The sequence below is a fragment of the Urocampus carinirostris genome, chromosome 19 (assembly GCF_059441175.1).
Source record: "Urocampus carinirostris isolate Australia breed hairy pipefish chromosome 19, RoL_Ucar_1.0, whole genome shotgun sequence".
NCBI classification, from domain to species: domain Eukaryota; kingdom Metazoa; phylum Chordata; class Actinopteri; order Syngnathiformes; family Syngnathidae; genus Urocampus; species Urocampus carinirostris.
The window spans coordinates 27,814,442-27,875,389 of NC_142367.1; the positions used below are offsets into that span (position 1 = coordinate 27,814,442).

The 60,948-nt window shown below is 43.1% G+C and overlaps 2 protein-coding genes across 3 annotated transcripts; both read right to left on the reverse strand.

The window, feature by feature from the left end:
- Positions 1-9,211: 9,211 nt before the first annotated feature.
- On the reverse strand, positions 9,212-19,042 carry LOC148347899 (uncharacterized). Its single transcript, XM_088323518.1, has 6 exons — positions 18,834-19,042; positions 15,053-16,006; positions 13,822-14,029; positions 11,621-11,664; positions 11,481-11,560; positions 9,212-9,377 (listed from the first exon to the last, which is right to left on the reverse strand). Exons 1-6 carry the CDS (start codon positions 18,873-18,875, stop codon positions 9,317-9,319), a joined length of 1,389 nt encoding a protein of 462 aa, XP_088179644.1. The 5' UTR covers positions 18,876-19,042; the 3' UTR covers positions 9,212-9,316.
- A 2,888-nt stretch (positions 19,043-21,930) lies between these two features.
- Positions 21,931-59,981, reverse strand: LOC148347900 (uncharacterized). Of its 2 annotated transcripts, none has more exons than XM_088324077.1 (16): positions 59,863-59,981; positions 58,435-58,734; positions 56,145-56,206; positions 55,899-56,028; positions 47,974-48,291; positions 45,516-45,809; positions 44,018-44,323; positions 41,371-41,481; positions 37,005-37,166; positions 32,757-32,987; positions 31,415-31,465; positions 29,785-30,039; positions 28,053-28,397; positions 27,015-27,278; positions 25,863-26,141; positions 21,931-22,151 (listed from the first exon to the last, which is right to left on the reverse strand). In XM_088324077.1, the coding sequence occupies exons 4-16, from the start codon at positions 55,948-55,950 to the stop codon at positions 22,123-22,125; spliced, it is 2,697 nt and encodes an 898-aa protein (XP_088180203.1). In that variant the 5' UTR covers positions 55,951-56,028; positions 56,145-56,206; positions 58,435-58,734; positions 59,863-59,981; the 3' UTR covers positions 21,931-22,122. The 2 variants fall into 2 exon arrangements, with proteins under 2 accessions (XP_088180203.1, XP_088180202.1); XM_088324076.1 differs by having other exon boundaries at positions 32,757-33,062; positions 55,899-56,082; positions 56,145-56,270.
- Positions 59,982-60,948: the final 967 nt, after the last annotated feature.

Sequence of the window (60,948 nt, forward strand, 5' to 3'; positions counted from 1 at the left end):
TGCAGCTGGTTAAAAACATAACAAGTCCTTGCCTAATTTTTTTTCGACCGTTAGCCAATTTATAGCTCTCCCACACGTCAGTGGTCTGCTTCTTAGACCGCAAAAATAGTCATCCAGATCAGTAGGTGGCAGTAGATTTTTATATACCAATTGACCGCTCATGAGGTAGCACACTCCATTTAAAAACTTAATTTGTTAAACAAAGCGGTTGAAGATAGCGCTGTAAAAAATTAAAACAAAGCACATCATTCTTTTTTTATTTTAAGTAGTATTTTCTTCTTTTTATATACTAATGTTGTGGAATGTGGATAACAACTCATGATCAGTATGTAGGCATCTGGTGGAGGTCGTGGGATGACGTTGTTGCAAGAGGTCACAAGCTGATTGAGGGAGCCGGGGCGGACGACCTTCACGAGATATCTTAACTTTGAGATCACTGAAAAGCCAATGTTGAACATCTAGAACTTTGAATGTGTCCCGAATGCAATAAAGCGCGTTCCCTTTTTGCCACATCTCCTCTCTGCGTATTTTTTGGATCGACGCCCAACGACGATCGCTCCAAAACTAATGATCTGCATATGAGGTAGTACAGTGAAATATTTGACATCGCTTCATTTTCAAACATTGTGTGAGAGTAGCAAACATATTGCAATGACTTGAATGTACTCTTGTTTTAATTGTTAGCACATCTTAGCTTAGAATGGATCTGTATAGTTAAGCAAGCTGACGGGACTTCTTGATACTTTTTAGGTTTATGACGACTTTATAAGGGTCACGGTTGAGACTTCTCAAGGTTTCTTCATTCCTCATGTTGAGGTTTTGAGAGTTTCCTCGCCTGCGTGTCGGTTTCAGTACAGGGGATGGTGTCATTGAGGCCCGTGCGGTCCTTTGAGACATTTCCGGATGAAGGGCGTCACAAAAAAATGGGAATTGACTCGAAAAACGTGACAAAAGAAATATTGGGAGGGTGCATCTTGTAGTCCAATGCGAATTATAGTGTGGAAATTACGGTACATTGTTTGTAGCCTTAACGGATCGTTACCAACAGCTTTGTCCGAAATTGCAATATTTTTGTCATCACGGAGCCTTGGCTTCCCCGACGCCACAGTCCAACCAGCAGGACGCACGCTTCACCGGCACGACCGAGACGGAGACTCCGGTAAAAACGGGTGGGGGACTATGCGCTGCAATAACAGCCGAATCATTGATACACACTGCTCACTCGATATAGAGTTTCTGGCAGTATCGTGTAGATCCTTCTATCTACCGAGAGATCTAACTGTGGTCATTGTGGTTGCCGTTTACGTTCCACCGGATGCTAACGTTAGCATAGCGCTAAATCCCCAGCCCGCTGCTATCAATAAACAGCAGCTCGCACACCCCGACGGAGCTTTTATCATCGCCGGCGACTTTAATCGGGCATGCTTAAGGACTGTACTTCCCAAATTCATTCAATACGTGGACTGAGCAACCGGGGGAAAAAACACTGGACCGTGCGTACAGTAAGATCAAACATCTAGTTGGATCCAGACATCTCTGTCTGTCCCTCACCCCCTCATACACCCCCCTCCGGAGGAAAACAAAGCATGCAACAAGGACAGTACAAACGTTTTCTTTGTTCTCTTTATCCTCACTGTAAAACGTGGACCTGGAGTGCCACGTCCAATTTCGTTGTCACAATATATTCAACCCATGTTGTAACAATGACAATAAAGTTAGATTCTATTCTATTCTAATCACGACCACCGATTTCAGCAATTTCCAGACGTCAACTTTTCCACTTCCACCCGTGCCGGCGAGAAACTCAAATTTTCATTACCTGTGCAAGTGTCTTCCGTTGCGTGGAGCTGGAACCCGAAGACGGTTTCTCGCTGCGCCTGGGAAGCGACGTCAAATGCGACCGTTTCAAGAAAGGCAAGAGCGATTTTGCGGGCGCTTGAGACGGAAGCGTTTTTGAAGGGCAGACGTCCGATGTCGCGACAGCCGTCACCCGGGCTTCTGGTTCGGAACAGAGGTTTGGCTGTTCCTCAGGTCCCGGCAATTTGCCGTCTGTCCTGGCACAGAAATCCACCGTTTTGCAGCGGGGCAGGGGTGTGGAAGCGATAAAAGGTCTTTGCTCCACGGTGGGGTCAAAGATAAACGTTTCAGCCGGGTCGTAGGTCCTCGATAGCCAAGGAGGACTCGCCTCGAAGGTGTTGTGCCGACTCCCGGACAAACCGGTCTCCGATAGAGTGACGGCGATGTTTGGCGCCGGTTCGGCGTCAAAAGTGTTGCAGTGACGGGAGACCAGGCTCGATTCTGCCGACCGGACGTCTGTGGTGCGATTGGCTTTAGACTCTGGATCTTGTTCCGGAAGTCCACTCAACAAGGAGACACTTTTATCATCGGAGATGGGCTTCTCTTCTGGTTTTGGAGGGACGCTCTCTAGAGATTCAGGTAAAACGGGCTCCGAATTCGGGTTCTCGGACTCCGCAATGCGTTCGGGACGACACTGAACGGTGCCTTTTGTGTCCCAGGTGTCAAGTGCCAGCAGATCAGAATTCGTTATGTCCATCGTGAAGTTCATTAGGTTCTGCGATGAACAATCTAAAGAGTCATCGGTAAAGTCCGGTATGGTCTCCGTCTGCAATGAGAAAGGAGAAAAATATGCATTCAAGTTGGAACATTGGTCAATGTTCCCTGTCATTTTCCCCGAGTCTGAGCGTTCACACAAAGTCGGTGAGCAACGCTTGAAACAATAGTGAGCAACAGCAATCCCAAGTGTGGCAAATAAATCATGATCAAACATGTCCAAAGCTTGACATCGTGTTACATTTTGCTGAGTTTTCGGCAATGCAAAATTATTTTTCACTTTTGAATGAATTGACTACAAACGTCATTTGTTTTTACAATTATTTCTCAAGATTTCCATTTCTTTTATTCCTGGTATCTTTTGTCGCATAATATTAACATTTTGGGGTTCTTATTGAGTCGGTTGCACGATACACAACAGTATTTAATTACTTTTATTAGTGGAAGTACAATGTTGGCAACAAGATTAACTTGATATCATTGGAAATTATTTGAATGCAACACAAACTTTTTCCTCTATTTCCCTGTTTTTTCTTTTTTTTAAATTCCTTTTTAAAATAAATCTCATTGTGTTTATTTTTTCCGAGCTGTTACTTTTTTCTTGCTTTTTTGTTCTCTATTACCTTTTTTCCCTTTATTTGCTTCTGGCTTTTTTTCCTGCTCTTTTTTTCCTCCTCATTTTGTTTCTTTTTTTCTCAGCTTTTCACTACTTTTTCATTTTGGTATTTTTTTCCATTTTGTTCTATTTCCCCCCTTCCTTTAAGTCATTTTGTGCAGAATTTTACATCCTATTTGCTCGTGTAGGGAATAAAGAAGCAAAAACAACCCGAAGAGCCGTTTGGGACCCGAAAGAGCCGGTCCTTTTTAGTGAGCCAAGCCGAAGAAGCCGGCTCTCAAAAAACTCTACTGACGTTACTCAACTTCAACCTTGACTTCAAAATACTGTATTTGAAATGAAATGATCTGCATTTCTATTGCGCTTTTCAAGTCAATGACTTCCTAAAGCGCTTTACAATGTGTTCCACATTTCCCAATAGCGGCCTTGCAGCCATGTAAGGCGCTAACCTGCTTATTGGAGGTATTAGGGGTTCAGTGTCTTACCCAAGGACACCTCGACATGTAACACGGACGAGCCGGGATTCGAACTGGGATCCCTTGATCCCAAGACGAGCGCTCTACCTCCTGAGCTACTGCCGCCCAGCGTCAGGGGAACCCGTGTATTTTGACCTTCGTGCACTGTCACTTTGACTGAATTGGCTTCTTAATGAGCAATTTGGAACCCTGATTTTTGTGAGCTGGCTAGATTTTCTTGTGCGCGGAAAAGCTCTGGGTAGTGCGCAATTGCGCACACACGCAGAGGAACATTGGCTGGGGTTTGCATTTACCTCAATCGCACGGAAGGATGGACTGATGGGCAGATCGAGAAGTGTGATCTCCGGGAAAAGTTTCTCGTCCATCCTCCTCCTCACTTGTGGCGGAACAATGCTGCAGGAAACGTTTCATACAAAATGACGAGTTGGAATTCAAAATCTGTTCAAATGATATGAGCTACTTTCAAGTTAACCAGCGTTTTGTTTCAGGGCACACTACATTGTCCTTAGACTTTGTATAGAGCAGTGTTTTTTGACACGAGGCAGACTTATTTTCATGAAAAAAAAAATTGGAGGCACACCGTCCGTTTCAGTTGTTTTCAAGTTTAACTATATTTTATGCGTTTTTCTCACGATGAGGTTTTTAAGGTTTTCCTTTCCCTTTAAGGATTTTATATTTGATTTATTTGACTATAAGGGATTTTTTTACAATCAAATACAAATTACATTTAAATACAAATACAGGGGGATTACCAGATGTGTGGTCCCTTCTCAAGGTTTCTTCATTTTCCTCATGTTGAGGTTTTTGAGTTTTTCCTTGCCCTCATGTTGGTTCCAGATCCGGGAATGGTGTCATCATAGTCTGAAATAATAGTCTGTGCAATAACCTGTGCAGCCCTTTGAGACTCTTTGTGATTAAGGGCGTCACAAATAAAAATGACTTGACAAAAGATATTAATTGGCTGAGCTGTGGGGCGAGGTCATTGTAGCCTAGACAAGAATGATGTTTACAGAAAAACAGCAAGAACGGGGACAAGGGCTGACGCCTGTGACGCGGGAAAGGAGACATTGTTTGGCTGATAAGCTTTCTTGTTGTGAGTTTTTTAGACGTGGCGGCGCCTTTTGGCGAGGAGGTGGTGAAGCTGGCACCTGACCCGCCCCATGGGGGAGGAGCCAATGCCCCAGCGTGTGGAAAAGACGGAAGACAGAAGAAGAGAGACGAGAGATCGTGAGAGGGAGGCTCACCGAAGACTAATTCGACAATAATTCGGCTAATTTGATGGAATTCATTTAAATACTTTAAAAAAATAAATCTGCCTCCATGTGAAAATGTCGGCTATTCCTGTTCATTTTTCCATAAAGAAACGGGCATGCATTGTTAGGAGAATGAAGTTTGTGTTTGGTTAATGGAGTCAGATAACGAATTTGAACAGTTTGGTAAACACTAAATTTTTAATAGTTTAATTCCTAACAATAGTCATTACTGAGAAAATTAGTTCACAAAGGTAGGTTGCTCCAAACATGCACAAAATTCTAGCAGCCAGGCCTGTTCATTTGGGGTACCCTGAGGCGTGTTCAGGAGAGTGATCAGACATGTAGTCTCTTGATAATCGCTTGCCGCGCACTGCTGAACGTTTTGTAATCGCTCGCTGTGATTGCCTTACTGATCCAAAATGGCCGACGACAGTACAATGGATTTCGTTCTACAGCTTGCTTTGAGCGAGTTGGCTGATATGAGCGACAGTTCGCATATTGACACAGTTAAGGTTATCCTAAACGCAGTGGAAGGGTCATACCTGTCTTGCATTGTTCACAAACATTACCAGGCAATGTAAGACGATATATTACATCGCCAACAGCACTCGTCAGGGTGAGATCCTCCATCTTCTGCACTGTCGACGCCATGTTGGAAATCAAAGTAAGCGGTCTTTCTCCCGTGATTACCCGGGCACGCGAGCGCTCAATAATCACTGGCCGTTCAGAAGCTAGCGATAGCTCGCGATAGCAATCGCTCACTCTCCTGAACACGCCTCTGGTAGTAGATACTGATCACTCTGCCCCCTAGTGGACAATCTGTGAATTGCATCCTGTTACAAATGTGAATTCCATGTCGTTGGAGCATTTTTTTCAACTTTTGAATTATCCTGTAGGCCCGATTAAACCTCCTTGTGGGCCGTATGTTCGACACCCCTATTTTAGACGAAACAAAGTGTGTCCGGTTCCGAAACCCAGAACTTGACATTTAACGGCAAACATTTCCTTTTGAAGTGTTCGTTCGATTTACGACCTAAATCAAGATCCAATAAAATCATCAACAATGACACCAATTATTTTATAGGATGGCAAATAAATAAAAAATACAAATGACTTTATGGAGGACAAACGCTTACCAAAAACACCGCTTGATTTCAAAATACTGAAACACTCTTTCAAACAATTATAAAAGTGTACGTCTTCTTTGTGTATTTTTAAACACGGAAGCTGCCTACAGCGTCGCTATTTGCCTCAGCGGAGAAATGAGTGTACTGCAAATATCATATACAACGCTTGGGCCAATACAATGACTGAACCATCAAATGCAAACGTGTTGACATTAAAGGGACAGTTCCTCCGAATGGTACAAAATAATTAATTCTCTGGCACCATGCTACTACGGGGTACTCATTTGACAATGGTTTCGTTCGCATTTTACAATACAGTGCCATCTAGTGGTCAAATAGGACAATGTACCTTTAACAAGTGGGTGGCTTAGCTCAATTCAGTCCTGAGCTACGGCAGCCCAAGAGTGCCACAATTCAATTCAAATTCAAACGAAATTTCCATTCAAAAAAGGTGTCATTTTTAAATAGCCTTTATAATATTTTAAATGATTTTTAGTTTTTACTTTTAGGAGCCGTTTACTTTTTTATAATCATGTCATTTGAAAAAAAAAACATTGAAATAAAAACGGACTTTGCACAGTTGCATCAAATCAATTTAGATCATCCTAAAAAGTATACTGCGCTCAAATTTAAAAAACATGTAGAATTTATTGATGATATCTTCGTTTTAACAACTGAATTATGGCTTCCATATTGCGCTCTGACTGAATATCTAAATTTTAAAACAAAGATGTTTTGATTTAAAATTAAGAATCATAGTACCGTATTTTCCAGACAATTGTGTGTACCTTGTTAGGAAATAAACTATTAAAATGTATCGTTTACCAAATTGTTCAAATTAGTTATCGGACTCCATTAACCAAACATAGCCTTCATTCACCTAACAATGCATGCTCGTTTCTTTTTGTGAAAAATCGGACAAGCGACCAGCATTTGTTGAGGACCTGGGAAAAAAATGATGGCGCCCAACTGGCCCCGCCCATGTGGCGCCAGCTGGTGTAACAGAGTTGAAATTTGATTGTTTTGAATGTTTTTTTGAATTCTCACAAAATCTGTGTTTTTGTTGTATTACTGTTAATATTCCGGTACCTCATTCAGTTGTTAAGTCATGGGCGTCTGCGACTGTTTTTTTTCGTTTGGCACTTTATGGGCTTCAGCGCTTGCCGTAGCTTAAGTGATTTTTGTAAGCGCTGAAGGTAAGCTGTGCCCAATATCAGTTGGATAAAAAAAATGCATATTTTGCTGGACATTTGAGCTGCTTTCGAAATTATTTTTGTATATGAAGATATATAAGTTGTTCTAAATGATGTGTATTAAAAAAGCACTAAATAAGAAGTTAATACAGCTTGAAATGAAAATGCAACATGTTTTGTTGCAAACACGCCACGAGGTGCGGCCTGTTGAGTGATGACCCGTTCTTTTGTATCTTCAATGTTTTAGATAATTGCAGTCGAGAACAGAGACCCCTGACTTTTGTATTGTTTTATTTACTGAATGCAGGTACGTGGGAAAGTTATGTTCATTGTTATTATCGAAGTTTCATTATTAATGTGCTCGCATGTTGTCTGCTTGCCGTTGCTGAAGTGATTTTTGTAAGCGTTGAAGATAATTGCAGTCGAGAACAGAGACCCCTGACTTTTGTATTGTTTTATTTACTGAATGCAGGTACGTGGGAAAGTTATGTTCATTGTTATTATCGAAGTTTCATTATTAATGTGCTCGCATGTTGTCTGCTTGCCGTTGCTGAAGTGATTTTTGTAAGCGTTGAAGATAATTGCAGTCGAGAACAGAGACCCCTGACTTTTGTATTGTTTTATTTACTGAATGCAGGTACGTGGGAAAGTTATGTTCATTGTTATTATCGAAGTTTCATTATTAATGTGCTCGCATGTTGTCTGCTTGCCGTTGCTGAAGTGATTTTTGTAAGCGTTGAAGATAATTGCAGTCGAGAACAGAGACCCCTGACTTTTGTATTGTTTTATTTACTGAATGCAGGCAATAAACCAGAGATTGTGAAACCTTGGGTCGTGCATGAACGATGGTCGCTACACTAGCATGTTGACAGATTGGCTCCCTGTCAGTATTTAAACTCTGTCCCGTCAGTCCCCTTTTGTCGGTCTGTCTGCGAATCTCTGTTTTACACGGCAAGCCCTATTATCGCCTGTTTCATTGCTTTTGTTTTACTCATCCCATCTTTGATGGAAGAATATTTTTGGAGGGAAAACATTCAAGGAGAAGTGTAAGTAATACTCGTTAATCAACCCATTTTGAAAGGTTTTATGATCGTTTCGCCCGTTAGGCTATTTGTAGTGGGAACCGATATCAATCCATCAATTATCTACACCGCTTATCCTCAGTAGGGTCACGGGGGTACGGGAGCCCATCCAAGCTATCTTCAGGCAGTGGGCAGGGACAAGCGACCGGCATTTCCACACAGGGGCAGATTTATTTTCTTCAATAATTTGACTTGAGTGAACTCCATCGAATTAGCCAAATTAGTGTCCCTCTCGTTCTCCCTCGATCTTCCCACGTCTTTTCACAAACTGGCGTGCTGGCTCCTCCCATGGGCGTGCCTACTCCTCCTATGGGTGCGCCAGGTGCCAGCTTCACCACCTCCTCGTCGAAGGGCGTCGTGATGTTTGTCCTTTTGCGTCTGGCCTTCTCCCGTCAGCACTCACAGGAATTCTGTTATCAAAGTAAGTCTGATGCATTCCAGACAGCCTACCCTTCTAATGTACCTTGAAGAAAAACAGTCGGTGAATCTCTACTGCATCAAACTGAGTACATGCACTTACTTTAAAGGATATTATAAAATATATTACATAGTCAAATGTACAAAATCCTTCAACCCGAAACCTCCAAATCTACCTGATATTCAAATGTGTGCCTTAAAAGGACAGTGTGTAATATTTAGTGCCTCCTAATTGTACAAAACATCAATCATAGGTCTAAAAACAGTTCTTTTTTATATAGTGGAATCCCTAAAAGTCGCTGCCATGTTTGTCTGGCATCTTGCTGCCTCGCTGTGCTCATTTGGGAGCGTTTTTCATTCGCGTTAGACAAAACAGTGCCATCAAGTGGTCAAATGTTACTCACCGTGCTTGTTTTGGTGGCATGGGATTTGGTTCCTGCGAGTTGACTCTTGATGACAGAAAAGACAAAAATCTGTTGCTTTCGTAAAGTTTATTAGAAAATGTCCACAAAATCATCGATTCATACTTCACACAATCCATCATATTCTATGCGGATATTCACCCCAAATAAATCTACATCTCAGTTTTTGTTGGGTCTCCTCAATTTGGTCTTCAGCTCAGACATAAATGGATTTGAAAATCTAAAAAAAAAAAAAAGAAAACAAAATGGAACAATTAAACGTTTTCCTTTGAAAGTTACACTCGATTAAAAAACATTTTTAAAGAGCCATGAGGCTCTTGAACTCCACCCGAGGGAGTTAAAAGCCCACATGAAAGCCCCCGCCCACATTTGCATATGACCCTATTTTTATGACAGTGTGTATTTTCTGTAGCACTATTGAAATACTCTATATCAACACGTTATATTGGGTATTTTTGTATTCTATCTTTAATTTTATTATTTTATTTTTCAACACAAGGATACTGCTGGAAGTTTGAATAAAGTATCTATCTATCATTTAAATGTGTACCTTATAATCCAACACACCTTATACAGTGCCGTGAAAATGTATTTGCCCACTTCCTGATTTCTGTGTTTTTTTTTTAGCATATTTATCACTAATTTATAAAACCAACACAAGGAAAGACAAAATGAGAAATGTTGATTCCATTTATCAAGCACAAAATAAATCAAAAGGTATCCGGCCCTATGTGGAAAAAGTTGTCGAAGTCTAAATTTAAACGCGAGTTGGGAGACCTCTGGCTGTGATTACAGAAATTAAATGCTGACGTTTATTGGGAATAAGTCTTTCACGATGCTGTGGAGGAATTTTGGCCCATTCTTCCTTGCAGAATTGTTTCAAATCTGCCATATTGGAGGGTTTTTTTTCTCGCATGAACTGCCAGTTAAGGGTGCTTGAGTTTGAGGGCACCAACGGATGGCCAGAGGATCTCCTTCTGGTGAACACCAGAATTCCTTATTTTGACAACCGCAGCAAGTTGCCCCGGTCCTGAGGCAGCAAAGCAACCCAAGACCATTCAATGTTCATGCCTTGGGAGACGAAAGACTGGCGTTCGGAGCATGCCAGGTCGAACCGACCCCGGCGACAACGGTTCCTGGAAATGTGGAGCCGACCCCAAACGGTTCTTGGAGGTTACATAAAGATAACAAAACATCCTGTCTAGCGGCGTGCATGTACACGTGCAAGGGGGACAGACAAAAGTAATACTGATGTTGTATTACCACGAGCGGCTTCCTTTTCCAGCAGCTGCCCTATTGTTTTGTTGTCTACTCCTATCTTCGGTGTTTTTTCTTCCCGTTTTGACAACTACACTATTGATTACTTCTATCCTATGGGACATGGGTTTTAGCGCACAAAAAATGCGTGTATTCAAGGAATTTCAACTCCTTGCCCTGAAGAATTCTCGTGCCGGCGTGATGAAGGGGCCTATCGTGGAAGAAGAGCTAGCGAAGCGGCTAGCGGCGTTATAAGTCTTCGGTACCATCCGTAATCATGGTAAATGCGAACTCACGACCAAATAAGATCATCCAGTGCTGGTGGAAAACATCGAAGCGCACAGGGAGCGCAGTTGCCGTGTTTTGCGGAAACGTGGCTCACGTTTAGCATTCCGGACGCTAACGTGTAGCCACCCGGAGCTATCCGGCTTCAACGCCGCTAAACAGAGACACGAAAGCCGGGAGGAATCGGAGAGGAGGCGGACTTGCTAACGCGAGGTGGTGTATCCCTGGATTTTCACAAAGAAAAGATTTCCATCTGCCGCAGCGATGTCCAACTTTTGGACTAGCGTGACGTCATCCGCTCCGCTACAAGCACCCCTAGGGCATCATGTTCATCTGTTAATAAACAACGGGGTAGACTGTTGGAAAGAAAGAAAGTATCTATTAGGATATAAAAAGCCAATTGTCTCTGAAGACGAACGAAACTTCGAGATTTCTGTTGACGAAGTTCAATAAACGAACTCTCTCTCCTATGCCAAGACTCCTTGCATCCGGTGTTACATATTGTGTTTCCACAATAATAGGGCCGGATAAGTTTTGATTTTTGGGTGCCTTACTCAATGGAATCTACATTTGAACTTTGTATTTCCTTGGGTTGTTTCTGTATGACATTAAAATTGGTTTGATGATCTGAGAGTTAAATATGCAAACAAACACAAATCAGGATGGAGGTCGAAGACTATTTCACGGCACTGCCAGTCAGAGACTACGGTAGTTTATCATTTTCATTCTTAAAAATATCATTCACTGCGCCTCATAGTCCAGGAAATACGGTATACTCTACCGTGCTTGTTTGGGCGGCATGGGTTTCTGGGACGTCTCTTCTTCCTTGGTGGGCTCGGTTGCCCCTTTGACTTCGGCTTCCTTTAAAAGACGTTTCGAATCAAACGTTATCGTTCATAACAACCGGTTACTCCCACCTACCGTATTCGCTTGCTTTTTTACAACCGGGAACCCGGAACCGAACCCTGAAAGGAAAGGAATACATCATTTGAACAGGACTTTATCGTACGTTATGTCAACTGAAACCGATCTACACTACCGTTAAAGTTTGAGGCCACCCAGACACTTTTGTTTTTTCCATGGAAAAAAATAAAACCTTGCACTTTTACCTATAAACCGAGTTGTCCGACGTATATTGCCAAAACGAACCTCTTCCATTTTTAGGCCAGTCTCAGATACGGTTCATTCTTTGGCACTCTATATTGAAGAAGTTGTATACCATTTTATACACCGTTTCATCTTACGTAAAGTCAAATATACTTGTTCTAAAATCTGACTTCAGTGTTTGAGGGCAAACTCTGAGAGAAGGGTGTTGTAAACCCCGCTTTGCATTGGAATGTGCCTTTTCTTCCATTTTGTGCAGATAACAAGGACTTATCACCTCGCCTGGAGTGGGGGAGTATGTGCCTGGTACCATTCTATCGGGAGGGTGATAACCTATCCCCCCACCTCCCATTCTTCTAATCATGGTTGGGAAATTTGCATCGACGACCGCGGACCAATCAGCCAGAGGCTTGGTCACGGGGCGTGAACATTTCATCGGCATGGATTACAACATGGGAAGGTCCTGGAATGTCGTCGACTCCTGCACACGATTGTAATATTGGCACGGCAGAAAGACCCGATTTGTTCAACTCTTTGATTCGGCTAAATAAATTGATATGTGGACTATACTCGTCGTTTTGCTGATTGCATTTCTCCTGCTTCTGGACATGCTCCAACTAAGGCAAGTGTTTTCGGAGTCAGATTTCAGTATAATAAAAGTTAAAACCTTACAAAGACCAGCATCTCGGAGTCACCTCTTTACTGAAGAGGTTGAAGCTGATGTTTTGCAACTACTGTATTTTCCCGACTATAAGCGTAAGAAGTAGCACCAGCCAAAATATGCATCATTAAGAAGGAAAGTACACACGATTCACGCCGAAGTATAAGCCGGAACCCTGGCCAAACTCCAGAAAATATAGTATTATTAAAGCCAAGGTGCTTGTTGAGGACCTGGAAAGGAGACTGGAGATTTAAAACTGTTCTCTTCAGGGAGTAGTACACACCATTGTAGGAGAACTTTAGATTCTTTGCAGTTTTTTTCCAGCGTTACAACGCTGTTACCGAAGATCAAAACCGGTGTCTTACTTTGAATAAGAGATCGTTCACATTTCCAACTAACGTTGAATAGGACAATACTGTACAAACTTATGCCAGCTGCAGTTAATTACATGGGAAGAAGAACAGCGATGGAAAAGCCAGGCTGCCACGGAGCAATGTCATTTTTAAGCAGACGTGTTGCAAAACATGGCAACAATTTTAAGCATTTCCAGAAATTTCAAGCACCCTAAAACTGTTCTCTTAAGGGAGTAGTACACACCATTGTAGGAGATCTTTAGTTTCTTTGCAATTTCTAGCACGGACTAACCTTCACTTTATGAAACAGGAATAGACTGTCGAGTTTCACGCCAAAGTCCTTTTCTAGCCAATCCGAACCTTTAATCAAATCCACAATCCGGGTTCTTAAACCCTTTTCACGGCCCGATTCAGGTCCTTTTTTTCCAGTAACAGGGTCATTGAACTGTTTTTTCCAGCGTTACAACGCCGTTACCGAAAATCAAAACCGGTGCCTTACTTTGAATAAGAGATCTTTCACATTACCAACTAACGTTAATTAGGACAATACTGTACAAACTTATGCCAGCTGCAGTTAATGACGAGGGAAGAAGAACAGCCACGGAAAAGCCAGGCCGCCACCGAGCAGTGTCATTTTTAAGCAGACGTGTTGCAAAACATGGCAACAATTTTAAGCATTTCCAAGAATTTCAAGCACCTGTACGAACCCTGACAATTGTGATGCTCCAGATACTTGACGGGTTTTTTAACACAAGGATTTTCGAATCATCCATTAGTATTCCAATACAATTTACTATTGCCGGAAATGGACTTCTGTAGAGTTTGCATTCAAATCCTCGCAGCTGAATGACTATTCACTCACCGTATTAACAATATACAGGGCGTATCACCGATTGGGTTTACGTGTTCGTCGTAGAAAAAAACGGCGCATTTCCTTTAAAAATAAGGAAATTTCCGAGGGAGCCCAAACTTTGGAACGGTACACGATGGAAATGAAAACCTACCAGGGAGTCTGATTGCGAAACCGAAGCCTCCCAAGACGTTGACACCGACGGGGTTTTTGGGTGCGGGCAGGGGAGAGGGCGGCTCGCTTACGGGGTCCTCGGAGGGTCTTAACAGGAGGGAGCGGTGATTTTTCGGAGGCCTGGCCCGACGATTTTTCACGGCCATTCTCGACTTTTGAGGGGCCAGGTTTAACGCAAATCCGCTCGCCTGAAACAGAAAATACAATCCCAGATGTTTCGCTTTCGAAGGTGCTGAAATCTTAAAGGGACCGCGTGTTATATACAGCGCCTCCTCGTGGTACAGAAAACACATTCGTTCGGTAAAAAAACGATTTGAAAACGACACAAAAATTATATAAAAACAAAAAAAATCACATATCTCTTTTACATTACTTTAAGTCGGCGCCATGTTCTTCAGGCATCCTGCAGCCACGCTGGGCCAGACAACACAATGCCATCTAGTGGTCAAACACGACACACTAGGAGTTTACCACCACATGTCGCAATATGGCAGGGGTGTCAAAGTCATTTGAAGTCGGGGGCCACACGATAGAACAAACATTCTGTCGGGGGCCGGACGAGTAGATTCAAAAGAAAGAAAAAGAGAGAAAGAAAAATGAGAAAAAGAGAGAAAGAGAGAGAGAAAGAGAGAAAGAGAAAAAGAGAAAGAAGGAAAGAGAAAGAAAAGAAAGAGAAAAAGAAAGAGAAAGAAAAAAAAAGAGAAAAAGAAAGAGAAAGAAAAAAAAGAAAGAAAGAGAAAGAAAAAAAGAAAGAAAGAGAAAAAAGAAAGAAAAAAGAGAAAAAAGAGAGAAAAAGAGAAAGAGAAAGAATGAAAGAGAAAGAGAAAAAGAGAGAGAGAAAAAAGAGAAAAGGAGAGAAAAAAAAGAAAAAGAAAAAAAAGAAAGAAAGAAAGAAAGAAAAAAAGAAAGAAAAAGAAAGGGAAAAAGTAAGAAAAAAGAGAGAAAAAGAGAAAAGAGAAAAAGAGAAAGAGCAAGAGAGAGAGCGCGAGAGCGATACAAGTACAGTGTCTTTGTTGGAGGCACCTGGCCTTGGCAACATCAAGTTGACATATTTCAACCTGTAGCTTGTTTTTCTCTTGCGCTTCTCTGAGTGTTATATATATATATATATATATATAACACACACATTAAAAAAAACTTGAAAAAAACCTATAATTGAATCCGTTTGACTTTGGCGCCCCAGTTTCAAGAAGCGATGAATTCAACCATACCTCATCTTCACACTCGGCCTTCTCGGGTTCTCCAGAATTCCCGGAGGCTTTTTCCAAAGACCCCTCCGAGCCACTTCCGCACCATCCGGAATCCTTCGGGATTTCTGCGGCGGGACCCTCCAAAGCCTCTCGACGGTTCGCTCGGGGCTTCGTTAGAACCGCCGTCCGCGATTCGTTGGAGGACTCGTCCGAGAAGCCCGACTCCACCGAGGAGATCTCCGAGAAGCTTTCCGTGTCGCACCGCTTCCGATCGGGGTCCGCTCCGGAGGGTTTTTCAGGAGAGAGTTCCTCGGAGGTTCCGTCATCTCCCGACTGCAAAACTTGCTCGGGCTCCACCGATTCCTTCTCAGTGGCGCTGCACTTAGGAATGGTTTCCTGATCTATGTTCTCCGACTCTCCTTGGAGACCAGCTACCTCAACTTCTAGGATCCTGGTGCTTTTGTGTCCGTTTCGGAAAACCTCGTTGTGGTGTTCAGGACCCGACTCCTCACCCGTTGGTTCGGGAAGCTGCCGTGAAGCTTCACAGAGGTTTGAGGATTTTCCGACGTCCTGCTCCGTCTCGCCCTCTGGTTTTACCGGTAGGTCGGTTTCTTTCCCGTTCCCGTTTGTCCGTTTCGTCCGATTGTCAGAAGTCGAGTCAGCTTCGGGTTCCTCTTCCGGGCGATGTTTTTCCACACCGAGATCGGCATTTCGAGTATCGTCTGGCATCTCAGACCTGTCAAAATTTTCTAAGGTCGCCACCATCTTGTTTGGACCTCCATCGGTGATATCGCGAATGGGTTCTTCAGCGTAGCCGTTCATTTTCTTGGGTTCTTTGATGTCAGCGCTTTGGTGGTCCGCCTCGTCCCGATCGCCACCGGAATTAGTCCTGGATGCAGATCCTTGTGGGTCATGGTGGATTATGTCAGAAGGTTGTCCTCTGAGGAATCTGTTGACCGCTCCCGTCACGTAGTACTGACAAACGGGCACACGGAAAAACAGAAACGTCAAAACGACCTTACGTATTGAAACTTGAATCTCTTAGTATACAAAATAGAGTTAAGAATGACATGTCGACACAGCTTGAACTGGCAAACTTCCAGGTGGCCTGTCGTCTCGAGAACAGCGATTCCCAAACTCAAGCTGGGTCCAGACGCCTGGGGGGTAAACCAGTGTACGCTGATGGAAGGTTGCATGGTAGGGCAACTCACCCCTTGTTGTGCTGCGGGCTTAATGTTCGGTGTCAGGTTGGATGTGAGAGTGTTCTTGACTCTGGCCACCTACCACTAGGGGGATATGGCCTCAGTATATACAGTAGACAAAGTAAGTAGTGAAGGATTTTATTTTTATTTTTATTTTTTGACTATAAAGGATTTAATACAATACAAATGACATTTGTTGAATGGAGTGGGGATTTTTCACAGGGAAGGCTTGGGGTCAGTGTGGCCTAGACAAGAATGACGTGTACAGAAAAACAACGAGAACGGGGACAAGGGCTGACGCGGGAAAAGGAGACAAGTGTTCTGATAAGCTTTCTTGTTGTGAGTCCTTTAGACATGGCGGCGCCTTTCGGTGAGGAGGTGGTGAAGCTGGCACCTGACCCGCCCCATGGGTCAGGTGTGAAAAAGACGGAAGACAGAAGGGAGACGAGAGCGGAGATCAGATCGGAGGATGAGAGGGACAATCGAAAAAGGAGGCTCAAGGAAGCCTCGAGCGACACTAATTTGGCTAATTGGATGGAATTCACTTAGTTAAAGACTAGGAAAATAAACCTGCCCCCGTGTGAAAATGCCGGCTATCTTTGTTCATGTTCCCATTAAGAAATGAGCATGCATTGTTAGGAGAATAGAGTTTATGTTTGGTTCATGGAGTCAGATAACTCATTCGAACAATTTGGTCAACGATACATTTGTGATATCGTTTTTTTCCCCTAACAGTATCAACTTCCAATATTCAACAGTACTTTCTCTACAGGGCACTCTTCTTCTCAGGGAATCCATAACCCTGCATGCAAACATTTTGAAACTAAAAAGTGGCAGATATTATTACGAGAGGTCTAACGATAATCAGGCGGGACGATTATCGGCACCGATATTTGGGAATTTGACGGATATTGTTATGGAATGTGGATAAGAACTCATGATAAGTATGAAGGCATCTGGTGAAGGTCGTGGGATGACGTTGAGGGAGCCGAGGTAGACGACCTTCAGCAGATATCTTAACTTTATTTGAGAAGACTCTAAAGACCAGTGTTGAACATCTGGAACTTTGAACGTAACCCAAATGCAATAAAGCGCGTTCCCTTTTTGCCATATGTCCTCTCTGCGTATATTTTGGGGCGACGCCCAACGACGTTCTCTCCAAAAATATCAGGGGCCGGACTAGTAAGTTTTAGAGAAAGTGAGAGGGAGAAAAAGAGAGAAAAGGGGGGAAGGAAAGAGAGCAATAAACAGATAGGGAGAACAAAGGAACAGTGAGAGAAAAAGAGCCAAATTGAGATATCAGTGGAGACAGAGAAAGAAAAAAAAGAAAGGAATGAAGAGAGAAAGAAGAGAAAGATAAAAAGAATAAGAGAAGCGAAACAACAGAGAAAGAAAGAAAGTAAAAGTCAGCAAAGGAAAAAGACAGGGAGAGAGAAGGATCAAAAAGGGGAGAGAAAGAAGTTGAGAAGGAAAGAGAAAAATAGAAAGATAATTACAGTACAGCGTAAGTTACAGAGAGAGGAAATAGAAAGAGTTGCAGAGTGAGAGAGAAATAGAGAAAAGAGAAAAAAGAGAAAAAGAGAGTGAACAGGAGAAAGAAAGAGAAAGGGAAGGAGAAAAAAAAAGAATCAAGTGAGAGAAATAGAGAAATACTACCACAGCTGTTTTGCAAGTGTTAACTGGCTTGGGTAACATCAAGTGGACATATTTAAAATTGCAGCTTATTTTCATCTTGCGCTTCTCTCAGTGTTGTCTTGCCGGCCGGATTTAAACCCAATCTGGCCCGCGGGCCGCCTGTTTGACACCTGTGCTTTAAAAGGCAGTGTATGTAACTTTAAGAATATTCTCCTTGTTGGGTGAAATCATCATTGCTGCTCCTTTTGTTGCTTGTGCAAGTATGTGAAAGAAACTCCGTTTCAGATTTTAAGGGTGCCGATATTTGGGCAGTATTTCTTACTTTCACCATTTTCATCCCGATATTATTCTCCACCTCCGCTTCCTTCTCTTTAGCGCGGGGGTGTCGAACTCGTTTGAACTCGGGAGGGCACACGATAGAACAAACATTCTCTTGGGGGCCGGACGAGTAGATTAAAGAGAAAGAAAATGAAATATAAAGAGAGAGAGAGAGAGAAAAGAGAGAGAAGAGAGAAAAGGAGAAGAGAAAGGAGAGAGAGAGAGAGAGAAATGAGAGAGGAGAGAGATAGAGATAAAGAGAGAGAGATAAAGAGAGAGAGATAAAGAGAGAGAGATAAAGAGAGAGAGAAAGAAAGAGAAAAAGACAAGTAGAGTGTCTTTGTTGGAGGCACCTGGCTTTGTCAACATCAAGTGGACCCATTTCAACCTGCAGCTCGTTTTCCTCTTTTGCTTCTCTGAGTGTTGTCTCGCGGGCCGGATTCAATCCCTTAGCGGGCCTGATCCGGCCCGCGGGCCGCCTGTTTCACACCTGTGCTTTAGCGTCATGCGCTTTGTGGCCGGAGCATGGATGATAAAAGCCAAAAATATAAAGGCGTTTTGAACTCAACGGAACATTGCTAACACTTCATCGAAAAAAAAGATAAGAAAATGAAAAGTTTGCAAAAGAGTTTTTGTCATCTACTCACCAAAACATTCCAGAGTGTGACTTCAACCGCGGTGGGCTCCATGGTAGAAAACGAGACGTTGAAAGCCAAAAGGAAAGTTTTGGTGCAATGAAAAAAAAAAAAAAAAATGTCACATTTTCCCCCAAAAAGAAAAGTCTCCTATTTGGTGGCGCCTCAGTTCCTCATTGCACAAACGAGCACTTCCGGTGAGCGAGCGGAGTGATTAATCGCAGCTGCGGAGGAGAAAACCTAAATAGGTTTTGGGGCTACCAATCCATCCCGTTCGACCGCTTTTTCTTCCTTAAAAACGATGAACGCCTTTTAAACAAAAATCTAAAGATTTAAAAATATAAAAATAAAACAACAACAACAACAAAAAAGATGATTTTTGACTCGAGACTCGTATTTCAGTGTACGTTTGCTTTTATTTTGAAGTATTTGTGCGTCAACTATCCGCTCCAAGTATCGCACTGAATTTCCGTTTTTTGACACTTCCGGTTTTTAGAAAGAACACACTTTATAGCGACTTCCCCCCCCCCTCTCTCTCTCTCTCTCTGTCTGTCTGACTGTACTTCGTCATCCGTCTCTCTCTCACCCTTCTCCCTCTCTCTTTCTCTCTCTGTCTCTCTTTCACCATATTTCACCATCCCTCTCTCTCACCCTTCACTCTCTCTTTCCCCATCTCTCTCTCGCTCTCTCTCTCTCTCTTTCTCCCTCTGTCTCTGTCTCTCTCTCTCTCTCTCTAACTCTCTCTCTCTCTTGCTCTCTTACTGTACTTCGTCATCCGTCTCTCTCTCTCACCCTTCTCTCTCTCTCTCTCTCTCTCTCTCTGTCTCTCTTTCCCCGTATTTCGCCATCTCTCTCTCTCTTTCTCCCTTCTCTCGGTCTTTCCCCATCTCTCTCTCTCTCTCTCTCTCTTTCACTTTCTTTCACCGTATTTTGCCATTCCTCCCCCTCTCCCCCTTCCATTTTCCCCTTTTTCGTCATCTCTCTCTCTCTCTCTCTCTCACTCTCTCTCCCTTCTCTCAGTCTTTCCCCGTCTCTCTCTCTCTCTCTCTTTCTCTCTATCCATTCCATTCTCTGTCTCTCCCTCTCTTTCTGTCTCTCTGTGTGTCCCTCTTTCTTTATCCTTATCTTGTTTCTCTTTCATTCTTTTTGTCTTTCTCTCTCTCTCTTTATCCTTGTAAAGACTCTCTCAGTACAAAAGGAACTTCAATCAACATCCTATTTCTCTTTTTCTTTCTCCCTCTCTCTCTCTTCCTCCATCTCTCTCTTTCGCTCCTCATCTTCTCAAATCCTCTTTTTGTTTTGATCCACTTTCTTTCTCTCTCTCTCTCTCTCTCTTTTCTTTCTCTTTTTCTCTCCCTCCCTCCGTCGAGCCCTTTTTGATATGCGCAAGAGGAACTTGGATCAACGTCCTGTTTGCGGTGAAAAAGACACTTAGAAATATGTCCACTGGGTGTCGCCAAAGCCAGTCCAAGCCACTCAAAAAGGGACTGGGCTTCCCTCTCCCTTTATTTCCTCTCTTTATGTCTTTCTTTCCCTTTCTTTATCTCTGGCTCTCTTTTCTTCTCTCTCTCTTTTCTCTTTCTGTCTCATTTTCTCTCTCCTTCTCCTGCTTTCTCTGTATTTTCCTCTCTTCCTCCGTTTTGTTGTTTTGTTTAACTCTCTTTTTCTGTTTCTTTCTTTTTAGCCATTGCTCCCTCTCTCTTTTGTCTCTAATTCTCATTCTGTCGTTTTTTTTTATCCATTTTCTCCTTGTCTTTGTCTCTAATTTTCTTCTCTTCTCTTTCTTCCTCTCTCTCTATGTTTCTGTCATTTTTTTCCACTTTTCTTTGTATTCCTATCTTTTACTCTTTCTCTTTTTCTTTGTCTCTTTCTCCTTTTTATTTTTTTCTACCTCTCCATTTCTTGTTCTTTCACTGTTTTGCTCACTCTCTTTCTTTTCATCTCATTTTCCTTTCTTTCTCTATGGCTTCCTGTCTCTTGTTTTTCTCTTTTTCTTCTGAGAGTTCTTTCTCTCTTTCTGTCTCTTTCTCTTCATTTTCTTTTTTTCAAAATCTTTATCTCGCTATCCCTTTCTGTCTCTTTCTCTTCATTTTCTTTTTTTCAAAATCTTTATCTCGCTATCCCTTTCTGTCTCTTGTTCTCCCTCTATTTCTGTGGCAAGTTCTTTTTCTCATTTTTCTCTAATCCATTCTCCCGCTTTCTCTTCTTTTTGTCACGGTTGCCATGGCGCCCAATTGGCCCGGCCCACGTGGCACCAGTTGAGGCTCATTGACAGATTGGCTTTCTGTCTGTTTGAGCTCAGCACTCTCACTCTTCCTTTGTCAACCCGTCAACAAACCTCTGCCCCGCAAGACGTGGGTTCTGATTCGGTCCTGTTTCTTGCTGGTATTTCCTGTCCAGTATTGTTCCCGTTTATTTTGTCCTATTTGATATCGGTTTACAGTTTTGTCCCTGTCTATTTTTGCCCTGTTTATTATTCTCTCCAGTTCAATTGTTCAATTCCGATATCCTGTTTCTATATCAATCCTGTCAGTCCCGTCCTGTCCGGTATCGACCCCATCTGTCCGATATCAACTGGGGCAATTGGTATCGATCTCGTCGGCCTCTGGCTTCCTATCGTTCCAAGCCAGACCGCTGCCTAACGTGCATGACTCCCGTAAAATAAAAGGCTTGTGTGAGAACGTCACGCGTTTGGGTCCTGATCCTGTTCCGGTTCATGAGACTTTTCCTTTTTTCTCATTCCTCCCTTTCTTTCTCTCTCTCTTTCTCTATTGCTTTCTGTCTCTTGTTCTCTATTGCCGTTGCAAGTTCTTTTTAATTCTTTCTCCCTCTTTTTCCTTTCTGCTTCTCTTTTTGTTTTTTTGTCTCTCTCTGTACTTACTCTCATCTGTTCTCTCTCTCTCTCTCTCTCTCTATACTTGCTTTAATCTGTTCTCTCTTTCTCTGTACTTGCTCTAATCTGTTCTCTCCAGCTCTCTCTCTCTCTCTCTCTCTCTCTCTCTCCCCCTTTCTATTCCAGCCCCTGTGAGAAACGCTTCTCTACCACGGGGCCACCGAGTTACAATGAGTTCGACAGCCCTTTCTCCATAAAAACACACGTAAGACTGGAACCAGTCAAAGTCAGATTTTATTTGCTCAATTTGAAATTCCTGTACACGATTTTTGGGAGTAAATAACGGAAAAATACTGAAACGTAATAAATAGGAGAAGTCAACTCCGGGACCTTTTCTCAGGAAAGGTACAAAAAAGTATCAAATGTTGAAGTCCAGCTATGGAATCCCAACGTTTCTCGTCTCCATTTTCACATGGACGATGTTTCCTCGTTGGGCTCTGAAAGACAAAATGGCGTCCGGACAAAAATTCACATTTGTCAGAGTTTTGCAGCTTTCTTAAAGGGACAGCGTGCACTATATCACCGCTAGAAGTCGCCGTATTGTGTCGTGAAACCGAAAATGAATCTTGTGCCGGCCTTTTGGGGACGAGAGAAATAAAGAAGAAAAATAATAAGAAAGGAAAACAAGGAAAACAAATATAGAAAGAAAGAAACAGGAAAAACAGAAAAGAAAAAGGACAAAAGAAAGAAACAGAAGATAAAAAGAAGGAAAAGGGGAAAAGCAGGAATACAGAAAAAAAATGAAGAAAACTAAAATAATAATATTGTAAAAAAGGGAAAGAAACAGGAAAAGCAAAAAAGGAAAAAAAGAAAAAATCAGATTATATAAAAGAAAAAAAGGGAGGAAATGGGAAAACAGTAAGAAAAGATTAAATAGAAAATAAAAGAAAAAAGAAGATGAAAAATAGAAAAAAGAATCAGATTATAAAAAAGAAAAAAGAAAGAACAAGGGAAAACGGTAAGAAAAAACGAAATGGAAAATAAAAGAAAAAAAGAAGATTAAAAATAGAAAAATAGAAAGGAAAAAAAATTAAAACCAAAGAAGAAAAAAGAAAAAAGTGAAGGCAAAAAATAAAAGAGACATAGAATAAGGCAGAAAGAGAAAGTTAAAAAGAAATGAAAAGAAAACACAAGAAAATTGATGAGAAAGAAGGAATAAACCAGCAACTTTTTTATTTTTGGGGGAGCATCCTTAGCAGCAAGATGGCCGACAAATATGTCATCCTATTTCAAATAAATACACATTTCTTCACCAAAAAGTATTTCAAAAAATGTATATGATAGTTGGTGCATTTTTTTGGCTTATGATTCAAATCAATCTTGTTTTCTTTGAAAAGAACGATGCATTCGATGATACACACTGTCCCTTTAAAATATTGACAATCATTTTCATGACAAAAACAATGGAAATAAATGCAGTGGTTTTGTTGACGGATACAATCATTTGACAGAAAGTGCTTCCCAATCGAATGGCAACCCGGGCCACGGGTGGGCAGACTACGGTCCGCGGCCCACGTGCGGCCCCTTGGCTTTTTCGTCCGTCGAACCAAAACGGTTCAAATATAATCGTCGATAAAGTACAACTGATGAAAAAAAATTGCTCTTCGGGGGCCAACTTTGTCTCCATTGTCCCTTTTTGTGTCTAATACTACAAAAATACCACAAAACTAAATATCGATGGCAATGCTTAAAACAGGGACCTTAAGATAAAATTTAGCTTTTTTTTATGTCATGATTACTAATATGAATCACTTGTGCCCGCTCATTTGGCGCCAACTTTGGCGGGTTCTGATTGGCTCCCTCTCACTATTTGAACCCTGTCCCTGTCAACCCCCTGTTGTCAGTCTGTCTGCTAACCTCAGTGTATACTAGGCAAGCCTTTTTTGACCCTGACCCCCGCCTGTTTCGTTGTTTCCGGCTACAAATCGTTTTGATCCCGACTACGTCTACTCTCCTGTTCTGGCTTACAACTTGTCTCCCAGTCCCGGCTACCGACCAGTTTTCCGCCCCCTGACACCGCCGTCGCTCGCTACGGAAGATCCACTTCCGTGTTCGGTTCACAATCCGTGTACGAGATCGAACACCGGATGGTAGGCGTAGCCCTTCCTCTCTCTTTTAATAAAATTTGTGGTAAACGTTACGCAAGTGGGTCCTGACATTTTATTATCAAATAATTTTTTTTGAGGGAAATAGTCCAAAAATACTATTACAGTAATACTATAACACAAGAATACTACCATAAAAATATCATCATAAAAATAATAGAAAAATAGAACCACAGTATTATTACAAAAATGCGTATTAAATACAATATACTAATATAGAAATACAATAAAATACTACAACAATTATTTTTATGGAAATACTTTCAAAATACTTGAACAGAAATACTACAATAATAATCATAAAAAACTACAGACATCGTACAAGAGAAATAAGAGAAATATTAAGACAGAAATACAACCATAGTACTGCTAGAAAATACTACAGACATACGACAAAAACATTGTACTATGGAATTTCTACCCGAAAAAAAAAACAAATTTAAAATAAAATAGATTGTCATTAATGTCATTTTCTGCCACTAGGGGGCATTGATGCGACATGATGAATGTTGGCTTTCAATGGAAGATCATTTTTAGCCTTTTCGTTATCATCAAGATACAGTTAGTGCTTAAAAACCGGGATTTCACAATTGCTCTCATACAGGTCTTTCCAAAGTGGGGCCCGTGGGCACCAGGTGGCCCCCTAGAAACAGTCCATGTACTTTATTGTCGTCATGATTTGGAGAAGAAGTGAAAATTTCAGTCAAACGTCCATTGTGGTCCGGTTCCTTCTTCTGGGGTTTAGCTCTGTATCATATTCATGTCACCGAAGAGGTTTCAGGTCCGACCTACTGCTACGGCGACGCGACTCTCTTAAGCCACCCCTGCCGAGCCTGTATCTCACCAAGCCCGGATCTGTTATCTACAGCACGGAAGACCCGGGGCTACAATTCGTGGGCGCCCTCTACACTCGAAACGGTTGTATTTGAATCATCGCAGGGACCTGGCTCAACCTAAGAGTACCTGATTCTAATGTGTAGCTAGCCAGACCCTCTTTCAATTCCTTTCCTACACTGAAAGGAGATGCCCTAAGTCGTTTTGGGATACGACAATAAAGAGGAATCATCCATCCATCCATTATCTGCACCGCTTATCCTCAGTAGGGTCACGAGGGCGCTGGAGCCCATCCCAGCCATCTTCGGGCAGTGGGTGTAACAGAGTTGAAATTTGATTGTTTTGAATGTTTTTTTGAATTCTCAGAAAATCGGTGTTTTTGTTGTATTACTGTTAATATTCCGGTACCTCATTCAATTGTTAAGTCATGGGCGTCTGCGATTGTCTTTTTCGTTTGGCACTTTATGGGCTTCAGCGCTTGCCGTAGCTTCAGCGAATTTGCATGGCGCTGAAGGTAAGATGTGCCCAATATCAGTTGGATAAAAAATGCATATTTTGCTAGATATAGGAGCTGCTTTCGCAAATTATTTTTGTATATAAAGATATATAAGTTGTGCTAAATGATGTATATTAAAAAAAGCACTAAATAAGAAGTAAAGTAATACAGCTTGAAACGACGATGCAACGTGTTTTGATGCAAATACGCCACGAGGTGCGACCTGTTGAGTGATGACCCGTTTTTTGTATCTTTAATGTTTTAGATAATTGCAGTCGTGAACAGATGCCCCTGATTTTGGCATTGTTTTGTTTACTGAATGCAGGTACGTGGGAAAGTTATGTTCATTGTTATTATTGAAGTTTCACTATTAATGTGCTCGTATGTTGTCTGCTTGCCGTAGCTTCAGTGAATTCGCATGCGCTGAAGATAATTGCAGTCGTGAACAGATGCCCCTGATTTTTGTATTGTTTACCGAATGAAGGCAATAAACCGAGTGACTGTGAAACCTTGTGTCGTGCATGAAAGAGGGTCGCTACATGGGCAGGGGACACCCTGAACCGGTTGCCAGCCAATCGCAGGGAGAGAGCAATCATTCAACTGTAATTCTGTGTAATTTATAAAGCTTTAGTGGTTATTTTGTCACAGTCGTATACTCTCAGTCGGTTAGGACGTCATCTAGAGGTAAGTTTGCCCCTCGAGGTGTTTCTTACCTGTCCAGCTTCTGTAAACAGGTATTTCCAGCGCAGGGTGAGTGATCTCCACGAGCACCCTCAGACGAGCTCTCTCGCTTTCCGAGTTTCCTTTGGTCAAATGGACCCGGTTGATGTATAAGGCTCCGGAGTCCCGCTCTATTTCGTCCTCCTCTTCGCTGTCCGCCTCCGTATCCGTCGATTTGGTTTCCTCGTTGTTGTTGTTGTTTTCCCCGTCGATCTTCTCGTCGACGTACGCGATCTCTTCCCCGTCCGGGTACGCGGTAAGAGCTTCCCTTTCTGGAAACGGAAACGTGCAAATAAGAAATGAAAGAGCCACGACGGACGGCGGGATGCACTTGAGCGCATGGCGGCAGAGTTGAAACGAACAGAAGGAGAGAACCGCCGCTTTTTACCATGGCGATTCATGCCTGTGTGGTAGGCAAGGTTCTAAGCCCGATTTGGAATCCTATCCCTTTGAATGAAGATAGAAGACGGCGATGGGACGACACTGGCAGCCTTCAAGTATTTTGGGATTTGCAGCCAACATTTTTGACAAGTTATGTTAAGTAGGTACGAGTCATGTCAAAGAGACTCCATTTACTAAGTAAAGTAGTGTCACGATTGCCGATTGAGAGCACCTGCGACGGCTTAATGGGCGCCAACAGCCCGGACAGCTGATTGGCTGTCTCTTTTTAAACCCCCGGCTTCCAATAGGAAGCCGTCAGATCGTTATGCGAACTGTTGCTTTCAGCTCAGTAAGCCTTTTCGTCCGACTCCGTTTTTGCCCTGCTTTTTCCTGCCTGATCTTCGTTGCCAATCTGTTTCCGGACCTGACGACGCCCCGTTCTGCCTGCCTGTTACCTGACCTGTTTCGCCCCGTTACCTGCCTGCCTCCTGCTACCGACCTCGCTTACGAACTCGACACGCCTTTGATCTCCAGTCCCGGCCAACGACTCTGCCTGTTTCCGATCCTCCTCGCCAGACAGGGAAGTGCTTTAAAACACAAGGGAGATCTACGAAGACTCAAAGTGACCAAACTGCAACATTTTTCTCTGAAGGGACAGGTTGTCTCATAGGACCACTAGATGTCTCTGTATTGTGTCCGAAAGAGAATGCTAAAAAGCACGAGAAAGACTACAAACTACAGAGAGTCTGCAAAAATGAGATTACTTGTTCCCGGACGGTTCTTGGCGGCTTTCTGTCTGGGACCGGGCGCTTGCGTGGACCTTTCCAGGGCGCAGACGCTTTTCAGCTCCCTCTGTCCGTCGTCCCCGATCTCTTCCGTTTCATTGGACGAGAGGGGCGAGAGGGTGGCCCCGCCCGCCGTCCACTGCATCTTGGCCTTGGGATGGCCGCCCTTCAAGAGGAGAGAGAAGACGCCCACGCCTTCGCTGCTCCAACACACCGAAATGGACCGCGGGATGCTCGGAGCCGCTGGAAGGGAAAACAAAGAGGGGTGGAACAAAAAACACAAATTTAAAGGGACCGTGACCAGTGTTCCCTCTAAGTTGCAGGGAAAAAGAAGAAAAAGCTTGTGTTGCATTCAAATCATTTCCAATGATATCAAGTGAATCTTGTTGCCAACATTGTACTTCCACTAAAAATGTCATTAAGTAGAGTTCTGTATCGTGCAACCGACTCAATAATCCCCCAAAAATGTTAATAGTATGCGACAAAATACGTCAGGAAATAAAAATAAATGTGAATCTTGTGAAAGAATTGTAAGAACAAACGACGTTTGTTGGCCGTACAACCAATCGTACATGAGTCAATTCATTCAAAAGAGAAAAATCATTTTGCATTGCCGGAAACTCAGCAAAATGTTACGTGATGTCAAGTTTTGGACATGTTGGATAATAATTTAGTTGCCACACTTGGGATTGCCGTTGCTCACTGTTGTTTCAAGTGTTGCTCACTGACTTTGTGTCAACGCTCAGACCCCTGGAAAATGACAGGGAACATTGTTTACAAGTAAATCACAACGACCTAGCACTGGTGAGCTATTTTCAGAACAGGTACGCAGACGCATCAACTGTCCTCTAGGGGCACCGCGTCGGGAACCCCCGCTTTCGACAGGATCGACAACGAGGTCCTTTACAGAAGCTTTGGAAACGGTTTCGCAATCCCGCGTTATGTTGCCGAATAGTCGTGGCGAACCTCCTTATATAAAGGCAAACTCCGAAAGGAAAAGTCACTATTCGCGCTTACCGACGTCGACGTTTCTCCAAAGTCTTTCGATAGGTTCCTGCAGGGAGAGGTGCTCCACCCTGCACTTGATCCCCCCTCCTCGCCGTCCTTTCTCGGGCCGGCCGGCGGTCCTCAGAGTGGCCGCCGTCCTGTAGAGCCGGGGCCGGATTTCCACGGGGCCCCAAAGCTCGCCGCCGTCCATCACCTCGTCCTCGCTGTCGTCTCGCTCGCCCCTTTTCACTCTCAGCCAGGTGACGCTGACGTCGGCCGGGTAGAAGTCGGTGATCCGGCAACCCAGGGTCAGCGTCCGGTCGGACGCCGAGATGTCGGACGAGATGTCGGAGACGCAGGGCTGCTTGATGAAGCCTGCGAGCGGGAAAGCGGGATGACGGTTACGGCGCTCCCATCAGAGAACTTTTGCCTTGGTGGCCATATGTCAGGCTTCAAACCTAGAAATAAAGAACTCCAAATTGTTTCTAAGGATCAACAACCTGTAAAACACAATCGAGAAAAGGAACCAAACGTATCCTCTGTTTTATATTGCAGCAAATAAAAAAAATTGTCATGATTACCGATGTGAATCACTCATTTGGCTCCCTGTCACTATTTAAACCCAGTCCTGTCAATCCCCTGTTGTCAGTCCGTCTGCGAACCTCTGTTAGACAATGCAAGTCTTTTTCGACCCCGGCTCCCGCCTCTCCCATTTTTGCTCCTGTTTGTCTCCGGCTACGACCTGTTTTGATCCAGACCACATCTTCTCCCCCCTCCTGGCTTACGACCCATTTTTATCCCGACCACGTCTACTCTCCTGTCCTGGCTCGTTTCCGACCCCGACCACGTTTTTGCTCTCCCTGTCCCGGCTATCGACCTGTTGCTTTGTCCCAGACACCGCCATCGCTCGCTACGGAAGATCCACTTCCGTGTTACTGATGTGACTCAGCTGTTCCTGCTCATTTGGGGCCAACAGCCGCGGGTTCTGATTGGCTCCCTGTCAGTATTTGAACCCGGTCCTGTCAGTCGCCTGTTGTCAGTCCGTCTGCGAACCTCAGTTCACACTAGGCAAGCCTTTTTCAACCCTGACTCCCACCTGTCCCGTTTTTTGCTCTTGTCTGTCCCCCGGCTTTGACCCATTTTTGATCCTGACCACGTCTTCTCTTCCGTCCTGGCTTACGACTCGTTTCTGACCCCGACCACGTTTTTTATTTCCTGTCCTGGCAACTTTCCGTTTTTCTGTCCCTGACACCGCCATTGCTCGCCACGGAAGATCCACTTCCGTGTTCAGATCACAATCCGAGTGCGAGAACGTCTTGCTTCCCGCGTCCAGCGAACACCGAATCGTGGGGCGCAGCCCTTCCTCTTTCCTTCAATAAAACTTGTGGTAAACATTACGCGATTGGGTCTACCCTTTGTTCTGGACGTGACAAAAATGAAAAGTGACTGTTGCAAAAATAACGGCCCCTTTAGAATTTATACTTACAAGCTCTTTTGATGCCATCACAGTCACAAGACTTTTGGGTTGTGTCTCTAGACGTTTTCTAGAGACACATTCTATTCTATTCTATTCAGATGTCATCAGGGTGTTTTTGCAAAGACTACTTTTCAGTTTTTTCCTTGTAAATATATGGTAAAATGTCAAAATAATTTGGTTCCGGTTTCCGATTTTGTCTCACATGTTTCTTTGAAAACATTTTCTGTTTGATAGCCTTAAGTTTGAAGCCTAAAATGCCTAAAGGTTCTTGGGCGGTTCAAGGACCTCTGGTTTCTCTGGTGACGGGCTGTTTGAGGGCAATGTGATGGACGCTGACCCAGACCCGGGTTCCCCCCTGTTCCAGTTCCGTTCGGGGCAGTTTGCACTGACTGGAGGCGGAGAAGAAGCCCTCGGAGTCGGGACGAGGGGAGGTGGAGGCCTGCGAAGCCACCGGGCTCAGCTCTCCTCCCTGACAGAACCAGCGAAACGTGATCACGTCCGGATGGAAATGGGACGCTCGTACGGTCAAGCTGATGACATCTGGAAGACACGATCAAAAAAGGATATTTAAGACAGAGTTTTCCTGAAATGATTTAGCCTGGCATTCTTTGAACAGTCTTTAATGAATTCACCCTCCAGCCCTCGTAGCTCGCCTTTGTAGCATTTTCATTTGACGCGCAGGGTTTCGTAAAAAAGCGCTACCGTGCCGTGAAAACAGCTTCCCGTTGCGTCACCTTTTCACAGTGTTTGTTCCATGTGTGTTTTTAGTAATCTGGCTGTGCCTTTTGTCGATATGATTCTTTAAAAACAGCCACAGTGGCTTGGCAAATTAGGCAGACGCAGTTATTTGGGATTTCGGTGAAAAAATACTCCAATTTTCACTTGACCAGGAATGCAGTCTTCAATTAGAAAACTTCGGCAAAACATGGGAAAGGCAATGCCGGCTTATCCAATTTTGTTTTCATCCTGTCATAAAAATTCCAAACGATGGAGTTAGGTCTTATAGAAATGCTATAATCCTTATTTTGTCCATAAAATGCTTTTTATTTATGCCACGTCTACTCTCCTCTCCTGGCTTTCGACTCGTTGGCGATCCCGACCACGTTTTTGCTCTCCTGTCCCGGCTACTGACACGTTTTTTCCGTTCCAGACACTGCGTTCAGAGCAACCTGCTTCCCAAGCCCAGCGATCACCAGATCCTGTGTGCAACCCTTTCCTTTCTTCCAATAAAACTGAGAGAAACGTAACACAAGTGGGTCCTGTCTCCGTTCTGGTCCTGACGGAGGCAAGTTTTAAATACAAAACCTTTATATTTTATCTTAAACAAAATGGCCAAGGTCGTTTTTTACAAAATGAACTAAATTGTATTTTGTCTTCCAAATTTCGGAGATTGTTTATCAACAAATATACTCGATTTTTGGGCTCAAATCAACCCAGCTCCAATTTTGATTTGTCCGTTTAACAGAACAACATAGGTGTCAGGACCAGAACAGAGACAGGACCCACTTGCGTACGTTTCTCTCAGTTTAATTGGGAAGAAGGGAAAGGATAGTACACACGATCCGGTGATCGCTGGTCGCGCAGAGCAGGCCGCTCTGAACGCGGAATTGGTACTTTCGTGGCGAGCGGTGGCGGTGTCGGGAGCGAGAAAAACAGGTCAGTAGCCGGGACAGGGGAGCTAAAAACATGGTTGAGATCAGAAAATGGGTCGCAGCCGGGTAACAGACGGGAGCCAAAACAGGAGTGAGTCAGGGTCGAAAAGCTTGCCTAGCGTAAACCGAGGTTCGCAGACGGACCGACAACAGGTGACAGAAAGACGGGGGTTTAAATAGTGAAAGGGAGCCAATCAGAGTCCGAGGCAGTTGGCGCCAAAGGAGCTAGCACAGCTGATTCTCATGACACTGGGATCAATTACCTGAGTTGTCCGGTGTCTCTGCGAGCTGAATTTCGGAAACTTCTGGTGCAGCTGAAAAGGCAAAAAACAAAAAGGAAATCATTTTGATTGGATATCCTTGAGAATAAACGCAGGGTTCATACACATTTTTCAAGGCCAAATTTAAGCACTTTTAAAAGGACTTTCAAAGCCAATTTTCCAATTTCTCCAATTCCATTTAAAATAGAAATGGGTAAAACAGTAATATGTAGTTTATATTTTCAGATGCAGGACACTCTTCCTATTCAAATTTACCTCTAGGAAACACTACCTTCATTTTTTGCATGGCCCATAATTCCTTACTTCTCAAATGTCCAAAATCACATTCATAGCTCCCTCTTTAGGTGGAGCATACGCCTGTCCAGTAGGGGGGGGGGACACTTCATAGGACAATGCCATACAAATTAATCCCAGCTGCCGTTAATCACGAAAGTAAAAGAAATACAATGGCTGGCCACCAGGGAGCAGCGTCAGCGTCGTTTTTAAGCAGACTTGTTGCGAAACACAGCAACAATTCCGAACATTTACGAGCACTTCACCCAAAATTCGAGCACTTTTCGATCCTTGAAAACACAACCTTAAAATTCAAGCGTTTTCAATTAAAATTTTAATTAAAGAGGACTTGTTGGAAAACATGGCGACAATTCCGAGCATTTACAAGCACTTCACCCAAAATTCGAGCGTTTTCAATGATTTCAAGCACCCGTACGAACCCTGACATAACTGCATTTGCATTGGAATCCGAATCAACGGGACAGAAAAACGAATACAAAGTGCAAAAGTCCAAAATCACACTCATAGCTCCCTGTTTAGGTGGAGCATACGCCTGTCCAGTAGGGGGAGGACGAGGCTTCATAAGACAATGCCATACAAATTAATGCCAGCTGCCGTTAATCACGAAAATAAAAGAAATGCAATGGCAAGCCACAGGGGAGCAGCGTCCGCCCCTTTTTAAGACAGTTTGTGACAAAAGTTGGACCTTTTTCTCGGAGTTTTCCTGAGATTATTTAGCCTGGCATTCTTTGAACAGTCTTTAATAAATTCACCCTCCAGCCCTCGTAGCATTTTCATTTGACGCGCAGGGTCTCGTAAAAAAGCGCCGTGAAAACAGCTTCCAGTTGCTTCACCTTTTCACAGCGTTTGTTCCATAACGTTTAAGGATTTCAAGGACCTGGCAACAATTCCGAGCATTTCTGAGCACTTCACCCAAAATTCGAGCGTTTTCAATGATTTCAAGCACCCGTACGAACCCTGACATAACTGCATCGGAATCCGAATCAGCGGGACGGCAAAACGAATCCGAAACGCAAATAAAACTCCTCACATAGAACGGTGAACCTCTCCGACGCCCTCTCCATCACGATCTTGTCTTTTCCGGCGTAGGACACTTGGCATTTGAAGACCGCCCCCTTGTGGATGGAGATCTGCGGGATGAAGGTGAGGGAGGAGACCAGCTGCTGGACTCCGCTTCCGGTGGAGTGCAGAGGTCCCTGGCAATGCAACTTGTAGTAACCCATCTCTCCTCTAGGGGAAAGCAAAGGTCCTTTCTCCGGCGCTGGGGAGGTGAGAGTTAGGCCGTAGGGCAGATGGATGGTGGTTAGGGGGTTATACAGGCAGTTAAAGTTTGCTCCTGTGTCCGGACATTTTTGTTAGCGGGATGAAGGTGAATAGCGAGAGAGCACACGGAATGTCAATAACAGCAATACAAAAGGGAAGGAAAATGTGTCCAAAAGTTGGGGGGTATACAGTGGAACCTGGGTTTTCGAACGCGTCTCAGTTCGGACAAAAATGTCGAGAAATTCTTGCTTCGCTGTTCGGTCAAAAGAATCGGAGTTCGAACGCCGGTAGGGTGCCATGCTGAGCGGCGTACGGGTGTTTTAGCCCCTAATTATGCCCCCGAAGAAGGTCGGTGCAAGCGGGACGGGTGAAAAAAAAACAAGTTGTTCGTCCAACTATTGCCTTTAAGAAAGACATAATAGCTAAATATAATAATAATAATAATAATAATAATAATAATTTCCTTGTATTGTCATTCTGTGTAACAATGTACACAGAACGAAATGTCGATTGCACCTGACCCGTTGTAGCGAGCCGATGCAGCCGCAGCCAACAGAGGGCGCCGCCGACCACTTTTTAAGTCTTAGGAATGACTCGGCCGGGGCGCGAACCCGAACGTCCCAGTCTCAAAGCGGGCGCCTTACCATCTAGGCTACTGAGCTGGTATGAAAGGTGTACGGATTTCCGATCTTGCTAGTGAATACAGCGTGGCTAAATCTACTATCAGTACGATAGTAAAGAATAAGGAGGCTGCGAAATGGAGTGATGCGGCTAAGGAAGTTAGCGCTACAAGCGAGCAACTGCCGCAAGTTTTGGAAGAGGTTGAAAAACTTTTGAGGATTTTTCTCTCCCCACCGTCCACCACAAAGGTAAGAAATCCTATTCATAATCCTATTATTTATTTTTACACGTTCATGTTGGCGTAATCTTTCGTACGGAACGTACGATTAGCCTGTGTTAGCTTCATGTTTACGTTCATGGTAATCATTCAGGGTTAAAACGATTTTACATTACTTTTAATGGGAAAAACGATTTTGGTGATCGAACGAATCGGTTTTCGGACGGGGTTCTGGAGCGGATTATGGTCGAAAACCGAGGTTCCACTGTATATGCCAATAGGAATGAGTGAGCAATACTATCTGCTAGATTCAGTATACTGTAAAGGATTTTATACATTTGACTATAAAGGATTTTATACGATTGACTCATAATGCAATGAAGAGTTTTCAATGAGTGGGCTTTTGTTCAATGTGCAAGGTGAAGGATTTTTATATTTTATTTATTTGACTCAAATTACAAATTACAGTTATTGAATGCAAGATTTTTCACAGAGGAGGCTTAAGGTGGGGTCGCGCCGTCCCGAATGCGAATGTTTTGTTTAGTTCTGTTGATAAGTTTTTGACGCAGGTAGTAGGCCATGTTTGGAGTCCTGATGACGTGGAAGCGCGCGGGAATGTTTTGAATGGTCCAGACGAGGTGGCGACTAGGTGGAAGCCACGTGAGGAGTCAACCACGTGGGGAGTTCCTGGCCCACCCATGGGCGGTGGCCGACACCCCGACGTGTGAAAAGACAGAAGACGGAAGAAGAAAGAGAGAGACGAGAGATAGGAGATCATGAGAGGGAGGCTCGACGAAGACTAATTAGAGTAATTCGACAATAATTCGGCTAATTGGATGGAATTCACTTAGTTAAATACTTTAAGAAAATAAATCTGCCCCCGTGTGGAAATGCCGGCGGTCTTTTTTCATTTTCCCATTAAGAAACGAGCATGCATTGTTAGGAGAATAAAGTTTGTGTTTGGTTAATGGAGTCAAATAACTCATTCCAACAATTTGGTAAACCTTACATTTTTAATATAGTTTTTTTCCCTAACAAAGGTCAGGGCAGGCTGTTCGAAATGCATAATATTTTGTCTAGGGAAACAATTCCTTGGCACGCCCATGGGAGGAGCCAGCACACCACCTTGCAGGGAGACGTGGGCCAATAAGAGAAAGCCAAAGGACTCGAGAAGAAGAATTCCCACGGACGCCAACGTCACTACTTCTTCAGTCGTCTCCGATGAAATACACTTGAAAATGTCGGCTTTCCTGATCATTTTTCTCTCAAGAAACGAGCGCGCATAAATTGTTGGATGAATGTAGGTTGTTTGGTTAATGGAGTCAGATAACTCATTTGAACAATTTGGTAAACGCTACATTTTGATCATTAATTCCCAACAACTGGGATGAATTAAATTAGTACTCAGGACATTTTTTGATTGGCCAATGATAAATAGTCATAATTGACACGGAATACTTGCACTAATACACATTTTATGGTGCTCTGTTTAGGTGTATTATTCACCTGTCCTCATGGGGGCAAGCCGTAGGGGGCGATGAGGCTTTATAAGACAATGTCATACAAACTAATGCCAGCTACCGTTCATCACGAGATAAAAGAACTGCAAAACCAGAGTAAAGCTCCCAGAAATCAGGGTCGGCACTTTTTTCCAAAACAGATGACATTTTCAAGCATTTACGAGCACCTCATCCAAAATTCAAGCACCTATCAATCCCTAAAAACACAAAATTAAATAACGTTTAAGGATTTCAAGGACCTGGACTGACCCTGCGAGAGGTCCAACTCTTAGACAACCAGGTACGCTAGTTTGAGAACTTGTCTTACCAGTCGAGGCTTTTTATTTTGATTAGCAACTACGCAGTTAAACAATCGTGTCAGTCATCGAGGTATTTTGTTGATTTTAGAAAACATTTGTCCGAACGGATGACTAATTGTGTGGCTTCGCACAAAACAATAGTTTGAAACTCTTGCGAAACCCCAGAAGGGAATACAAACGGGCTGACGAATATTCTTGAAGCGTTTCATGGGACGATAACATACTGTTTTGCAATCAGGGTTGGGTAGGGTTACTTGAACTGGATTACTTTCAATGACTTTTGGATTACCCCAATACCAAATATGCTCATAAAAGACAAAAGAAACTAAATATGAATAAAATGACTCCATTTTGTGCAGGCTTGGAATACACAGAACGGCAAAAATGATGTCGACAAGCTGTTTGGATTGATTTTCATATTGTTTCTGTGGCATTTTATGTTCGTTTTGCCGGAGATCAAAGATATCAAAGCCAGGAGAGAAAGCTTACCACGTCTTGTGAGTCATCATTTTATTCCTATTAAGTTTCTTTTGTCTTTTATTAGCAGATTTGGTATTGGAGTCATCCAAAAGTCATTGAAAGTAATCCAGTTAAAGTAACCCTACCCAACCCTGGTTGGTGAACAGTGTTGGGCGCAAAAACTGGAAACAAAATACTTAGTTTGTAGGTAGTTCATTTAAAAAGTACTTCATTTACCACCTAGATTACTTAGTAACAAATTCCAGGGTTCGTACACCTTGTTTATAGCCAAGTTTACATTTTTTCCCCAGAAGAAATCCAGTGTGATCGTGAAAAAACAGGCAAAAAAATTGGGGGTAACATTTGGTTATGTTTTGGTCACTTTGAGTCTCCCTAGTTTGTATTCTTCCTTGTGCATTTAGCACTCGTTTTTGGTTGAAAAGCAGCCTACATAGATAGAATAGAATATGCCTTTATTGTCATTGTTACCAGGGTTGGGTAGGGTTACTTTAACGTGATTACTTTCAATGACTTTTGGATGACTCCAATAGCAAATATGCTAATAAAAAACAAAAGAAAGTCAATAGGAATAAAATTACTAACTTTTGTGCAGGCTTGGGGAGTAACGGAATACACGGAACGGCAAAAATGATGTCGGCAAGCTGTTTGGATTGATCTTCATTTTGTTTTTGTGACATTTGATGTTCGTTTCAAAGCCAGGAGAGAAAGCTTACCGCATGTTGTGAGTCATCATTTTATCCCTATTGACTTTCTTTTGTCTTTTCTTAGCATATTTAGTATTGGAGTCATCCAAAAGTCATTGAAAGTCATCCAGTTAAAGTAACCCTACCCAACCCTGTTTTGCAATGACGCGATATCAACGCGCAAAAGTGGTGTACCTGTGAGGGAGGTGTCTTGGATGGGGGTGTCGTTGAGGAACCAGGCGGTCTGGACCCGGTCCACCCTCCGGCCTTCGATACTCACGCTAACGCGGCCTTTTTGACCCACCACGATGTGAGGAGGGAGGATGATGCCTGATACTGTCAAAGACTTCTGCTTCTCTGATGAGAGAAAAACGTTTTGGGGACTTCAATGGAAAATAAAAGTCATGTATACATAATTCATAGTCAAGTCAAGTCATTTTTATTTGTTTGGCCCTTAATTACAAAGAGTCTCAAAGGGCTGTACAGGTTGTTACACAGACTATTTTTCAGACTATTATGACATCATCCCCTGATCTGGAACCAACATGAGGGCAAGGAAAAACTCAAAAACCTCAACATGAGGAAAATGAAGAAACCTTGAGAAGGGACCGCACATGTAGCATCCCCCTTTCAGGATATAGAGCAGGGGTCAGGAACCTTTTTGAGCCAAGGAGCCATAAAAGCAAAACGGGTTTCAAAAAGAAATTGAGAGAGCCACATCATATATATTCAGACAAAATTGAAAAAACTGCCAAACAGGCTCTCTAGACAAAAGCTAATTCTTCAGCACATTTGATTTCACTGTGTGTCATTTGATTATTTCATCAAATGTATGAAAAGGAAAATAATGCCAAATCCTGTGTCCCGAATCAATGTCAAAATGCCATTTCCACCTTGAGGTTGTTGAGGCCATTTTTTTTCATGAAATTTGTCCTTCGAAACAATGTGCATGCAAAGTTCTTTTGTAAAAATGTCACAAATGACTGCAAACAATAAGCATATCGTCATATTTACTCCACTTAGCGAGAGAGACTGCTCACCCAATCAAAGTCCTTTGCCAGCATTTTTATTTATCACTTTAAATGGTTTCTTATCAAACTTCTACATTAATCAGGATGAAATCACTTGAATTTGGAACGCCACATTGAGATGTGCAATAGTTACATTTTATTTCAGAGCCATATGTACTCATGAAAAGAGCCGTATATGGCTCCCGAGCCATAGCTTCCCTACCCCTGATATAGGGTGTCCCCAAACATGTGTACACATTTTAACATTATATACAGACTGAAGACATTGAACCGAGTGATGGCAGCCGGACTATATTTTGACATACGTGTCATCTTCCAGGTTTTCCCTGTATCATCAGAGCGGCAGCCTTTCCAGCAGCTCCGTGTTATTTCGCTCTTTTTGTGATTTATTGTTTTTAGTGTTTGCTTCTATCTTCCGTGTTTTTCATCCCATTTGACAACTACACTTTGGATGACTTTCTATGCTATCGTTATGAGTTTTAACGCACAAAAATGCGTTCATCCGTGCCGGCGTGATGAGGGGGCCTTATCGTGGATACAGAGTCAGAACTAAGGTGAAGGCTAAGCAGCTAGCGCCGCTATAAGTCTTCGGTACCGTCTGTAATCATGGTGAACTCTCTACCAAATAAGACCGACAGACTTGGCTGTGCTGGTGAAAAAAATCAAAGCGTACAGGGAGTGCCGTTTGCTGCGTTTTACAGAAACGTGGCTCACGTCTAGCATCCCGGACGCTAACGCTAACTGGAGCTACCCGGCTTCAGCGCTGTAAGGGCAGACAGATACACGAAAGCCTGCAGAAAGCGGAGAGGAGGCGGACTCGCTATCTACGTGAACACAAGGCGGTGTAACCCTGGGCACAAAGATTTCCATCGGCTGCAGGGACGTCCAACTTTTGGCCTAGCGTGTGACGTCATCCACTCCGCTGTGGCTAAACTACAACACAGCACCCCGAGGCCATCCTGTTCATAAACAACAAAAGGATACTGCTGGAAGTGTGAATTTCCCTACGGGGATGAATAAAGTATCTATCTATCTATCTGATACGTTTTTCATCATTTCAAATTGCGTATGCCGAATAAAAAACTGAGTACGGGGGAATTATGTTTTAAAAGGACCCATCTCATCTCGCCCTTTTCGGCTCTAATCCGGATCATCTTGTTTACTGGTAGCAGATGATAAGGTCATCGTATTTTGCGAATGAAGATGAAAGTTATTGCACTCGCTGTTATATATAATAAGCAACACTAAATTGACTGCATGTGTGAAAAACACTAAGAAAGAACCTATGGATTGAATAAATTTGTACAAAAATGATCTTTGTTTTTATTTTCAGGGTTCCTAAAGCTTAAGGCAAGGTCAAACGAAGACTTTTAAAGACTTTTTCAAATCAAATTTAAGACCGAGTCAACAACTAAATCTTCCTAATATGAATCTTATTCCTGTATTCCCATTTTTAAGACTTTTGAAAATTGGATTCAAGACATTTTAATGCCAATTAAGGCCTTATTTTTAGAATCATGAATTCAATACCTTTTAAGACTTTTCACAAACCCACAGGAACACTAATTATACACAAGAAAACATGGTCCGATAGATTGGATTGGGCTGCTTGGAGTGGTTGGAGGTCAAGAGCTGCAGTACCCAGTTAGGCCACTAGAGGCTTTTAGAGACCCCACCAAAGCGGATCAAACAGATGTTTATTAAGTTGTTGGTATTCATTGGGGGTGTCTTGGCACGAAACCTAGCTAGAGACACTTGTGGAAGCCTAAAGTACAACTGTGTGAATTGTCACAAAAATCGGTACAGCCGTTTCGGAGCCTATAAGTCACACACACGCACGACTTGTTACTTAAAAAGTAGTATGGATAGATTTAGATAGATATATCAATTTAGATTAGATGGTCTATCTTGCTGTGGGTTTGTAAGCTTTGTTGTGACTTAATAAGGAGAATAAGTGAAGCAATTGGCGGAATTCGACAGGTATGTTTTGAAGATAGAAAATGTATTTTACAATGCCACTGTATGAAAATGGAGTAGAAGTACAAAGAGAGTTTAGGAGGGAGTTTAACAAAGAACCACTAACATGGGTTACCGTTACTCAAATTACAGATAAGTTTGAAGCTGAATGGTGGACAACCCTGTCCTCAAGAGCCGCAAGTCCTGCAAGTTCTGGAGGTTCCTCTTCTCCAGTGATGCAAAATTTAAGCTTGTTAGCAACTGTGTGGGACGATGATAATGACCCAGGTGATGGGACATCCATAAGAAGCATTCCGGAAGACCACGTCCATTGACAAACCCCCACGAAAAATAATTCGCATCACGAAACAATGTTGGATTCCAAGTTTAGTCCATGCTCTCATGATTGCCACAAAGACTTTTCTAGACCTCTTTAAACTGCTTCCTGTTATATTTCTTCTTTTGTTGGACTTTTCCATGTGTATGGTCTTCACTTATTTTGGACATCCTGAATATATATAGTCCAAATGATTAAAATGGGGTGATTTTGTCCAGCATGGTCGCCGTGGCGGCCGGCTGGCCCCGCCCCCTGGGCACCAACTGAAGCAAATCGCCAAATTTGCGCGTTTGCTTCTTAAGGGGGGTTTTGGGTTTTGCGGTGGCTGGCTCATTGCATTTTCTGTCTGCATTTTCTGTTCTGTTTTGCTCCGTCCTGTTTTGTTTGAGTCGGAGGAAACCTGTGTTTGCATGTTTTGAGTAAAAGCCTGTTTTGTTAGTATTCCTAGTCTAAGTTTCTGATTGTCTGTAAGCCTTGTTTCGTTTTGTCCCATAAGTGTTGGACGACTTTTATTTTGCTAAATAAAAGTACGGATCGTTAACGCAAATGAGTTTTCCCTCCCTGCCTCCTGCCTCCGTTCTGGTCCGGTTCTCTTGACAGATTTAGTAACATTTTTCACATTAAATGCTATTTAAAGTCAACAAAAACATCCGTAAATTTTTCATTCGGAAAGAGGGAATTTATAACTTAAGGGTCTGTAGTGAATTAATGATCCCAAAGGTGAGAACCACCAGGAAAAGTATGTGTGTGTCTGTGTGCGGAGTCAAACTTTGGAACAATTTACAAGACGAGATTAATGTCCAACTATTCACTTGTTCAAATTTAAATACAAAAAAACATGACTGGCAGAATACAGAGATGAAGAAAATGGGTGATATGAGAGATTGGGAATAGTGCGTCTAGAACTATGGATAACTTTGTGATATTGTTGCTATTGTTATATCATAACTGTTATTATTAATATTATTACTATTGTTGTTATATCACTGGTGTATTTAATAGGGAAGATGAAGGGGTAGGGAATATATGCAGTTGCTTCTTACTGCCCCTTTTCGAACATATTTTGTAACTTTATTTTGTTGTTGAGGGATTGTTTTTGTTTGTTGTTGAGTTATTGTTTTTGTTCAGTTTTTTATTTTAATGTTCGAATAAAGTTTTCATTCATTCGTTCATTTATATATATATATATATATATATATATATATATATATATATATATACACGGTGGTTTCCTCACCGTCTCTTCGTCGCCAAGAGAAACCAAAACACAAGAGGAAGACCAGCACGAGGGAGATACACATCATGGCCACGGATGCCTTGGCGGATTTAGTGAGCACTGGCGCTTTATCTGCAGAAAAAACAAGAAATATGAAAAAATGAAATTCTACCAGGGCTTCTGGTTTCAACTGACAAACAAATGAAAGCTGATGTGTTGATACTACCCGCCCAATGTTCACATCTGATGAGTCGCGATGAAAGCGCTTTAGACGAAAGATTATCGGCGATGATTGTGAGGCACCTGTTGTTTTAGCAAAAGTCACCTCATTCCGGGTTGTACAAACTAACCGAAGCGGTGAACAATCGAAGCACGGGATCCGGAACTTGAGAGGGTAATTCAGGTTACGCGTCAAAGTCTCTTTGTTATTATTTTTTTCTTGTTAAATGACGAAAAAACGCTTGCGAGGGTCTGACACACTTCCTACGACCAGAAGTAAAGAGCAGGTGTTTTATTTACCGACAAAAGGCACCGACGAACAATAGTAGTCGTTTTGTATTGGGTCGAGGGTGTCATGGTTACTGATGCGGGCAGCCACGGACCCTGATTGGCTCTTGGACTCTTTTTAAACTCCCGTCTTCCTGAAAGAACCCGTCAGATCGTCTGCGAACCTATGCTCCCAGCTAGGCAAGCTTTTGTGACTCTTTGACACTATCCTGCCTTGTTTTCTGTCTGATACCTGTTGCGGACCTCTTTTCTAGACCCGTTTATGTTTTTGCTCCTCCGCTACTGTCATGATTACCGATTGAGAGCACCTGCGCCTGTTTAATTGGCGCCAACAGTCTGGACAGCTGATGGGCTGAAGCTCTCTTTTTAAACCCCTGGCTTCCAAGAGGAAGCCGTCAGATCGTTATGCGAACTGTTGCCACCAGCTCAGTAAGCCTTTTCGTCCGACTCTGCTTTTCTCTGCCTGATCTTCGTTGCCAACCTGTTTCCGGACCTGACTTTGCCCCGTTCTGCCTGCCTGTTACCCGACCTGTTTTGCCCTGTTACCTGCCTGCCTCCTGTTACCGACCTCGTTTCCGAACTTGACACCACCTTTGCTCTCCAGTCCTGGGCAACGACTTGTAAATCCCGCCTGTTTCCGACCCGATGTGCCACTTCCGCATCGCCCGCTCCTCATGTCCGTCACCCATTGGATCGTGGAAGCAAGCCCTCCTCTCCCTCTTTAGTAATAAATTGGGTCCTGTGTCCGTTTTTGGTCTGTGACAGCTCCGACCATGGACCTGTTTTTCTCACTGTCAACGACTACCCTCGCTCGACAAGGAAGTGCCACTTCTGCGTTCCTGCTATCTGCTACCCGTGACCGACGATCATCTAATTGTGGATGCAAGTCCTGTTCTCCTTCTGGTCTACTGTCACAGACCAGAAACGGACACGGGACCCAATAGCGCTCGTTTTCTCCGTTTTTATTAATAAAGAGGGACAGCAGGGCTTGCTTCCACGATCCGATGACTGACGGATAAGGGGAGCGGGCGATGAGGAAGTGGCACTTCCATGTCTAGCAAGGAGGATCGGAGACAGGCGGGAATTACAAGTCGTTGGCCGGGACTGGAGAGCAAAGGCGTTGTCAAGTTCGGAAACGAGGTCAGTAAAAGGAGGCAGGCAGAACGGGGCAAAGTCAGGTCCGGAAACGGCTTGGCAACGAAGATCAGGCAGAGAAAAGCAGGGCAGGAACAGAGTCGGACGAAAAGGCTTACTGAGCCGGTGGCAACAGTTTGCATAACGATCTGACGGCTTCCTCTTGGAAGCTGGAAGTTTAAAAAGAGAGCATCAGCCAATCAGGTGTCCAGGCTATTGGCGCCAATTAAACAGTCGCAGGTGCTCTCAATCAGTAATCATGACAAAAACTGAGTAAAACGAACGCAATTGGGTCCCGTCTCTGTTCCTGGTCTGTGACAGAGGGATGCATTTGCTACTGCAAGAGAAACAAATGTACTTAATCAAAGGACACTATAATTAATTATGATCCTGCAATTCGAAAGCAGCCGAGTAACGTAGTAACATACGGAATAGTAACAACTGGAAAAATGTTATTCATATTGCGTAACAGTACTCGTTACTTGCGTTCCTTTGTAATCCTGTCATGATTACTGATGCGGGGCACCTGTGCCGGCTCCTTTTGCGCCAATTGCCTCAGACTCTGATTGGCTCCCTGTCACTTTTTAAACCCCTGCCTTCTGTCACAGGTTGTCAGTCTGTCTGCGAACCTCAGCTTACGCTAGGCAAGCTTTTCAACCCTGACTCACTCCTGTTCTGTTTCCCGGCTCTGACCCTTGTTCTGATCTCGACCACGAGTCTTGCTCCACCGTCCGGGCTACTGACCTGTTTTTCCCGCTCCCGACACCGCCATCGCTCGCCACGGAAACACCACTTCTGCGTCTGAGCAACTTGCTCCCTGCGACCAGCGATCTACGGATTGTGTGTACTATCCCTTCCCTTCTTCCCAATAAATCCAAGAGAAACACACGCAAGTGGGTCCTGTCTCCGTTCTGGTCTTGACAAATCCGCAAGTCCCGACATTTTTCACAACACGGTACTGTTACCTATATAACATAGCTTCGTTGACTCATCGAATGGCAAAGGAATTGAAAGTCCGACAAGTCACCTCGCGGAGCCAGTTCTTCCAGGTAGGCCGACGCCCGGGCCGGCTGCTGGACTCCGGGCTGGTCCACCACGCAGCCCACCTCCCCTCCTATCCGCCGCTGCTCCCGGCTCAAAGTGAAATAGCGCGTGGTTCGGAACGTTCCGTCCGGGTTCTGCTCGGTACCAGGCGTGTCGGGGAGGATAGTGCCATTTTGCAACCAGGACACAGACATCTGCTCCGGGTAGAAGCTGTCCAAGTGGCAGGAGAGGGTGATGGGACCGTCGGCAGAAGGCGAAGGGATGGCTGAGACTCTGACGCTGGGGGAGTCTGGTTTGGGAAAAAAAAAGGAAATTATTATACGTGAGAAAATAATTAAATACGATATGTGAGATTTCACGTGTGGGTATCCAGGTTAATTATTGAAGGGAGATTAAAATAGACTCAGTCGACCACTCCAAAAATAATATTACAAGAAAATCCCATTGACCCAGCACTGATGAGCTATTTTCATAACAGGTACGCGGGCACTTCAGCTGTCCTTAGGGGGCACCCTGCTGCCCGCGAGCACCATGTTGAAAACCCCTGGTCTGGATAAGTGCTTATCATATTGGGATAGTGGGTGCCCGAAGGAAATTTAAAGGGACATTGTGTAAAAAAAAAGACATATTTCATTTAAAAAAGTGTATTGATTTGAATAGTTAGCAAACACACGTGAACTATCATATAAACATGTTGGTTGGCTCCCTTAACCACTTGGGTCATAGGGGCATCATTTCCTGTGGTGTGTCTTGGGCAAGTACAGCCTGGTGGCGCCCATCCCTCTCCATCCATCCATCCATCCATTCATTCATCCATCCATTGTCTTCCGCTTATCCGGGGTCGGGTCGCGGGGGCAGCAGACTTAAAAGGGATGCCCAGAACTCCCTATCCCCAGCCACTTCATCTTGCTCGTCCAATGGGATCCCTTGGTGTGCCCAGGCCATCCCAGGGACATAGTCTCTCCAGCGTGTCCTGGGTCGCCCTCGGGGTCTTTTGCTGGTGGGACGTGCCCAGAACACCTCTTGAGGGAGGCGTCCAGGAGGCATCCTTATCAGATGCCCGAGCCACCTCAACTGCCTCCTCTCAATGCGGAGGAGCAGTGGCTCTACACGGAGTCCCTCCCGGATGACCATTCAAGTGCTAGGCAAATATGCTAACTACTGCACTACGGAATACTACAAAACCAAATATCAAATTTAGTGGTCGAAAACAGGGAATATATTTTGCTTTCATTCTGAAAAAGAAAAACAAATATTATAGGAAGTCATGCTATAATACAAAAATACAACTACGGTAATATAACAATGGAAATACTACAGAATTACTGAGACAATACTATTCTGGAAATACTTAAAAAGCGCAGCACACATTTGCTGAACAGAGAGAAGCGTATAGGGCAGAGTCAGCCAAAATCACCCTTTCCTCATCCCGAGTCCTCACAAATAAAATGTGAAAATTTGGCTAACGTGACGGCACTCACAGGTGACGTTAAGGAGAAAACGAAGCTCTGTGTCGCCGCCCCGGTGGCTGACTTTGCAGCCGAAGGTGGTGTTGCGGTCCCATCCCGTCGGGTAGTAGGTGAGGTTGCTGGCGGCAAGGTAGAAACCCCCGAAGGTCTTCTCCCCGTCCAGTGGCCCGCTGCTGTGAATGACTTGTCCGTCTCTGGTCCAAGTGAAGGCCACCGGTGGGGGGTAGAAAGCCTCGGCCAGGCATTCCAGCTGGCCTTCTGCCCCCAGCGCCAGCCATCGCTGGGGGACGGACACCGACGGTGGGGCTTGGGACGGAAAAGTACACGGTCGGAAAACTGCGGTACAAGAACTATTCGTGACCCGGTTCGGTCAAGTCACGTTTATTCGTAAAAGCCTCAGTGTCTTGATTACTGATTCGGGGCACCTGCAGCTCTGGTCGCTGATTGGCTCCCTGCCACTTTTTAAACCCCCTGTCTCCCTGTTACCAGTGTCAGACTGTCCTGCGAACCTACGCTTGAAGCTAGGCAAGCTCTGTACCTTCCGACAATCTCCTGCCCTGTTTCCTCCTGCCTGATACCTGTTGCCGACCTGTTTCCGGACCCGTTTCTGCCCTGCTCTTCCGTCCCGGCCATCGACCCGTTTTGCCCCGTTTCCTGCCTGATACCTGTTGCCGACCTCTTTTCTGGACTCGTTACCGCCCTTGCTCCCCCGTCCCGGCTATCGACCTGTTTTCCTCCTGCCTTCGACTACCCTCACTCAACACGTAAGTGCCACTTCCGCGTTCCTGCCATCAGCTACCCGTGTCCGACAATCTCTTTCTCAATATAACTGAGTAAAAACAAACGCTATTGGGTCCTGTCTCCGTTTCTGGCTTGCGACACACACAGTACAGTCACGTGAATTGTAAGTGTCTGCATCTGGATTCAGTATCCATAACTATGAAAGATTTAAGTATTCCAATCGATCGTTTAAAACGTTGTGATGGTGCATCCCTACAAAATGTATAATTGTTAGCAAAGAAATGGGGCAAAGTACAACAGAGTAACAATGTAAGACAATTTGACATATTTGGTCATAGATATGTCATGATTACCGATGTGAGAGCACATTTGGCACCAACCGCTGCGGTGATTGGCTCCCTGTTCCTATTTGAACCCAGTCCTGTCACCCCCTGTTGTCAGTCCGTCTGCGAACCTCTGTGTATACAAGCCAAGCCTGTTTAGACCCTGACTCCCGGCTGTTCCGTTTTTGGTCCCGTTTGTCTCCGGCTACAACCTGTTTTGATCCCGACCACGTCTGCTCTCCCGTCCCTTACGAACCATTTTTGATTCCGACTAGGTATACTCTCCCGTCCTGGCTTACGACTCGTTTCCGACCTTGACCACGCTTTGTTCTCCCAGTCCCGTCTACTGACTCGTTTTTTTTTGCCCCTGACACCGCCTTCGCTCGCTACGGAAGATCCACTTCCGTCTTCGGATCACAGTCCGAATCCGAGAGCGACTCGCTTCCTGTGTCCAGCGAACACCGGATTGTGGGCACAGCCCTTCCTCTTTCCTCCAATAAAACTTGTGGTAAACGTTTTGCTATTGAATCCTGTTTCCGTTCTGGTCCTGACATATATGAGTAATCTTCAATTTTCTTTTATTTACCGATTTGATTCAGCTCTTCTCAGTTGTTTTTGTAAATGATCGGAAATGTTGAAATAAGGCTTAGAGTGCCCTCTTTCGATTTCGTGTGAAAATAAGATGTGGAATGATGTTATAATGTGTTAATCATGTTACACATAAGGTTTAGTGTAGAAAAAACATGCGAAATGATATAAAAATAATTTCACACACAAATCGCATCGGAGTATAAGTCGCACCCCTGGCTAAACTATAAAAAAACTGTGACTATTATTCTGGAAAATAGATATGTCATGATTACCGATGTGAATCACTTGTGCCCGCTCCTTTGACTCTGATTGGCTCCCTGTCCCTATTTCAACCCACTCCTTTCTGTCACCGTTGTCAGTCCGTCTGTAAACCTCAGTTTACACTAGGCAAGCCTTTTTTTCGACCCTGACTCCAACCTGATTTTTGCTCCTGTCTTTCCCCTGGCTACAACCCATTTTTGATCCCGATCACGGCTACTCTCCCGTCCCAAATTTCGACTTCTTTTTGTCCCCAACCACATCTACTCTCCTTTCCTGGCTTACGACTCGCTTCTGACCCCGACCACGTTTTTGCTCTCCTGTCCCGGCTACTGACCCGTTTTCCGTTTTCGACACCGCCATCACTTGCCACGGAAGTTTCACTTCCGCGTTCAGAGCGACCCTCTTCCAGCGTTTATCGGATCGTGGGCGCAACCCTTTCTCTTTCTTCTAATAAAACTTGTGAGAAACGTAACGCAAGTGGGTCCTGTCTGCATTCTGGTCCTGACAAGATAGGTATAAAAAAAACAGGGGAAAGATAAGCCTCATCAACTTACCGACGACGCTGAGTGCAACCGTGCTAGAAAGCAGAACTGTAGAGTTGAAGCGAACCGTGCACTGGTACGCCCCCTGCAGGCTCAGATTGACGCCAAGGACGGACAGAGAGAAGTCCCCGTCGAGGAAACGTCCCGTGGTCCAAAAGAAGCCATCTTTATTCCTCGCCGTGGCGTTCTTAAAGGAGGCCACAACGACGCTCGCGTTGTTCACCCAATCCACTTCCAAAAAAGCCGCCTCAGCTCGGTCCAGGTTGAGGCTCACGTTGCAGGGGAGGCTCGCGTTTGCGTTGGGTCTGCTTTCCATGTCCACCGAGGACGCTGTGTGAAGACGGAGGACACTTGTGTCAAACACAAGGAATCATCTCGCAGCCACGGACCCTGATTGGCTGTTCGACTCTTTTTAAACTCTTCCTGAAAGAACCCGTCAGACCGTCTGCGAAACCTATGCTCCCAGCTAGGCAAGTTTTTGTGACTCTCCGACTCTACCCTGCCCTGTCTCCTGCCTGATACCTGTTGCCGACCTCTTTTCTGGACACGATTCTGTTTTTGCTCCTCCGTCCCGGCCATCGACCTCTTTTTCTTGCTATCAACGACTACCCTCGCTCGACACGGAGGTGCCACTTCCACGTTCCTGCTATCTGCTACCCGTGACCGACGATCATCGAATCGTGGATGCAAGTCCTGTTCTCCTTCTTAATAAAAACTGAGTAAAACCAACGCTATTGGGTCCCGTCTCCGTTCCTGGTCTGTGACGGGGACAAAAACATCGCATAGCTTTCCTGTCCGCTTGCGAGACATGGCAGCAAAACTAGAAAACTGTTTTATGTATTGTTTTTATTTTCATTTTTTGTTTTTTCTTGTTGCTTCTCTGTTATTACTGTAAAGCAGCTAAGCTATGGAACACTTTTTTTGTCACGGTTGCCATGGTGCCCAATTGGCCCCACCCGTGGGCGCCAGCTGTAGCTTGTTGATGGATTGGCTCCCTGTCAGTATTTAAACTCTGTCTTGTCAGTCCGCTTTTGTCGGTCTGTCTGCGAATCTCCGTTTTTACACGGCAAGCCCTTTTTCGCCTGTCCTGTTTTTTTCCCGCTACAATCTGTTTGATCTCGACCACGTCTGCTCTCCCGTCTCAAATTACGGCCTGTTTTGATCTGGACCACGTCTGTTCTCCCGCCCCAGATAACAATCCGTATGTGATCTCGACCACGTCTACTCCCCTCTCCTGGTTTTAGACTTTTTACTGTTCCCGACACCACCATCGCTCGCCACGGAAGTCCCACCTCCGTGTCTGAGCAACCTACTCCCACTGACCAGCGATCTCCGGATATGTGCGCTCCTTTCCCTTCTCCCCAATAAACCTGTGAGTAACGTTACGCGAGTGGGTCCTGTTTCCTGTTCTGGTCCTGACCCTTTTTATGCCATTAAATTAGTAGTCCGGCCCCCATAAGAACGCTTTTCCTACCATGTGGCTCCCGAGCTCAGATAAGATTGACACCCCTGACATTATGTGAAGAAATATGCATTCTGGAAACTATGTAGTGTCAGTTATTTGGGTTAATTTGAAGACCTTTAAAATTAATTTGGAGCTTTATTTTCTAAATTTTTAAAGTGACAGTATTGATTATTAGGCAACTAGATGTCACTGTGCAAAATGCAAATGTGTTCATTGTCATTGTTTATAACCAGATTAGAAGTGTCGTTCTAGAACTAATATGTAAAAAAGACTAAAGAGAAAAACAAGATACAAATAATGTTAGGCTGAATGGACAAAGATATTTACAAGGTAGATCTCAGAGACTGGCCTAAATGGTAAGGAGTAAAAACTTGATTAATCTAGTTATTATTGGATTTGTGGTTAAGCATCAAATAAGTAATTAGTTAGGTAAGAAGTAAAAATACTTTTAGACATTCTTGATTCTTCTTCAACTGCAATTATTTTAAACAAAGCTGGTATTGTTAGGTGTGCCTCTGTCACATCAGATGAGGTTTACAAGTCAAGTTGACATTTGATTGGCTCAACAAAAAATACGTTTATGAATACAGAATATAACATACTCAAGTACATATATAAACTCTAACATAGAAACAAATGCTTTGGTGTAAACGTATAAAGCAAGTCTTTTTCTCTGCACTATTGTTAAAATGCACTTTCTTTTTTATTGCATTCTTATTATAACTGAGGCTTAATTCTCCAAGCACGATGTTAGAATGACTCTTTTGGGCCTATTTTTCCTGATAGTCTCTTATCTTTTTTCTCTGCAAAGTCTTTAATACGCGTTTTACTCAGGAGTGCCATTTCTAATCTCATTTGCAAACAAAGAATGGCTTAAATTGCTGTTAGCTTGCAATACGATCGCTAATTCTATTGTTTGTGTCATGATTACTGATGTGACTCAGCTGTTCCCGCTCAATTGGTGCCAACTGCCGCGGGTTCTGATTGGCTCCCTGTCAGTATTTGAACCCAGTCCTGTCGGTCGCCTGTTGTCAGTCCGTCTGCGAACCTCAGTTCACACTAGGCAAGCCTTTTTCGACTCCAATCTGTCTAGTTTTTAGCTCCCGTCTGTCCCCCGGCTTCGATCTTGACCACGTCTTCTCTCCCGTCCCGACTTACGACCCGTTTTTGATCCCGACCACGTCTGCTCTCTCGTCCCGGCTTATGACCCGTTTCTAACCCCGACCACGTGTCTGCTCTCCTATCCTGCTATCGACCTGTTTTTCCGTCCTTGACACCACCATCGCTCGTTACGGAAGATCCACTTCCGTGTTCAGATCACAATCCGAGTACGAGAGCGACTTGCGCAGCCCTTCCTCTTTCCTCTAATAAAAATTGTGAGAAACGTAACACAATTGGGTCCTGTTTCTGTTCTTGTCCTGACAGTTTGGGGCTGAGGTGTTGACCATATCCTAATTCTTGGTCTCACTATCGCCCTCTGCCATGAGGCATGAAAATGATGTGCCTCAATCTGCATCTGCAGACGTTCAGCATCCTCCTTGTTTTATAACCTTATCTTCTCTGTTCCTTTATCTTCTTGGCTTTTTATCTCACTGTGAATGTGTGAAACTGGAGTGTCATGCCCAATTTCGTTGTCACAATATGTTAACCCATTTTTGAACAATGACAATAAAGGTAGATTATATTCTATTCTATTCTAATTGTATATTAGTATTCAAAACATGATATAAAAAAAATCAGCAAATGTAATCATTTAATTGTTTTTTTATTGTATATTTCCATGACGGCGGGTGAGGCTGTGTCACAAATGGTTTTCGCAACACGGAAATAAAAGTCTTACACAATAGAATGTCCCGGTTAATGAATATAAATGAAAGCATGAAAAAAAAAAAACATAAAACAACTTAAGTGTGTTCACGCAAACACGTCAGAAACCTGAATGGTTTCTTTGAGATGCCGACTTGTTTTCTTTTGACGAGAGAGCATTGTTGTGAGCCACGAGTACCCGTTCTCAAGTGACTCTCAAGCCGGTCGGTCAACTCTTGCCGGTGATGAGCTTAATTAGTAACCGGGACCAATAAATACTTGTCAGCAAATACAAAATCGTGTTACGGAAAAATTTTACATTCATACGGATGTTTTGGTTTGTTTTTTTTACCTTTGAAGGCCCGTCGATCGTAAACGTGAGGACAACGGTCTATTTGATGACAAGTGTTTCCTCCAGATGGGTCCTAATGTGGGAATCGCTAATTAGAGTCCTTTTCCAGTCATATCTCATTAGCGCAGGGCCTCTCTATAATTTTCTTTCACGCCCCCCCTTGGAAGAAGAATTCCTCTCCCGCCACGCCAAGATCGTTCTTCTTTTTAAGTGATCACATAATATTGGCGCAGAAAAAACAAATATATCAATATTGATGGTAGACATGTTATGTGAGAGACAGAATGTATTTCTGTCATTGAGTGTTATTCTTGATGAGTCCATGGGGTGGCGCACATTATTTTTGTATAAAGTGTGAGGGAAAAAACTATTACAAATGTTTGCCAAATTGTTCGAATGAGTTATCTGACTCCATTAACGTAACAAAACCATCAATTCATTCTCCCAACAATGCATGCTCTTTTCTTAATTTAGGGAAAATATTGACAAGAGACCGGCATTTCCACACAGGGGCATGAATAAATTATAAAATCCTTCAAAAGGTAGGAACATTCGTGTGGTCAGACTGGTATCTTACCCCGAAAAGGACAGCTATGCTATGCTAGGATGCCAAACTAGGCTAATTTGTTGTTGTAATTTGGACTTGTTTGAAAGACATGAAGTAGTATAAAGATGTTTCAGTGAACTGAAAGACCGCTCCAAGCTCCATTCCAGTAGTTAAAGATCACTTGATATCAACGGTAATTATCCCCAGTTTCTCCAGGAAACATCTAGCCACGTCGGCCTAACTCTACCTGGTGTACAGATGCCTCAGGACAGAAAAACTGTCTTGTCAGCGTGATTGGGTTGTCTTTAAGTGTCAAGTTAAGTTTAGCTTCATGCTGTTCGCTGGCAACATTTTTAACATAAGTCGCAGTGAAGGGCTACGGGAGGAGACTTTTGTTAGTCACTTTACCCCGCCTGTCAATATATTTTGTGTCTACACTTCATACTCAATGCTTACACTCTGTGCTTAATGCACTGCGTGAAGGCTAAATGAAAACAAAACACTCTGCCATTGAGAATGCCACTGCCACCTGGTGTAGTGGATGTGCAATTGCACTTTATTCTGGGAAAGTTAAAAAAAAAATCCCCATTCCCACCCTCAGGAAGGACCGCCCCACTATTCGAGAACCAGTGCATTGGCGCAATGACTATGTTAAACTCAACATGATAACTCTGCTTGTTCATATAAGAGTGCAATTACGTTTAAGAGACGTTGAATACTGTTTTCAGTGAAAGCAAACATAAGACATTGTGAATTACATGCCATTTTTTAAATATCTCTCACAGATTTGGTCGATTTTAGCTGATGCTAAAAATAAAGCTAAGCGTTGCTGAAGGGTAATGGAACAGCATCCAAGCCACAATGATGATTGGAATACAAATAGTGCCGCAAGACAGGAAAGCAACGCAATGTCTTACATATCATTTTCTGTACATCTGTTTGTTTTGTTTTTTTGCACTACTGGCAGTTCTCTTATACCTAGCCACTCCTTTGCACATCTGTTCTCCTCTGCACTATCGTACTCCAGTGTTATTGTTATTGTATAGTGACTTGTTTCCCTGCCCATTTTGCACATCTGGTTAGCTGCTCCTCTTGCACTCTTTGCACTACTGTATAATACTATACATAGCTATCATTATTTAGTATATTATTAGTACTTCAATACTCTAACATTTTATTTATATCTGTACATTCAAGGAAACTGTGCGGGTCAGATGTATCGACATTTCGTTCTGTATACACGTGTACAAGAATAAAGTATATCTGAATCTGAATCTTGTTTGGCTCTTTTTTTATGTCTTTTGGTATAATCGTCATGATTACTGATGTGACTCAGCTGTTCCCGCTCATTTGGCGCCAACTGCCGCGGGTTCTGATTGGCTCCCTGGCAGTATTTGAACGCAGTCCTGTCAGTCACCTGTTGTCAGTCCGTCTGCGAACCTCAGTTCACACTAGGCAAGCCTTTTTCGACCCTGACTTCAACCTGTCCCATTTTTTGCTTCCGTCTGTCCCCCGGCTTCGACCCGTTTTTTTATCCTGACCACGTCTACTCTCCCGTCCCGACTTTCAACCTCTTTTTGTCCCCGACCACGTCTGCTCTCCTGTCCTGGCTTACGACTCGTTTCCGACCACGTTTTTGCTCTCCTGTCCTGGCTACTGACCTGTTTTTCCGAGTACGAGAGCAATTCCCTTCCCGCCTCCAGCAAACACCGGATCGCGGGCGCAGCCCTTTCTCTTTCCTTCAATAAAACTTGTGGTAAACGTCACGCAAGTGGGTCCTGTTCCCGTTCGGGTCCTCACAATAATACATCCGTTAATATTTCTTATTTAAGTATAATTTTTAATGACTTTTTAGAATGTTTATATATATTTATATATATATATATATATATATATATATATATATATATATATATATATACTCGTTCAAAAGTTTTGGGTCACGTAGACATGTTAATTATTTGAGGGATACAATTTTGGGGGAAAATAAAAACCTTTTTTTCTAACCTTCTAAATGTCTTAGAAATACTTTCTATGTATTTTGCAACTCATTTCATTCATAAAAAAGTGACTTCATGGAAAAAACAAAATTGTCTAGGGGATCATAACATTTTGAACGCTACTGTCTATATATATACAGTGTAAATATCATATTTCCAACTTTCTTTCTGTTGAAATGACCAATATTGACTACCAGTTAAACAATAAAATCGTTTTTCAAAGAAAATGAAAATAATACTAATATTTATGAGCTCTTTTTTTCCTCACGAATATTAGCCCGGTGACAAGAGAGTGCACAGCTGACACAGGAGCAAAATGTCTATAGAAATAAAGCTACTGCAGAAATAAATACATAAATAAATCCTCTTAACTTCAATTAATGTACAGAAAACATCTGCAGATAATTGTACATGTTTTGTATTCATTTTGCTTGCTTTTTATGGTTTAAAATCAGCGCTAGAAAGATGATAAAACGGGTTTTAATGATACATAGTATTGTTTTTCTGATGAAACTATACTTTATGCCTGTTATGATAAATGTTACGAAAATAATTGAAGGGCAGAAAAATATGTATATATATATATATATATATATATATATATATATAATATATATATATATATATATAATATACCCACAGAAACATGGGACTATCCATCCATCCATCTATCCATTATCTGCACCGCCTATCCTCAGTAAGGTCACAGCTGTCTTCGGGCAGTGGGCAGGGGACACCTTGAACTGGTTGCCGGCCAGTCGCAGGGCACACAAGGACAGACAATTCGCTCTCTCATTCACACCTAAGGACAATTTGGACCAGTCAATTCACCTGATATGCATGTTTTTGGAATGTGGGAGGAGACCCACGCAAGCACAGGGAGAACATGCAAACTCCACACAGGAAGTTGGATCTCATGACCTCAGAACTGTGCCGCACAAGCACATATATACATGAATACAACAGGAAACAATCAGGAAACCATCTCATTGATTCAAAACAAGACTCAGAATTGTCTAAATCACAGTCCACATCCACTGTTTAGTACACGTTTATAACAGTACTTGAAAGTGTTACACCGTTATTGTTCCCAAACCAGCTCATTGATACGTCAAAACCCTGCATCATAAAAACCCTGCAAACAGAAAACACTGTCCTCTAGTCTCAGACCTTACCTGGCCACTTGTTTGCTATTCAGTCCAGGTTGTGATTTATTATTTAACACTCCGAAATGTTACACTACTGTTCCCGAACAAAACGTTCAGGAAACCAGCTCTTTAATACATAAAAACCCTGCATCCTAAAAACCCTGCCAACAAAAAACTCTGTCCTCTAGTCTCAGACCTTACCTGGTCACCTGTTTGCTGTTCAGTCCAGGTTGTGATTTATTATTTAACACTCCAAAGTGTTACACTACTGTTCCCAAACAAATCGACCAGGAAACCAGCTCACTGATATGTAACAAGCATCGTAAAAACCCTGCCAACAGAAAACTGTCCTCTAGTCTCAGACCTTACCTGGTCACCTGTTTGCTGTTCAGTCCAGGTTGTGATTTATTACTTAACACTCCAGAGTGTTACACTACTGTTCCCAAACAAAACAATCGGGAAACCAGCTCACGTAATAAGCATCGTAAAAACCCCGCACACAGAAAACTCTGCCCTCTAGTCTGGGACCTTACCTAGTACCCGGTCCCCTTTGGAGTACAGTTGAGTAAAAATACAGTCGCGCAACAAAACGGCCATTGTGCCAGTCCACAATACTCACCATTGTTTACGAGGTGCAACAGGACCGCAAAGACGAGGACTTTACACCGCATGGCCGGGCTTGTCTTGGGAAGGACTTCTTATCACCGAGCCCTCCGGCCCTCTTATATACAGCAGGGGTTGGGCTCCACCTGCCACAAAGGAATCGAGAAATATCGGCCCCCGGGGGCCCCGGGAAGGAGTCCCTTGATGTGTGAGAGAAGGGAGATGTGAGGGGGGGCCGAGTCAAGAGTAGAAAAGTACTCACTTAAAATTCAGCGTGGAGTCGGGCCAAGCTTTTCGGGCCTGCTTTGCATGGGTGCCGTGTTTCTGTGGACAAAATGTAATCCCGCTGAGTTTATGTGGGGAGACTCTCTTGCGAGACTGAAACTTCCTTGTGAAAAAAAAAAGTCACATCATTAGGATGCAAAAAAAAGAAATTGTATTTTGTAACAGCACACGTGTCAAACTCATGGCCCACGGGCCAAATGTGGCCAGGTTTGGGTAGGGTTACTTGAACTGGATTACTTTCAATAACTTTTGGATGACTCCAATAGCAAATATGCTAATAAAAGGCAAAAGAAAGTAAATAGGAATACAATGATGACTCACAACACGTAGTAAGCTTTCTCTCCTGGCTTTGATCTCCGGCAAAACTAACATAAAATGCGCCAGAAACAAAATGAAAATAAATCCAACATCATTTTTGCCGTTCCGTGTATTCCGTTACTCCCCAAGCCTGCACAAAATGGAGTCATTTTATTCATTCTTTAGTTTCTTTTGGTATTGGAGTCATCCAAAAGTCATTGAAAGTAATCCAGTTCAAGTAACCCTACCCAACCCTGAGAAAGAACTAGAAAAAATGACATCGAAAGAGAAATAGAAAAGAGAATGAGAATAAAGAAAAGGGGGAAAGAGAGAAGGGAAAAGTAAGAGTGAGAGAGAGAGTGAGAGTGAGAAAGAGAGAGAGAAAAGGAAAATAGGAAGAGAGAGCAAAAGAAGGTAAAAGACAAAAAGAGAAAGATACAAAGAGGAACAAAGAGAAAAAGAAGAGACAGAGAGAGTGAAAGAGAGAGAGATAGAGAGTGAGAGAAAAAGGGAGGATGAGAGAGAAAAAAGAGAGAGAGAACGTGAGAAACAAGATATAAAAAGAGAAATAGTAAGAGACGGGAAGAAAGACTCGCAGGGTTGGGTAGGGTTACTTTAAGTGGATTACTTTCAATGACTTTTGAATGACTCCAATACCAAATCTGCTCATAAAAGACAAAAGAAACTAAATAGGAATCAAATGATGAATCACAACACGTGGTAAGCTTTCTCTCCTGGCTTTGATCTCCGGCAAAACCAACATCAAATGCGACAGAAACAAAATTAAAATAAAGCTTGCCAACATCATTTTTGCAGTTCCATGTATTCCGTTACTCCCGAAGTCCGGTTAAAGTAACCCTACCCCACCCTGCCCGCAAGACAATGAAGAGAGAACCATAAGAGAAAAATGAGCAGCAGCTTCAAATTGGTCCACTGGGTATCGCCACATCCAAAGCAACCCATTTCTTTCTTTCCTTCTCTCTTTCTCTATCTTTCTAACTTTCTTTCTCCAAGTATCTCTATCCGTTTTCTCTCTCTCTCTCTCTCTCTCTCTCTCTATTTCCTTTGCTCTCTCTGTCCTGGTCTTTTTCTCTCTGTGTCCCTTTTTTTAAATTTCTTTATCTCTTATCCTTTCTGTCTCTCTTTTTCTCCCTTTATCTCTGTCTCACTTTTTTTTCCTCCCTGAGTGTAACTTGCTCTCTATCACTTTCTTTCTCTATTTCCTTGTCTCTGTCTTTCTGTTCTCTCTCTCTTTTTTCAAAATATTTTTCTATCTTCTTTCTTTCAGTCTCTTTATCTCTCTCACTTTCTGTTTAACTTATCATTTTCTCCCAGTGTCTTTTTCACTCGCTTGCGTTTCCTCTCCCAGTTTTTTTTCTCTTACCTATCTCTCTCTTCCTCTATATATGTTCATAAAATTTTTTTTTCTTTTTTTTCTCTCTGTCTGCCTTTGTCTGTAATTTACTAGTCCGGCCCCGGTGAGGACTGTTTCTCAACCACGTGGCCCCAGACTAAAATGAGTTAGACACCCCTGTGTTACAGTTACCAAAAAAAAACTTCAAACCGCTCCAAGATCTTTCCATTTCTGAGTAATGTCCAGGACATTTTTATCTCCAGGCATTTTTTTAATGCAAAAATAATTTTCCAAGACCTAGATTTAGCGCCGTTTTACCATAAATCCTATGCGTACATTTGCCCCATTGATTTACAGTTGGTTTGTGGTTCCTGTATAAGCCACGCCTCCTCCCCCACGCCTTGCCTACCATTCGCTACTGCTGACACACAACCAAAAATACATTTTATTCTATAGTGAGAATTTTGGCTAAGATGCAAGTTTAGAGTTCAGCACCCTCGTACATATAAACTGTCACAGTTGCCATAGCGCCCAATTGGCCCCTCCAATGTGGCGCCAGCTGCGGCTTGTTGACAGATTGGCTTCGCTTCTATTTAAGCTCAGTTCTCTCACTCACCCTTGGTCCGTCCGTCAACAAACCTCTTCACCCGCAAGACGTCGGTTTTGACTCTGTCCGGCTTCCTGCTTGTGTTTCCTGTCCGGTATTGTTCCCGTTTGTCCTGTGTAATTTCGATGTCCAGTTTCGATATCAATCCTGCCTGTCCCGTCCTGTCCGGTATCGACCCCATTTGTCCGATATCTGCATGTGCAATTGGTATCGATCTCGTCGGCCTCTGGCTTCCTGCCGCCTTATGTCTTCCGCCCAACGATCACCGAATCACCGGCGTTTGGGTTAACGTGCATGACTCCCCATTTCCTGTAAAATAAAAGCTTGTGTGAGAAACGTCACGCATTTGGGTTCCCCTCCTGTTCCGGTTCATGACAATATTATATTGTGTAAACCATAACCTTACCTTCTTTGTTCCTTTATCTTATTTGGTTTCTTTTATCCTCACTGTCAAATGTAAAACTGGAGTGCCACGTCCAATTTCGTTGTTACAATATGTTTAACCCATTTTGTAACAATGACAATAAAGGTCTATTCTATTCTATTCGATTCTATAAACAATTTTAAATGTTGTGTTTATTTTTAAAATCTAGTCTTTTATCTCTTTTCCCTTCAAAGTCTCTATCATACATGTTTCGCCCTGGGGGGCCATGTTTCGTTGCATGCGATGTTTGATATCAATGACAATAAAGAGAATTCTAATTCTAATTTTAAATTTTATAACTCTTACACAAACTAACCCCAAACAAACGTTCTCCGCTTTTACAGAGATACATTTCTTCCCAAGCTTAAGTAAGGAGATCACAGAATGCGTCATTATGAGCAACTTAATGTTATCTTTGCGTTAGCTTAGCATTAGCCACGCTCTCTTGAGTACATTAAACATACAAAACTAACACAAATTAACGCCACACAAACATTCTCCATACTTACAGAGACATATTTCTTCCCGAGCTTAAGTCATGGGTTCACAGAATACGGATTTATTGGCAGTTTAAGTATTATATTTGCGTTAGCTTAGCATTAGCCGCGCACTTTTGAGTCCGTTAAACATACAAAACTGACATAAACTAACGCCATACAAACATTCTCCATACTTACACAGACAGTTTTCTTCCCAAGCTTAAGTCATGGGATCACAGAATACCAAATTATTGGCAGTTTAAGTATTATATTTGCGTTAGCTTAGCATTAGCCGCGCACTTTTGAGTCCATTAAACATACAAAACTGACATAAATTAACGCCACACAAACATTCTCCATACTTACAAAGACAGTTTCATTCCCAAACTTAAGTCATGGGATCACAGAATACAAAATTATTGGCAGTTTAAGTATTATATTTGCGTTAGCTTAGCATTAGCCGCGCACTTTTGAGTCCATTAAACATACAAAACTAACACAAATTAACGTCGCACAAATATTCTTCATACTCACCAGGACCAATTGTCTTAATCTTACATTAGTTTAGCGTTAGTGTAGCGTTTGTAAAGCATTATTGTTCACATGAACTGTGAACCAGTAAGAATGTACAATTGTCGAGTAGTAGTTCTTTAATTATATTCATGATCAGGAAGTTGACAATTAGTTGTTCAATATAATACAATACGGTAATCCTTCGTTTTTTTGCCTCGGTTGCTTTCCAAAGATGTCCCGTGACAGTCAAAACACACAAATTAGAAACTTTCTTTTTAATCTTTTAACTAGGTATTTATTAGTCAAGAACAAATCCAAATCACAGGCTCAAGAATCTGTTGTAAAAATAAAAGTACTGTACCAAATGTCAGAAACCAGGACAGGAAACAGGAAGCAGAACCCACTCGCGTAACGTAACTCACAGTCTATTGGGGATAGGAGGAATGAGGGCACACTCGATCCGGGGATCGTCGGTCGCAGAAGTAGATTGATCGGAACGAGGAGGTGGTCAAAATCAAACAGTTCAGGGCGAGAACAAAACGAGCAAAATACAGGCAAAAACGGGGATTCACAGGGCTTGACGTATCACAACAGAGTTTAGCAGGAGTTCCGCAGACGCTCCGACACCAGGCGACTCACAAGACAGCGTTTAAGTAGTCCCAGGGAGCAATCTGTCATCGCGTTTCAACTGGTGTCCATGGGCGGCGCCAATTGGGCACCGTGGCAACCGTGACAGAACCTGGCGCCACAAATAATGACACCAAATAATTTCCGTACTGCCAAATTGTGATCTCAAAAAATGCCGTTTTATTGCACAACTGTATGGAATAAAGACATGATCCACCTTACTTTACATGATACTTTGCTGCCATCATGTAAACTGGGTGGAAAACTGCATTTAACTCCGGTTCTTCTCTACAGAAACCGCATATTTTTCCGTTATCAAACATTTTTGAAAAAGCACAAGGGAGCAACAAGGGAGAGCGAAAGTGTAAAGTTAGCTATTTTTAGTTGTCTATTTCTCAGACTCCTTTGCTATGAAATTAACCTGTTTTTATATTTCTAATGTACAAGTAATCATCACACACACATTATTTCTATTATTTG

Bases quoted from the DNA above. Each gene is read 5' to 3' on its own strand.
- LOC148347899 (XM_088323518.1), bottom strand. From the start codon at position 18,875: ATGGAGCCCACCGCGGTTGAAGTCACACTCTGGAATGTTTTG. The intron at 11,561-11,620 runs GTAGGTGGGAGT...CGTCTTTTAAAG, and splicing joins TAAAAAAGCAAGCGAATACG to GAAGCCGAAGTCAAAGGGGC. The intron at 9,378-11,480 runs GTAGAGTATACC...TTTTTTTTTTAG, and splicing joins ATGCCGCCCAAACAAGCACG to ATTTTCAAATCCATTTATGT.
- LOC148347900 (XM_088324076.1), bottom strand. From the start codon at position 55,950: ATGCGGTGTAAAGTCCTCGTCTTTGCGGTCCTGTTGCACCTCGTAAAC. The intron at 31,466-32,756 runs GTGAGGAGTTTT...TTGCCTTTTCAG, and splicing joins GGAGAGGTTCACCGTTCTAT to CTGCACCAGAAGTTTCCGAA. The intron at 22,152-25,862 runs GTAAGAAACACC...TTTGTCTTTCAG, and splicing joins TGTTTACAGAAGCTGGACAG to AGCCCAACGAGGAAACATCG.